Genomic DNA, 70,036 nt, shown 5'->3' on the forward strand with positions numbered 1-70,036 from the left:
CACATGGCCCACCAACGTTTCTAGTTATGGTAATTTAGATGATACGTTGCAGAAATAACCACTAGCTGGTTGCTGATCCATTGCTCATAATCCTATTAAAGGCCTCTGATTATCATTGTTAAGTGGCTTTAGACTTAGGCTTGGTTCCTACTTCCTAATTTGATTCACTGTGCTGCAGATGGCACGAAATACAGATAACCATCCCGCATTCTTTGCTGTATATAATATGGAGACGACGGAAATAATTTCATTCTATCAGGTCTGTAACCATTTGGCTACTCCTGAAGCCTTGCTAAGCAGAGCTTGTAATAATTTTGTTTCCCATTCATATTCACAAACCAATTGCTTTCAAATTAGTTAATGTTTGGCAGCTTAAGTATTATGCTTTCTTTGGTAGGAATAATTTTAGTTTGAATTTGGAGGCTTATTTTCCCTCTTGAACTATTTTCTTTTTTTTTCTCTTCTTAGAACTCTGCTGAGGATCTCTACACATTGTTTGAGCTGTTTTGCGACCATTTCCATTCCTCGTCAAAGAATTCCTTTTACATGAATTTTTTATCAACACATTCAAACAACATTTATGCCCTGGAGCAGTTGAAATGCAATAAAACCAAAGCTAGCAGCTGCCAGCAGGTAAATTTTGGGGTTTGTAATTGGTATCTATTCTATACCGTCCATCAATTGTCTACTTTGACACGTATGCACATGACTACTAATAATGCAGTTTGTTAAGAAGATGTTAGCTACTTTGCCTTTCAATTGTCAGTCCCAGAGCCCTTCACCCTACTTTGATCACTCACTATTTCGATATGATGAAAAGGTTAGGGTCTATTTCTTTTTTCATCTTTTTAAAGTTGTCTTGGTAGAAATTGATATGCAATTTAATTTATGCTTATTTGTCCTTTCTGATAAGATGATAATTGCAAGCTCTTGGCTGCAAGCTCTTGGCTCTGCTTTTCTGTCATAACAAATACTAGGAAAGTAGATAGGACGATGTTCTAGTCAGCATCCTTCTAATTTAGGATATTTGGTCACCACTACTTGCAACACATACAATTGGCTATTAACATTTTAAATCGTTTAATTTTGAATGTCTTTCACGAACAATAAGATTTCCAAATTCCATGTCTTATTACATGGTGTGTTCATGCCTTTCCCAGAAGCTATTAACTATCCACCTCTAGTATATGACCAATTTTTGAACAAGAAATGATAGCATTTTGCTTATGTCCACAAGAAGTAATTTACACTTATCTGTGAAACTGAACCGAGAAGAGTTGAATATACATGCTGTTACATCCTAGTTTCTTTCAGCTTCCCCATTCTACTCCCCTAATCTTGTGACCGAACAAGATTCTCTTTCATGGAATCTGAGTTGATTAAGGTTTATTATCAATCTATAATCTTTGAGTTTCTTGATTAATGTTTGAAGCAACTTATGCAGTTGATTTCAGCAACTGACCGACACAGACAGTCCACTGACCATCCGATCAAATTCATTTTGAGGAGGCAACCGAATACTCTTAAATTTAAGATCAAACCAGGTAGCGAAGGCACTCTAAATCTAAACTATGGCTCTTAACACGTACTACTCCTTGATTTGCAACAGATATCTTGCTTAACTGACAATGATTATTTTTTACTCTGAAGGTCCTGAATCTGGGAATTCGGATACCCGGACGAAGAAGATATCGTCGTTTCTATTTCATCCGATTTTGCCCCTAGCGATTTCTGTACAACAGACTCTATTTTTGCAGCCAGCAGTTGTTAATATCCACTTCCGTAGATAATTCTTTGTCATGTCCTACACGAATTTGTATTTTTCTGATTGGTAAAACCATAGATATTTGGATTTCTTCTCTATATATTCATAAAATGTGTACCAATTCTTGTGAGGTGCATTTATGGAATCATCCTCATACCTAGTTCAAGTGCAGTATTATCTTGTGAGGTGCACTTATGTATCATTTTGTGAGGAAAAAAAAAAGGATTTTCATTTGAGTGTTATTTTTGTTCATAGGAACCTGCGGCTGCTACTTTTAGTTCCTATTGGGTAAACTTTTGGTGAATTCTTATTTTCCCTAAAAGTGGAAAAACACTTACTTTATGATTAATATCAGATTCCTAGAAGGTCAAGTCTTCAAACTCATAATATCGCTGGGGGGATATCTTATTCTATTAGGCACAATATTATTCAACCTCGAATTCAAGTTTATGTTGTTTAAATGATATCATTTCATGTATAATTCAGATTACATATAGGCTATACGGCTAACCATGTAGGATCAAAATTTGCAAAAAAAATTTATATTTGGTTAGGTTGGAAAAAATTTCACACATTCAAACTTTGTGATTTCTAAGGTTTTTTTATAATTGGAAAATGAATATATATGGAGTATATTTTTAAAGCCATACGATGGAGGACTCTCGAGACCTTGGTCTTAGGTACTATCTCTCTACTCTTTAAGTTTGTGGTATATATCAAAATTGCCAAAAGTTAATGGTTTTGAAGATCAATGTCCCTTTATAAAATGAAGTTTTACAAGTAGCCAGTGCATTAGTGGAGTTCATAGGAAAGTAAGGTCTTACATGCAACCGAACTCTTTCGACCTTAATTGGGACTAAATGAGAAAAAGTTGTTTAAATGATATTAAAATTTATGGACCTCAGAATATATTTTTAAATGTTACGTACTAAAATTGATGCTTTAACAAAAGTTTGAATACCAAAAAAAATATTCCCTCTAAATAAAATAAAATATATTAATACAAACACCTAATAAAGTGTAGAAGAACCAATTGAAATACAAAATTTTATGAGCTTTATATATATTTTGCCAATAATAATACTTTCTTACAAGAATATGACCAACACAATAACAAGGACAAATTTTACGCACAGTTGAATGGTAGGTTTAGATCCAAGTTCAGTTCATCTTCGAAATTTCATGGAATTTCACACAATTATAACTCATGGCAATATTTAATAGTATTTCGTATATATTTATATCAAATTTGGGCCCTATATTCAAGATAAGATGATCTTCGAAATTTCATGGAATTTCATACAATTATCACTAGTGGCAATATTTAATAGCATTTCGTATATATTTATATCAATTTTGGGCCCTGTATTCAAGATAAGATGATCTTCGAAATTTCATGGAATTTCATACAATTATCACTAGTGGCAATATTTAATAGCATTTCGTATATATTTATATCAAATTTGGACCCTAGGTATTATTGAAAAAGCACAGTATATGGTCCCGGTCAATAACGACGATTGTAACGTCATTATTGCTTAGCTACCCGCACCTTCTCCGTTCGCCGCGCTAGCTTTTATTTTTATCCGTGTGTCAATACTTGTCACACCTATTTTTGACAGCAGACTCATATTCCATAAACTCATTTTATTATTAAATTAATATATAAAAATAAGACTCACGTTCCGCCTGAATCAAAGTGCGATGTTTAAATAAAGTACTCCCTTCGTCCCAACTAAGTTGAGACGATGAAAGTAAATATAGTACAGTATATTACTCCACCGATTTTAATAAATGTAATGGAAATTGAGCTGAAAAAGTTAGTGGGATATGAGGTTCACTACAAAAATGGGTAAAAAGTGAAATGCGATAAATTTTGTGGGGCGTACGGGAATGAAAAAATGGACAAAATTTCGGGACGGAGAGAGAGTATTTCTTTTTTGTTAAAAATGGAAATCAAATACTTGTCATGAACAACCATAAAAGAAAAATCAATCAGTTAGTCATAGACGGGGAGAGTATTTATTTCTATATATAGTAGTCTAAAATTGTGAATCTCATCACAAATCCTACCACCAACCAACCATGGAGAATATTCAAAAAATCGTAATCATCTTCGCATTCCTATCTTTACTAGTCGACGCCGCCGTATCCACCCCAGCCTCCCCTGAGGAGAGGTCCAGATTCGGGTCGGTGATCACCAAAACCTCAAGCAAGTCCAACTTCAAGATCCCGAAGGAATTCGAAAAGATCTTAGGCAAGCACAAGAACCCAGAGGAAATCAAAAGGCTCTTTTGACAAGTTCAAGAACCAAGGGAAATTCAAAAGGGTCTTAGACAAGTACAAATCCAAACTCCCCTGGATAACAAAAAACAAAAAAATCGATCAATTTCTGCGAGGTCTGTTAAGCCAGCAGAAGCAGTCGCCGCGCAGGCTGAGCGCGTTCGACGACTGCTTCGTGATGACTGCCGACATGATAGACCAGATCAAGACCAGCATTGAGATATTCGAGGGCGTCGAATGGTCCAAGGACGGCATCTCAACCCTGAACGCGACGCAGAAGGTGCAAATCTATAACCTCCTCAGCGCCGCCCAGACCTCTTAACGATGGTAATCGAGAGACTTGAAAAGGCGATGCATATTAGAAGCTTTTGAGAGAAGAGAATTGTATATCTTCATTGATTAGCTCTCGGTTATCTCCCCAATTTATAGGGAGATTGTACAATGTAAATAAGGTAATAGATCAATCTAATTCTAGACTATGTATTACACATTTATTTCATATCAATCAAATATATTCTCCTCTAATCATGCTTGATTTGGTACGCTTGATTTGTTACTTTTGACACTCCCCCTCAAGTTGAGCAAGGGTATCTCCAATGCTTAACTTGGTCAACACTTCTTTGAACAAACTTGGGTTAACAGCTTTGGTGAGTATGTCTGCCAATTGTTCTTCTGAGCGGGTGAACGGGAATTCAATGATGCCTCCGTCTAGTTTCTCTTTGATGAAATGTCGATCAACTTCCACATGTTTTGTTCTATCGTGTTGGACTGGATTTTCTGAGATGCTAATGGCAGCTTTGTTGTCACAGAACAACTGACTCTTCCGAGTAGGTGGGAAGCCAATTTCTGTGAGCAGTCTCCTGAGCCACAGGATTTCCATGAGTCCACTCTTCATTCCTCGGAACTCTGCCTCGGCACTAGATAGAGCTACAACCTTCTGTTTCTTACTCCTCCAAGTAACCAAGTTTCCCCCTATGAAAGTAAAGTAGCCTCCAGTAGATTTTCTATCCACCGGGTTGCTTGCCCAGTCAGCATCGGTGTATCCATCAATCTCCAAGTCTTCTCTCTTTGCTAGGAACACCCCATATCCTACAGTTCCTTTTAAATACCGCACGATCCTCAATGCAGCTTCCATGTGACTCGCTTGAGGTAGGTGCATGAACTGACTTACAATGCCCACGGCGTATGCAATGTCGGGTCTGGTGTGTGAGAGATAGATAAGTTTTCCGACAAGCCGTTGATATCTCTCTCTGTCAGCGAGCTCTGCTCCTTCCTCTATCTTCAGACCATGGTTAGGGACCATTGGAGTGTCTGCGGGCTTACATTCAAGGAGACCTGTTTCCGCCAATAGATCTAGAACATATTTTTTCTGCCTTAGGAATATTCCGTGTTTAGATCGCAACACTTCTATCCCCAAGAAGTATTTTAGTGCTCCTAAATCTTTCATCGCGAATTCTTTGAACAAATTCTCCTTCAACCTCTGGATCTCTTCTATGTCATCTCCTGTGATAATCATATCATCAACGTAGATAAGCAGACAAGTTACCTTGTTGTCTCTTCTTTTTGTGAAGAGTGTGTGATCAGACTGACTTTGTTGAAATCCATGCTTGAGCATGGCTTGGCAGAACCTGCCGAACCAGACCCGTGGGGACTGTTTCAACCCATACAAGGTCTTCCGCAGCCGACATATCTCTCCATCTCCAAATTCTCCAGAAAAACCTGGTGGAACCTCCATGTATACTTCCTTGTTCTCTTCCAGTTCTCCATGGAGGAAGGCGTTAGTCACATCAAACTGGTGTAGATTCCAGTCTTTGCATGCCGCAACAGATAGCAGTGTTCGCACAGTCTCCATTTTAGCCACAGGAGAGAATGTCTCTTCATAATCTACCCCATATACTTGGGTGTATCCTTTTGCCACGAGTCTCGCCTTGTATCTCTCGATTGAACCATCTGCTCTTCTTTTTATGGTGAATATCCACCGGCATCCAACTGGTTTTTTTCCTTTGGGCAGCGTACATTTCTCCCATGTGCCATTCTTGACTAGAGCGTCTATTTCTTTCTTCATAGCTTCTCTCCAGTGTTTGTGTTTGCTTGCCTCCTCAAATGATTGTGGGATGTCTTCTTCCTCATATAAAGCCATCTCGAAGGCCCGGGCCATTTCTGATAAGTGACCCTGCGCAATATTGGAAACTGCGTATTTTGCCTTTCTCCCTTTCCAATCTGGTGAGTATCGTCTAGGAGGTACCCCTCTTGTTCTCCGTGGGGGCAGTACGTATGGATCATGTATGTCTCCACTAGTTTCACGGTCGTCACTGTTCCTGTCAAGATTAGTATCAACATCTGAACTGATTACCTCGGGAATCGAAGGACTAGTTTCACGGTCGTCACGTGTGCAAACCGAATTTCTGCAGAGATCTTCAGCTGTAAATCATGGTGAACGTTCCAAAGACCAAAAAGACTTACTGCAAGTCGAAGGAGTGCAAGAAGCACACCTTGCATAAGGTCACCCAGTATAAGAAGGGAAAGGACAGCTTAGCCGCTCAAGGGAAGAGGCGTTATGATCGCAAGCAGTCAGGCTATGGTGGCCAGACCAAGCCCGTTTTCCACAAGAAGGCGGGGTTGATGGTCGGGTAGTGTCACTTTGTTCCTCATTTTGTATTACAGGACTTGACGGCCCGGCGGTGTTGCTAGCTTCCTCAGTTGGACCAACGTCTGAGACAGGACTTGGCTGTGGTTCTCCCCCTATCTGTGGTTCCCTCGTCTGAGGTTCTCCCCCTATCTGTGGTTCCTTTGTCTGAGGCTCTCCCCCTAACTGGTTATTTTGGATACTTGGCAGCCAATCTAGGAGGTCGTTGTGAGGACTATGGTCTGAAGGTTGTGTCTCCCCCTGACTGCTAGATTGGGTGTAGAAATATTCCCCTTCCACAAAATCGCAATTCATGGTGGTGTGTATCCTACGGGTTTTTGGGTCATAGCATCTATAGCCTTTCTGATTTTTACCGTAGCCAAGGAATACACATTTAAGGGCACAAGGGTCGAATTTGGAACGGTCTTGCTTGGGAATATGAACAAAGACCGAGCACCCGAACACTCTAGGTTCAAGAGATAGGGATGATGGGATTTCAAAATGTTGGGAAAGAGTATCGAGGGGCGTTTTAAAGTTGAGTATTCCGGTTGGAAGACGGTTTATGAGGTATACGGCAGTGGCGACAGCTTCGGGCCAGAAGGATTTTGGTATTTTGGACTCAATTAAAAGAGCTCGTGTGATTTCTAAGATGTAACGGTTTTTCCGTTCCGCAACCCCATTTTGTTCTGGAGTGTAAGCGCATGAGGTTTGGTGGACTAGCCCTGTATTCCTAAAAAATTCTTGCATTTTATGATTGACAAATTCCCCCCCATTATCGGATCTAAGGATCTGGATGGTGTGTTTATATTGGGTTTGAATAAGGTTATAGAAGTCTACAAACTTATCAAACACGTCATGTTTATTTTTTAAGAAATAAATCCAGGTCATGCGGGAGTAGTCATCAACAAAGAGCACAAAATACCGAAAACCTTGTCCCCCCGGGATAGGAGCGGGACCCCAAACATCCGAATGTATTAAAGCAAAATGAGATTTTACTCTCGTATTGTTCAATTTGAAGGAATGTCTATGGTTCTTAGCCAACACACAAGTATCACAATGAAAGGACTTCAAGGATTTAGCTAATTCAGGAAAAAGAAGACGAAAGTATCCCAAAGATGGGTGACCTAACCGACGGTGCCAAAGCCAAGCCTGTCTGTCTGTCGGTCCGGGAGTCAGCATCATTGCAGCACTCTGTTGGGCTATCTCGTCCACATAGTACAGTCCGTCTCGCTCAGTGCCACGCCCAACTATCGTCCCCGTCTTGATATCCTGTAGCATGCAGAAGCGGGGTTGCATCAGTAATTTGCAGTTCAGTTCTCTAGTCACGTGACTTATTGATAACAGTTTGTGTGATAAAGACGGAACAAAAAGACAATTAGAGAGGCATAGAGTCGGCGAGATATTGATTGTGCCTGCCCCCATAACTTGTGCTAGGTCCCCACTAGCAGTTTGGACATAGGATTTTTTTGATTTGGATATGGACACAAAATCTGAGGCTTCAAATGATATCGTGTCTGTTGCCCCACAGTCGAAAATCCATTGAGGGTCTTTTGGGCCGAAAACAGATGTAGAAGAACAGGCTAAGGCGTCAAAGGAGTTCCGGCAGGATATGGTTGGCTGATAGTTGACTTGTTCGGAAAGTTGGGGTGCAATTTGCAAAGTTTTTGCAAGTGGGGGGTCAGTTTGGATTTTTTCGGAAGTTTGGGGGGTGTTTTTTGTGTTTTTCTTTCGGTGGGGGTGAAACTGAGATTTTCGGGACTTTAGGGGTGTAATTGGATAGATAACTTTTTGGTGGGGTTTAATTTGGAGTATCTGGGATTTAGTCAATTTGGGATTTTCCTTAGCCGCCTCCCTCAATTCTGCCATGGTGCCCTCGATCGGAGCTGCCCCTTCGCTGTGTGCCCCTTCGCCGCCGCTACCAGCGCCGTCGCTACTGCCCTCAATCGCGCGCCCTCCGGCAGTCGCTCCCACTGGATCGGAGTGGTCTCTAACGCTGACTTCCTGAAGATATCGCTGCCGTTGCTGGATCGACATGGATCCACGGCTGCTGTCTCCGTCAGCAGCAACTGCTGTCCAGCAACTAAGACCTCCGGCATTGCAGACGCTGCTCCCACTGCAGCGCCGCCTCCGACGAGCTTCACGTTGCTGCCATGGCTGGATTAACAAGGATCCATGGCTGCCATTTTCGTTAGCGCCGCCACTGCTGCCGCCCGCCGGAGGATCGGTGTTGGTGGAGTGGTGATGTGCGGCGGCCGCTGTGGCTCTCCCGCCTCCTCGGCCTCCGTCGTTTCGGCCTCCACTCCGGGTTTGCCTTGCCCTCTGCCATTTCACAAATTCTGCAAATTGTGCAGCAAGATATGTGTTTGAAGTCATATTGGATAGTTGGATGTTTTTTATGGGTTTGGTTATGGTTTTGTCAAATTTTGACATCTTGGTGGTTTTGGGAAGGATCGGGAAAGGTATGCCCGGGACAATGATGAATCTGTTATGAGTCCCGAACCTGCTTTGATACCATCTTAACGATGGTAATCGAGAGACTTGAAAAGGCGATGCATATTAGAAGCTTTTGAGAGAAGAGAATTGTATATCTTCATTGATTAGCTCTCGGTTATCTCCCCAATTTATAGGGAGATTGTACAATGTAAATAAGGTAATAGATCAATCTAATTCTAGACTATGTATTACACATTTATTTCATATCAATCAAATATATTCTCCTCTAATCATGCTTGATTTGGTACGCTTGATTTGTTACTTTTGACAAGACCAACGTGGCCACCTGCCTCGACGGCTTCTCCCACAGCCGCGCTGACAAGAAGGTCCAGGCCAACCTCCAAGCCGACCTGATGATATACCACCGCACCGCCGGCTTCTGGCTGTCGGTAGCGGATGGCCTGGGGGGTAAGGACGCGAAGGAGGTCGCCAAGGAGGTGAAGAGGAGGAGGGGGGAGGAGTGGCCGGAGTGGCTGTCGGCTGATGATAGGAAGCTGCTGGAGGAGAAGGAGGTGAATGGGCACCTGACGGTGGCGAAGAAAGGTGAGAAGTACCAGACGGTGTCGGCAGCGGTGGCGGTGGCGGTGGAGTTGGCGCGCAAGCTGGGGGATAGTAATAAGAGGATTGTGATTAGGATAAAGGAGGGGAAATATATGGAGAATGTGGTGATACCGAAAGAGCTGAAGAACTTGATGTTCGTCGGAGATGGCTACGACAAAACTATTATCGTCGCCAGCACGAACGTCGTCGACGGCAACACCACCTTCAATTCCGCCACCGTAGGTCAGTTTTCTTGTCACACATATAATGAGCCACGCTATAAACTAGGAGTACTATATTTGTCTCGTGTTACTTATAATTTTTATTTTAGATCGTGAATTTAAAATTAATTTTTACTATAATTAAATTAGTATTTTAAGTATAAAGAGGGAGATCAGTTAATAAGTATTACTAACATTTAATAAATACTCCCTCGGTTTCGGTGAACACAGGAGTTGCCGGAGATGGTTTTCTTGCCCGTGACATCACATTTGGAAACAGTGCGGGGCCATCGAAGCTACACGCCGTGGCCCTCCGCGTGAATGCGGACTCCTCCGCCTTCTACCGCTGCGGCATGCTCGGCAACCAGAACACCCTCTACGTCCACTCCGGCCGCCAGTTCTACAAACAGTGCACCATTGTTGGCACAGTCGACTTCATCTTCGGCAACGCCGCCGTCGTCTTCCACAACTGCGACATCCGAGCACTCCGCCCCGAACCAAACAAAAAATACACGATCACCGCCCAGCGCCGCAGCCACCCCAGCCAGAAAACCGGCATCGTCATCCAGAACAGCGACATCTTCGCCACGCCAGACGCCGAGGGAAAATCTTCAACGTACCTCGGGCGGCCGTGGGGGAAGTACTCGAGGACCGTCGTGATGGGGACTAAAATCAGTGATGGGATACATCCTGCTGGTTGGTCTGAGTGGGATGGGAAATTTGCTCTTGATACTCTTTTCTATGCTGAGTATAACAACACCGGCGACGGGGCGGGTACGGCGAAAAGGGTGGAGTGGAAAGGGTTTCGGGTGCTGAAACCGGTGGAGGCGCAGTTAATTTCATCGCCGATGGGATTTAGCTGAAGGGCATGGCTTTTCCCTTCTCCTCTTGGCCTCTCATTCTCATGTTTCTGCATTTTTCATCTTTGTAGTATTCTGTTATTTTGTCTGTTGTTTTGTTTCTATTGTTGTTGTGCTAAAATAATGAATCAGCGTATTATAGTGGGGATTGAAAAGAACCTGCGGAAGCTATCATGAAGAAAGAAGACATGCTAGAGATGTATTGAAGAGAGTTTTTAATTCTACATTTTTTCATTAAGTCGAATGTAACAAGATGCAATACATATATTCTTCATTCGAATGATCTAGAACATTGTACTAATCTACTTTAATAAACTCTGTAAAATCTCTCTCTTCTTCATTCCATTGAGCAACACGTCTCCCCAAGCAGTGGCGGATGCAGGAAATATTAATAGTAGGGGCTTAATCATATACTCCTTTCATTTACTAAAAATAGAAATTCTGAAAACGGTATGAGTTTTAATGCAAAATCGGTAAAGTAAAAAAAATGAAAAAAAATGAAATTTTTTTTGATAAAATATGATAGAGGAGGAGAAAAATATAGGGAAATTAGTGTTAGTGGATTGTGTGTCCATTTTCTAAAATGAAAAGTTTCTATTTTTAAGAAATGGTTTTTAAATGAAAGAATTTTTATTTCTAGTAAATTGATGGAGTATATTTTTATTATATTATACTCCTCCGTTCCAAGGTAATTGTGTCGTATTCTTTTTTTTATTGTCTCAAGTAGTTAAGTCATTTACTTTTTTGGCAAAAATTTTATCTTCTCTTATACTTTATTCTTTTTTCATCTCTCTTATCTTATTTCATCTCTTACTTTACTCTTTCCACTTTTAACATTTAACACATCAATTTCTTAAGTATCGTGTCTAAAAAAATGCTTCACCTGTCTTGAGTCGGGCTCATATTATATACTAGTATATATGAAAAAGTAATACTTGCATCGTAAAAAATCATATACACTAGTCCAACCCATCATAAATTTAAAATAGCTAAAGGAATTAAAGGAAGTGATGTGAAAGAACTTGGAAAAGTAGAAAAAATCTTTGTTATGCATTTTAGCTACTCGTATATTTGAAATAAGTTTAACAATTTATGCAACATAGCAAAAGGAATTAAGGAAGTTTTCATTGGTCAAAATTTATAACTTAGGATAAATTTCATAATCAATTTTATTTTATAAGAGAACATTAATTGGAGCTCAAAACGGTACAGTACTTTTTAAATGTGACTTTCAATACCTAATATAGTAATATTATATCACTAACTTCTTCCCCAAAGTTTCGTCAGCCATTTTCTTCTTTCATTATCTTTTGCAAATTTTCGATCCTCAAAATTTGTCCAGCCCCTTCACATCATTCAGTTCCAGCAATTTAGTCTGTAATTATATTGGCTTTGGAAGGGCTTAAAACTGTTATCATTAATTTTCAAAAAAATTATAAATAGAAAAAGATGAAAAAAATCTTGTTGGGGAGGGCTTAAGCCCTTCCATCCCTCCACCTGTGTCCGCCAATGTCTCCAAGTACAACGGTGGTCCTCCACCTTAGCTGGCTCGCTTGGCTCAATCACAGCTGTAGCTCGTATGAGCTCTCGGATTGGTTCTTTTGGTGCAGCAACCTTTGTCCTCTCTTTTGTCTTATCTGTCGCCTTGGCTCGTTTGGAGTTGATGGCTTATTTATCACGCGCACCTTACTTTGTTGCCATAGACTGATCACCATGGTTAGTAATCTCAGCATTGCATGCAGCAGCTTGATCAACTCGCCATACCGCGGCTTGATCGACAGCTTGATCAACTTGGCATGCAGCGGCTTGATCAACAGCTTGATCAACTTGGCATGCAACGGCTTGATCAACAGCTTGATCAACTTGGCATGCAGTGGCTTGATCAACTTTGTTATCTCTTTCAGCTTGATCAACTTGGTATACAGCGGCTTGACCAACAGCTTAATTAACTAGGCATGCAGCGGTTTGACCAACTTTGTTATCTCTTCCAATAGGGATGTTTCTTTTAAATCTAGAACTAAATGTTTAGTAGAACAGAGAATTGAGTATGGCCTAGAACTAAAAAGCTCTAAAAAAGTGAATAACCACCCCGAACCCCATAAGAATTTGAACTCTTATTTTTTTTATTCTCTCATCTCGTCTCTTATTTTATTTTTCTAGTCTAATTTTTTTTTCTCTTATTTTATTTTTTTTCTACTTTATTATATTTTCCTTTAACATTTAAACATAAATCTCTTTAATGTCTTGTCCAAAAAAAGTGAATAACATAAAACGGAAGGATGCTATTTATTTTGATGAATAATTGGGCTGGTAAGGGGAAACTCATTTAAGAAAAATATAAAACACATAATAATTCATTCATTCACTAACTATTATCAATTGTATCGGAACTATGCACACAACAATTGGTATAATATTTTTTTCTTTACTTTTTATTTCTTTATTTTCTTTTATTTAATTTTTAAATATCAATTTTTAAAATTACATATTTAAAAAAAATGCGAACAACCTAAGCTGGAGTAGATACTGTTTATTTTGTTGAATCATTGGACTGGTCAGGAGAAAATCATTTAAGAAAAATATGAAACAAATAATCATTCATTTATACACAATTTTACCAATTGTATCGGAACCATGCACACAATAATTGGTATATAAAATTTAGTTGAATCATTATTTAACGGACTTCAGATTTTAACTACTTTTTCTTATGTTACTAGTTAAATTATTATTTTATCTCCTTTTATTTTAATATAATTCAATTGCAATATTGACTCAATAATCATTAGATAAATGAAAATTTTATTGATATTGCTTAATATTAATTTATGATTTTTTATTTTTTCAATAATTCTTGAGTCAATTGCAACTTTAAAATAAATAGAAAAAAAAAAGTTTAATTAGGACAAGAAAATTTAATTAAATTATAAGTCTGATAAATAAAGATTCAACTAAAGGAACCTCTTAAATCAAAATGTTTTTGATATTGTATAAAGATCTAATGCAAAAAAAATTACTATAAAATAACATAATAAAACAAAATGCATGAGTGCAAGAACTTAATAATATGTAGAAAAACCCATTAAAATATAGTAGGAGTAACATATTAGTAAAATATAAGTAGGCTATCTTTAATAGGACGGAGGGAGTATTAAGTTAAACAAATACTCCTTCCATCCCACCCTAAGTGGAACATTTTCTTTTCGGTGCAAGATTTTATGTAGTATGTGTTGTTTCGTGAGTTAATTAGAGAGATGGTAAAGTAAAAGTGAGAAAAAGCAGAGAGAGTGATGTTTCTATTCTACTATTGTGTTACTCCATCCGTCGCAACTAAGTTGAGTCGTATATCATTTTGGGATGTCCCAACTAAGTTGAGTTATTTCCTTTTTTTATATAAAAAAAATATCCGATCACTCTTACTTTATTGCATCATCTACTTTACTCTCTCTTTATCTTTCCTATTTTATTATTCTCTCCTAAGTACTACTTTTCTACACAATTTCTTAATCTCTGTGCTCAAAAGTTTTGACTCAACTTAGTTGGGACGGAGGGATAGGGTGGGACATCCCAAAAGGAAAAAGTGTTAGTACTTAGGATAGAACGATAAATAAGTAATAATAAAGTAAAAGAGGGAATAAATTAGAAAGATTTAAGTATAAGAGGGACTAAAATTCGTACTCCTTCAGTCCATGAATAAATGTTCCATTTTTTACCGGCTCGGGTTTTACGAAATTATTCGATTTTGGAAAATAAAGTGGTAGAAAAAGTTAGTAGGATGTGGGTCCATCTTTTATATATTAATTTTATAATAAAATGAGTTGGTGGAATGTAGGACTTACTCGCTAAAAATAGTAAAAGTGAAATGAGATATTTATTGACAGATAAATGAAGATGATAATATAAGACATTTAATGGCAGACGGAATGAATAATAATAGTGTAAATATGTTATGTTTTGATTAAAAATTAAAGGTGAGACATTTAAAAAATAAAAATCAATCACTTTATGAAACGAAATATAGTACTCCCTCTGACCCGGGCTACTCGCCCCTTTCCTTTTCGGCACGGAGATTAAGGAATGAGTGTATAGGAAAGTAAAAAATGACGGCTGTAGGTGAAAATTTTTACTAAAAATGGAAAGAGTGCAAGTAACTTGGGACGCGCAAAAAGGAAATAAGTGCGAGTAGTGCGGGACGGAGGGAGTATTTATTTCTATATACAGCGCTCTAAAATTGTGAATCACTTCACAAATCCTACCACCAAGCATGGAGAATATTCGGAAAATCCTAATCATCTTGGCATTCCTATCTTTACTAGTCAACACCGCCGTATCCATCCCACCCGCCGACCGTCACAACTACCACATCAGAGGCGAAAATGCATCCTCCTCTGTAACGGTGAGGATGAAGTCCGCCTTTTCTCTGGGAGGGTTCTTAAAAAATCAAATTCACAGATAAAGTGAAAAAAGTACTTAGACAGGGTGGACCACACCAACGGAGCAAAAAAAAAACACTACTTCGTGAATATACTGGATGACTTGAGAAGGAAGTGGAAGCGGTCGCTGTCGCGCCGCGGGGTGAGCGCCTTCGGCGACTGCCGATACGGTAGACCAGATCAAGTCCAGCATAGAGATATTAAGAGGCGCCAGCTCGGACATGACCGTGACCGCGGTCCAGAAAGCGCAACTCTACAACCTCCTCAGCGCCGCCCTGACCAACGTGGACACCTGCATCGACGGCTTCTCCCACAGCCAATCCGACAAGAAGGTCCAGGCGGACATCCTCATAAACGACTGGATGGGATTGAACAGCACCGTTAGCGACCTCTTGTCGGCAATGGATAATATACTGAAGGTTAAGGAGACGGAGACGGTTCCCCCGGACGGAGAGGAGTGGCCGGAGTGTCTGTCGGCCGAGGATAGGGTGCTGCTGGAGCAGCAGCCGAGGGTGGTGCACGTGATGGTGGCGTTGGACAAGACCGGGAAGTACATGACGGTGTCGGAAGCGGTGAAGAATGCGCCGGTGAAGAGTAGTGAGAGGTATGTGATTAGGATAAAGGAGGGGAAATATAAGGAGAATGTGGTGATACCGAAGAACATGACGAACTTGGTGTTCATCGGAGATGGCTACGACAAAACTTTTATCATCGCCAGCAAGAACGTCGTCGACGGCGACACCACCTTCAGTTCCGCCACCGTAGGTCAGTTGTCTATAAACTATTCCTCATCTTATATATGAAATAATCTTGTTATTTTAGTTTTAATCATCATTTGAATTTTGCCGTGAAGATTTTGACTATCGGGTTATGCCCTAGTTTTATCTAAAGAATAGTGAGAAAATCATCCTTCCGTTTCCTTCATTCCGTGTTAATAGAGTCAATTTATTATTTTAGGAAGTTCTAAATTAATTGAATTATTTCTATTTTTGGCAAAAAAAAATCAATTTTCTTACTTTATTCTTTCTCCATTTCACATACTTTATTCACCATTCACTTAACAGACTATTCTTAAACTTCAAAAAATTGTGAAACGCTTCAATTAACAAGGAATGGTGGTGGTACAATGTTTTACCACATTGATTCTCATTATTTAATCAAAGTTATCCAAAGTTTTTTGGTGCCAATATACATTAGGTGTTGCTTTTTCATATGAGATTTAAGCAAGTTGTGGTTTTAATTGTATTTGCATAAATATGTAATTTTCTACTAGTATTAGTGATTATAGATCAATTTTTTAGTCAAATATTTAAGACCACTTTAAAGTTGTATACATTCAAAAGATTAATCACATTAAAAGTTCTAAGATAAATACCAAAATTTGTCAAAAGTTTATGATATTTTATAATCAATTCGTCCTTTCATGACAAGGTCTAGTATTTATGTTTAACATATTTATGGACACTAAAACACACTTTAACAACATTTGAAGACAGTGTAAGCTAAATTAACGGAAAATAAATACAAACAGCTCCACATATATATTGCACCGTCGAAGTTTAAAATAATGATATAAATGAAAAAAACATGATGATAAAAAAGGGAGGATATGATCAAAAGATGGCCGTCGAGAGGTTGAAAGAAATTTATTTTCTGGAATACAGTATATTTTATGACAGTTATAGAAATTTGTTTTCTGGAATACAGTACTATATTTTATGACAGTTATCTTTATAATTTACTCCTAGTTATTTTTTTGAATAAGGGGAAAATCATTTCAGAAAAATATACAATAAATAATCACAAACACTACTATTTTAATAATTGTATCGGAACTATGCACGCAACAGTTGGTGTTAAATAATCATTCATTCATACAAGGCATGATCAATATTAACAAAGCCAAATATTACGCATAGTTGAATTAAGTTTAGATTGAAGATCAAATTAAACGAGTGAGAAGTGACAATATTTGATACTATTTCGTACTCTATTTATATCAAATTTTGGCTCTAGATTTTAGTAAAAAGAGTATATGGTCCCGTTTCAATAACGACGATTGTTATGTCATTATTAGTTCGCTGGCCATTCCACGTTTTTCTTCAATACAAAGTGTCAGTTTGTAATTATAATAGATCATACCAAAACCACATATCTATATACATGCAGCGGATAATCATTTATTTCTATAAAACACTCTAAAATTGTGACTCTCTTCTCCAAAAAATCCTACCACCATCCATGGAGAATATGCAACCCGAAAAACAACCCAAAAACAAACGAAAAATCCTAATCCTCTCCTCATTCCTATCTTTACTAGTTGTCGCCGCCATATCCATCCCCCTAGCCCACCGCCACAGCAGAAGCGGATCTGCATCCATCTCTGCTGTGGTGAGGTCCACTTGTGCCGCCACATTGTACCCTGATCTCTGCCTCTCCACATTGGTTGCGGCGGCCCCGGCTACCGCAGTCAAGACCAGCAGGGACGTGCTGATCACGGCCCTCAACTACACCATCTCCATAGTGGGGAACAACCTCCTCACTGTGAAGAACTTGGAGCGACAGCGCCTATTGCTGTCGCCCCGCGAGCAGGGCGCCCTCAGCGACTGCGTCGAGATGATCGGCGACACGCTGGACGAGGTCCGTGCTACCAGCGCGGAGCTCGGCGAGTTCAGGTTCAAGAACTACTCCCTCGCCGCCCACAAGGAGAACCTCCTAACGCTCCTGAGCGCCGCCCAGACCAACCAGGATTCGTGCCTGGACGGCTTCTCACACGGAGGAGCCGACAAGAAGGTCCAGGCGGCGCTCATCGCCGGCCAGAAGCACGTGTTCCGCCTCGTCAGCAACGCGATGGCGATAATCAATAGCCTGTCGACTGCTGAGGAGGCGGCGGCGGCGGCGCTCAAGGCTCGGCCGGAGGAGAGGAGGCTGGAGGAGGAGTGGCCGGAGTGGCTGTCGGCCGGCGATAGGCGGCTGCTGCAGTCGTCGACGGTGAGGGCGGATGTGACGGTGGCGGCGGACGGGAGCGGGAACCACCGGACGGTTGCGGCGGCGGTGGCGGCGGCGCCGGAGGGGAGGAGCGCAAGCCGGAGGTATGTGATTAGGATAAAGGCGGGGGTTTATAGGGAAAATGTGGAGATACCGAAGAAGAAGACGAACTTGATGTTCGTCGGAGATGGGCGGATGAACACCATTATCACCGCAAGCAAGAACGTCGTCGACGGCAGCACTACCTTCAATTCCGCCACTGTAGGTTAGTCGTTAGTTACACTATTCTCTACTAAGTACTCCAATTATGAGATTCAAATTACCTGATACTCCCTCCGTCCCACGTTACTTGAGTCGTATTCCATTTTGGGTTGTCCCAAGTTACCTGACTCATTTCTCTTTTTAGCTAAAAACAAAACATCTAATCACAACTACTTTATTATTTCTTTTACTTTATTCTCTCAACTTTCTCTTACTTTATTCACTTATCTACTTTATTTTCCTTTATTTAAGCTCACTAAACACAACTTTCTTAAATCTCGTGCCGAAAAGAAACGCCTCAAGTAACGTGGGACGGAGAGAGTATTAACGTCAATTCAATGCTATAAATTTTGTGGCCGTGAATATAGGTAAAATATATTCCATTCCCAACCAAAATAAAATGTTCATAAATGTAAATTGTACATTGACGACCAATAAAATTACTACTACTAATTATTAATGGTAAAAGACACAATTTATAATCACCTTTTGATTCAGAAAAATTGAGAAAATAAATCACCTTTTGATTCAGAAAAATTGAGAAAATAAATTAGTAGAACGTGGATCACACTTTTATAATCAGTTTTATAATAGAACATGAATATAATGATTTAGTTTAGTGATTGGTCCTGCTATCTAAAATCAAAAATAAAAAATATAAATAAGACTTTAAATTGTGAAAACCTCAAAATGTAGAATGAAATATTTTTTCACAAACATAGGGAATAGTAGGTACTCAATATTAGTAGTACAATTTTAGTTGAATAATAAAGATAAATTATACCTAAAACCCCAAAGAATGATTTACAATTTAGAATAGAATGAGTACAGTATTAATTTAACAACTTAGTTGAATAATAAACACAAAGAATCACCTAATAACTAAAAAAATCAGTAATATGTCAAAAAAATTTATAGGTTTTATAATCAAACGTGAGCTTTTATAGGTTTTATAATCAAACGTGAGGGTAATGAATTAATTGAGTGGTACTCATTAGTAGTAGTACAATTTTAGTTGAATAATAAAGACAAATTATACCCAAAAACAAAGAATGACTTAGAATTTTAGAATAGAATGAGAACGGTATTAATTTAGCAACTTAGTTGAATAATAAAGACAAATTATACCAAAAAGACAAAGAATGACCTAAAGTAATAACTAAAAAATGAGTAATATGTCAAAACCTTCATACCAACATGACTGACAATATCTACCGCAGCGGTGGTCGGCGGCGGCTTTCTCGCCCGCGACATCACATTCCAGAACTCGGCGGGGCCATCAAAGCACCAGGCCGTGGCCCTGCGCGTGAACGCGGACCACTCGGCCTTCTACCGCTGCAGCATGCTGGCCTACCAGGACACCCTCTACGTCCACTCCCTCCGCCAGTTCTACACCCACTGCACCATCGCCGGCACCGTCGACTTCATCTTCGGCAACGCCGCCGCCGTCCTCCAGAGCTGCGACATCCAGCCGCGCCGCCCCAACCCGCGGCAGAAGAACATGGTGACCGCGCAGGGCCGCGACGACCCCAACCAGAACACCGGCATCGTCATCCAGAGGTGCCGCATCGCCGCCACCGCGGACCTCAGGCCGGTCCTCGCGAGCTTCCCGAGCTACCTCGGGCGTCCGTGGAAGCGGTACTCGAGGACCGTGGTGATGCAGACTGATATCAGCGATGTGATCCATCCCGCTGGGTGGTTTGAGTGGGATGGGAACTTTGCGCTTGCGACGCTTTTCTATGCAGAGTATAAGAATACAGGGGCTGGGGCGAAGACGGGGGGCAGGGTGAGGTGGGGAGGGTTTCGGGTGCTGACGAGCGCGGCGCAGGCCGAGCCGTTTACGGCTGGGAGGTTCATCGGCGGTGGGAGTTGGTTGAAGGGGACTGGTTTTCCCTTCTCTCTTGGGCTTTAATTTGATTAAACTCATAGTATTTGTGTATTTTTCATCTACAATCCATTTGTATTTTGTTGTATCTTTGTTTTGTGGTGGTTGTGCTAAAATCATGAATGGATGTGTGGGACTTGTTACGTCGCAATATAATTGAGATGTTTCTTCTGAACGAAACTGTAGAGATGAATGTTTAGTATATTAACGGAAGAGATAATAGAGTATTATGAAGAATTAAGTAGACATCTGAAGAGTGAATAGAGTGTATGAGACTAAAACATATTGTAGAGTAGGAAAGTATGATATATGAAAATAAGGTAAAAGTGAGTAAATGTTAGGGCTCCTAACTTGTGGAAAAAAGACTCACATGGTATTGGCCCATTTATTTATTTAAATAGGTCAATGGGAAACTTATAAATACCTATTAAGAGTGTAGGAGCCGTACATATTAAGAGAAGAGAGAGCGAAGAATATGTATAAAGAAAGAATGGAGAATAGAACACAATATTAATGCACTTTGGGTTGGACACAAGTTTTAATGCAAAATTAGGAAAATAAAAGAGATATTTATAAGTTTTTTGTGACTGTATAGACTAGAAGTACTACTTTTGTATTAGTATAAATCAATTTTCTAGGCAAATATTTTCAATTTTAGATTCAATTTCGAGAATCGACTCTCCGTATAATCATATAACTCAGATAAAAAAAATTGACTAAGAAAAACCAGAAAATGAATACGCTTATAACGAACAAGAAAACTCCACACACTATATATTCATATCCAGGAAACCCTATTTTTATAAACGCTAGAGGTCTTCTACCATGGCTACTTCTCCTTACTAGGGCCGCATCTCGGCCTGTGTCGTCGGATAACGGACCATGTCTTCATGGTCCAAGGGCGTCGGGTCCTCCAACACCTCTGCCCATATCATCGTGTCGCGTGTCGAGTTCCTCAGACGCACGATTCACTCCTTGCGTGTCAATATATTACTGACCATCTTTCAATTCTTGATATGTACACTTACATCAAAGTTTTACCTCTACACATTGCTAGAAAGAGTACATGGTCCTTGTTGATTTAATGGCGATTGGCGACGATAGCTCTCTCTTTCCGTCGTTAATATAATGGCTACAAAAGCTCTCCCTTTCTTGCTTGGCTGGAAATCGCACGTTTCTCTTGTTACTAATTGTTAATGATATACAACCGACAACCAATTTTTTTCTATATAACTCTCTTCTCTTACCAACAAATCAAATCCAGTCTCACCATCCATGGAGAATATGCAACCGGAAAACCACTCCAAAAATAAACGGAAAATCGTGATATTTTCCGCATTCCTATCTTTACTAGTGGTGGCCACCGTATCCATCCCCTTCGCCAACCACCACACGAGCGACGCAGGCAGACTGTTGAGGTCTGCCTGCGCCGCTGTATTGTACCCGGAGCTTTGCCTCTCTACCTCTTTCGTCACGCCAGCTGTGGTAAGGTCCACTTGCGCTGCCACTCTGTACCCAGAGCTCTGCCTCACCACCCTGGATGCGGCGGCCCCTGGGGCCGCCGCAGCCAAAACCAGCAGGGACGTGCTCATCACCTCCATGAACTCCACCATCTCCACGGCAGGGGGCAACCTCATTACCGTGCAGAAGGCGGAGCGCAGGCTGAGGCAGTCGCTGACTGCGCGCCAGAAGGCCGCACTCTGCGACTGCCTCCAGATGGCCGACGCCACTCTGGAGGTGCTCCGACTCGCTGAGGCGGAGCTCGTGGGATTCGGCTCCGAGGGCTACTCCCTCGACGCCCACAAGGACAACCTCCTCACCTACCTCAGCGCTGCCCAGACCAACCAGGACACCTGTCTGGACGGCGCCGACGAGCAGGTCCGCGACCTGCTCGTCGCCGGCCACAAGCACGTGTTCCGCCTTGCCAGCAACGTGATGGCGATAATCAAGAACCTGTCGGACGCTGCTGACGAGGCGGCACCGCGGCTCAAGTCTCGGGCCAGGGAGGAGTGGCCGGAGTGGCTGTCGGAAGGAGATCGGCTGTTACTCCAGGCGACGGCGGTGAACGCTGACGTGACGGTTGCCGCGGATGGGAGTGGGAACTACCGGACGGTGGCGGAGGCAGTGGCGGCAGCGCCGGCGGGTAGCAGTCAGAGGTATGTGATTGCGATAAAGGCAGGTGTTTATAGAGAGAATGTGAAGATTGATAAAAATAAGAAAAACTTGATGTTCGTCGGAGATGGCCGGCTCACCACCATTATCACCGCCAGCAAGAACTATATCGACGATGGGAGTACCTACAATTCCGCCACCGTAGGTAATTAGTCGTTGCACGTTTCACTACTAAGCAATAAGCCCTAATGCACCTCAATTAACATTAACTTTCCTGTAAAGGAGTAATCAATTCACAACACAAAAAAAGGTCATAATCTACAATTAGACCTTCGAGTGAGTTTCAATTTTCATTTATTTAATAATATAGTACAATAATAACAAAGTGTTAAATTTGCTTGCTAATTTTCATTTATTTGATAGGATGATTCATTCAATTATTGTCAATTATATCAATCCAGAGATTTTGACATGTTATTAGACGATTTTAGTTGAGTAATGAAGACAAAATAAGTTATTATTACTCTCGACATCCACAATCAAGTGTCTCAAGTCTTTTTTTTCATTCGTTTAACAAAAGTGTCTCATTTACCTTTTACTACATTTCGTCGTGACCAAAAACTAAGAGCTATTTTCAAATCGCAGCGGTGGAGGGCTGCGGGTTCCTTGCCCGGGACATCACATTCCAGAATGCGGCCGGGCCATACAAGGAACAAGCCGTCGCCCTCCGCGTGAGTGCGGATTTTACCGCCTTCTATGCCTGCAGCATGCTCGCGTACCAGGACACCCTCTACGTCCACTCCCTCCGCCAGTTCTACACCCAGTGCGTCATCGTTGGGACCGTCGACTTCATCTTCGGGAACGCAGCCGTCGTCCTCCAAAACTGTGACATCAAGCCCCGGGTCCCGAAGCCCGGCCAGCAAAACATGGTCACGGCCCAGGGCCGCACCGACCCAAACCAGAACACGGGCATCGTGATCCAGAAGAGCACCATCACCGCCAACAACGACCTCGAGCCCGTGCAGGACAGCTACCCGACCTACCTCGGGCGGCCGTGGCAGCAGTACTCGAGGACCGTTGTTATGCAGAACCAGATTAGTGATGTCATCGTTCCGGCCGGGTGGCACCCTTGGAACGACAGCGACTTCGCGCTCAACACTCTGTTTTATGCAGAGTATAAGAACACGGGGAAAGGGGCGGCGACCGGTGGCCGGGTGAAGTGGAAAGGGTTCCATGTGCTGACGAGAGACGATGAGGCGCAGCCGTTTACGGCGGGAGAATTTATCAACGACGGGGACTGGCTGCAGGGGACGGGCTTCCCCGTCTCTCTTGGACTTTGATTGTCTCATGTTTGTGTGTATTCATGAATAATCCATGTGTGTTATGTTGTGTCCCTTGTCTTGTTTGTTGTTTCATGTTTGGATTTTAATAAAAAAGCTTTTATTGTGTTAAAATAATGAATCAGCATGTTAGATGTATATTTATTCTTCGATTAGTATAATAGATTATATGTTCAAGTTATCTAATTTTGGTAGTAATTTTCTTAAAAAGGTTGAAAAATATTGTGATTGAATAAGGATGTTTGGAATGTATTGTGTAAATTTTTTACAATGCATTGCTAAGACTTAGCAATTTAATAAAGTTAGTGATGGATCTGTTAAGGACGTTTCCCTTAACAAGCACCGGCGGCGAGTTTCGCTCGGCGGTGGAGATAAATTTCCGGCGGTCAATAGGCTCGGCGGACGATTGCAGAGTTTCTGTGCGCGGGAGTCGCTCCCGTCGGGCAGATAACTCGGCGATTGATAGAATACTCCGGCGTCCAATTAGGATCGGCGGAGGGAATCCAAAATTAGGATTGGAAAACACACGCTATATTTGTGAGAGAAAATATTTCATTAATTGATTGAATGAATAAAAAAGATAACAGTCTATCCTATTTATAATGCTACTGACTTAATGAACAAGAAAACAAAGATATAGAAAAAGATATGCTAAATCCCTATAATATCTAAACTAATAGAGGTTCGTATCAACTCCCCCACGGTTAAAATCCACCTTGTCCTCAAGGTGGGAACCACGAAGCAAAAAGGAGAGTTGAAAGCAGAAGCTTCGGCGAGGCAACTCCTCCTGGATCAAACACACACCGAACAGTTGAACGCCTCCCTTCTTCACTTCCATAAAAAATCAACAAAGGAGACCCAACTTTGGCGGAAAAATTCCTTGCCAAATCGAAAAGCTTGTCCACGCCTCCCAGAATGCCCAAGCATGGCATGTCATTACTCGGAGGGATCAACCTTGCATCTTTGTCGAGCGATGTTGATCGATGATTCATACTTGGAACATCACCGACATTCAAATCCACATTGACACAAGCAATTACGGGCAATTCGGTGTAAGCACCATCTCCTTTCTTGCCCAAACAATTTCCAACAACATTTTGGGATGACACTTGAACAACATTGAGTGAGACGATTATCTTCTCCACTTCACCAATAGAACCATCCTCCTCTTTATCTTCTAGCAATGTCTCCTCATTTTCACCAATCTTCTCATCAGATACCCCAACGAGCACTTGCGGTGGCTCATTGTCGTTCTTGACAATCCCTTTGTTCTTGAGGAACTCTCCAGGGGACTCGTTGTTTGGAACATCAAGAGGAGCGTCGGTAATGTCATTGGGAACATCATCACCGAATACTATCGTGGGAGTATTATCAGTTTTCTCTTCGGCTAAATTCTCACCTTGAATGTTTTCCTCAAACTCCTCCCCATCATCCGCATAACAGAGAATGCGTTGTTTACACACATGTCCCATCACCCATTTCTCGGGGCAGTGCCAGCAGAGACCCAACCTGGATCGTTCTGACTTCTCCGCCTGGGAGACCCGTATTAGCGGCAGGCGTGGCTGCTCCGGAGTTTGACTGGTCACACGCGCGGGCTGACTGTACAGGTCCCGCGTTGGCTTTTCGGTGGAGTAGCGCGGCTGGTGGGAGGCGGGCTGGACTCGCGCTCTCACCTCCTCCCGAGGGCGAGGTCGGTCCCAGCACGTCTCCGAGCGTCGGGGCCGGTCAACGGTCGGGTAGCCGCGGTCCTGCTGTTGCGCCGGTGGGTCCCAACAGGTAGGTCGGCGCTTAGGCGGTGATGGCGAGTACATATCTAGCTCGTAGGATGAAGAATGCTGATATGCAGTGGTCCGACGGGTCCATGGTGGGTCCCAGCAAGTGGGCTTTCTCCGACGGGTCCAGGGTGATTCTGTATCAGGCCACGACGGCGGACGGAGTACTTCCGCCCGGCTGCTCGGAGGGTCCCAACAGGTTACACGACGAGGTTGGACCGGCTGGTAGGGACGGAATGGCTGTGTGGCCTGAGGGAAGTCGTATTGACGACGATGATAACCGGCGTAGTCGTATGACATGTCGACGGGCTGAAGCGTGGTTGTGGTAGATGATGATCGTCTGACTTCAACGCGGCACGCGGGAATCCTTCCCGTCGGACGTTGCAGAAGTAGTGTTGTCCGGCGGCTAGAGCTCGGCGGACAGGCGGAACTCGGTAACCAAAGCAGTTGCTGTGCGCGGAATGTTTTCCGTCGGGCAGCGGTGTAGCTTCGGTTCGAGATGGTGGGAGGGTGAGATCACGATGAAAGCACCAGTTGTTAAGGACGTTTCCCTTAACAAGCACCGGCGGCGAGTTTCGCTCGGCGGTGGAGATAAATTTCCGGCGGCCAATAGGCTCGGCGGACGATTGCAGAGTTTCTGTGCGCGGGAGTCGCTTCCGTCGGGCAGATAACTCGGCGATTGATAGAATACTCCGGAGTCCAATTAGGATCGGCGGAGGGAATCCAAAATTAGGATTGGAAAACACACGCTATATTTGTGAGAGAAAATATTTCATTAATTGATTGAATGAATAAAAAAGATAACAGTCTATCCTATTTATAATGCTACTGACTTAATGAACAAGAAAACAAAGATATAGAAAAAGATATGCTAAATCCCTATAATATCTAAACTAATAGAGGTTCGTATCAGGATCACACACACCTCTATACTACCAAATGTCATATTAATACGATCATCACAGGAATAGAAGATGATGATGATGATATTGATGAAAAGTTTCCCTTAAATCTTAGTGAAAGCAATACCCCAAAATAAATTTAAAAAAATAGTAACACCACAAACATGATGAATGTTCGTTAGATATGTAGGATAAAAACTAATCTCGGAACATTATTCTACAAAGTAGAAAGTGACAGTAATTTGAACATGGTTCTTCCCGTTTCTTCAATCCTCTTAATAGCAGAATTTATTTATTAATTTTATTTGTAAGCTTAGCCCATAATTGTAATTTATTATGTTGCTGAGTTCAAGTTCTACAACCCCTTCCCAGTGTAAGGGTAAGAGTGATTGGGGGTTTTGGGCGATGTTTCCTGAGGATTTGATATTTGAAATTCTAGGTAGGGTTAGTGAAAAAGATTTGATTTTGCTGAAATCTGTGTCAACTTTGTGATATCCAGAATTTGCATCCCTAGATTGTCCCCTCCTTCCCCTGCTGCACCTTTCTGGGGTCTCCTCCTTTTCAAGGATCCCCTTCCTCCTGAAGAAGGCTGTGAAGTCGGGGACCAATTCTTGAAACTCCACTACATGATTGTACACCGCTACGTGTACCAAGTGTTCATGCCTCCAAGGTTACGTTTGGACAACACTGACCACTTATTTCCGTCTCTACTTCCGAACAAGTGTGATCATTCCGGCATTCGAGACTGCTGCAATGGGATACCACTCTTAGCCTCCTCCTCCTCCCGATATTATGTCGCCAACCCTGTCACAAAACAGCGTATTTCAATCCCAATTAACCCCCAACACCAACATATCAACATCAAAACTCTCCATTCCTCATTAGTTTTTGATCCCTCCCTTTCCCTTGACTGTAGGATTGTTGCCTTCAAGGCGGTTAATCTTCCGTTGGAATTAGATATCTTCTGTTCCGAGATGGGACAGTGGTGCAGCCATGTCCTCCCGCTCGAGCCTCATGGTCTCCACGCCTCTGAGTGGCTTCCCCGCTCAGTTTACTTCAATCGGGGTCTCTATTCTCTCTCTTTGGCTATGTTTTTAGTGTGCATTGACAACCTCCTCCCCAGCCCGAGTGGCAGAGATAGCGATCTAAAAGCTTGGGCTGTTGAGCTTCCTGATAAAGATGTGATCACACCTAGTGAGTGTGGGTGCATAGGGGTGTCTTCAGGGTGTTTCTACTACTCCAATCGCGACCCTGGAGGTTCGTACATGTATGTGTGGATGTTGCACTATAAAGGTTTCCTGGATGATCACACCTAAATATCGATATGGTTTCCTGGATTAAGCAATTGAAATTCGGTGTATGTTTCATTTTGCTTTATGAATTATGCTCTAGTTTACATTGTTGAACAACTATGGGATGATAGTGAAGGAATTTTTATTGTTTTTGCAGCATATGAGATTATTAGCTTTTCTTGTAACTAGCCGCTTCTTTTTGAAGATTAGTCTTAATAGATAAATAAAAGTATAAGGTAATCTATTGCTGTGGGATATCATATACCCTTGATTATTTCTATCATTTGAGCTAAGTTTGCTGGACTCATATCTCATTGGAGGAGTAGGATTGGAGAAATCGTATTAGTAAGGGGCTTGGAAACTCATCAGCTTTCACTTTAGAATGTGTTGTTCATGTTTAGTTGTTTAGTTCATTGTTAATTTGTTATCTAGCTTGTATAAATGAAACTGAAACCATTTAGACCTTGTTTGGATAAGCATAGGTCGATGCTTGTATTGGTAAGATTTACTTGAAGAATCAATCGCAAATGAATCTCGAAAATGAAGAAACTGATTAGATCGGTCCCATTTCGTTGTGCTATATGTGCATAGATGTGCTATATGTTGAGGGCTTATGCACTGGATCGATTTGCTCGAGGCCTTTGGGCACTGGAACCAGTTCATCAGAATACGGTAAGGTTATGCATTGGCTATTCATAAGTTTGTTTGTTAAGAAGAGAATGAGACTGCTTAATAGTGTTGTTTGTTTCAACCGCTTATAGTTGTGGTTGAAAAGAATGAGAGTGTGCTGAGTGATACACCGGAAAAACTTGGGATTTCAGCAATAGGAGTGATTGCAGCAGGAATCGTCAGCTTCTCCAATTCAGTCAGTAATCTAGATTTTCTTATAAGAATTCTTGGTGATGCCTTAGATTATAATAGGAGCAATGTTGCAGTGTCATAGTGTGGTTTGTTTGTTGAATTAAGCAATGAAATATGTGTTTTTATTTTGGTCATCAATGAGTATGTTCTTCACATTAGAGAGGAACACAAACCTCTCATACCTTAGTTTCCTCACTTCATCTTGTTTGTTAAATCTAATGCTTTCTTAGGGGTTGAAGACGACTGTTCATGGCTTGAAGTCATCTTGTTCTAATCTGTTAGGATCGTCGACTGCAACATTAGTTTGATATTGTCCGCTTTGGGTCAAGCCCGCACGGATTTGTTTTTGGGTCACTCCCAAAAGGTTTGGACAGGAATTATATACACCTTCCAACTTCACATACTCATCCGATGTGGGATGAGTTTGTACCCCAACAAACCTCCCCTCAAACCGAGACCAACAAACCTCCCCTCAAACCGAGACCACATCGGGAACGCAGTCGACACGAACATGGGTCGTTCAAGCCCCTGGCCCCTGGGTCATCCTGGGCCCGACTCTAACCCAAGTCCTTCAGGGCCCGACCCTAACCGGGGCTCATCCAGGCACAACCCATAGCCACCTGGGCTCTGATACCACTTGTTAGGATCGTCGACTGCAACATTAGTTTGATATTGTCCGCTTTGGGTCAAGCCCGCACGGATTTGTTTTTGGGTCACTCCCAAAAGGCCTCAAACTAATTGGGGTTGGACAGGAATTATATACACCTTCCAACTTCCCATACTCATCCGATGTGGGATGAGTTTGTACCCCAACATGATCTTGGCGACGAAATTGGTCTTAGTAGAGTAGTCTGATGGTGTGTTACAACAGCAAGTTCATTGTTCCCATTTACAGGCTTTATTGTGATAAAGAGTCCCACACCTTTAGCTGACAACATTCACCAAATTGAGTGCAATGAGGACACCACGAGTGACACCCTGGACGAAACAATATCAGATGATAAGCCGAGTAACAATGTTAAGGAGTCAGACAAACGCGACGAGACTCGGAAGCTCGTCGCGTAGCTTTGTCAGACAATGTGGCCCAGTGTAGCTTTGTCCCTGTGGATTCCTACTCGCAAATTGGATCGACTGGACCATAAATAATATAACCATGCTTATATTTATACATCTAACTAGTTAATATTTTATTTTTTAAATAAACGAGTTAAGAATATGTTGTTTTTTTATTAAGGCTTGACTAAAAAAATTAGTAATTTAAAGAACAAAATTTTGAAAAAAAAAGAGTTCAAATATAGATTATTAAATTTTAAAATCAAAATCATAAATTGAGTATCATATATCAAATTTTTATATGTATCATAATATAATTGAGCTAGAACTCTAATATTTTATAAAGAATAAGAAAAAATATTAACTATGTAGATTTAAAATGTTAAATAGATGAGTCAATTAACATACGATTATTATGTTTATTGAGATTTGACTATAATTATTCTTAAAAGAAAAAAAATAAAGAAATAAAATGTTGAGTAAAACAAATACTAATTATTAAAGACTCTAAGAGGAAATTGATTAAATGTGCATTGTAATTTGTATGTAATAAAAAATTTGTAAATGAGTTTTTCATTGTTATAAAAAAAATAGAAATGAGTAATTAGTAGAAGAAAAAAAAAGAGAATTTGATAATGAATAAAAAATATTAAAAAAATAATAAAATAGAACTATATGCTTGGCGCTCAATTAAGCAAATCCATATTAGCCTTAATTGAAGAGAAAGTAACGGTTATAGGGGTACGAAAGTATACAAAATCCAAACGTAAGGGCATTCACAGTGGGGCGGACCGCCCGATGCCTCAGGCGCGCCATCGTCCGTCACTATGGGTGCGCGGACGATGGACGATGTGTCGTACTCGCCCTAAGCTTAGTCCGCGGACAAAGCACGGACGATAGGGTATCGTCCGTGCCATCGGCCGCCCACTGTGGGCGACGCAGATGATGCAACGCATTTTTTATTTTTTTTTTATTTTTTCAATTCGAAAATTGTGTTTATATAAATACCCCTATCCCACATTTCATTTGTAACCCGTGTAACTTTTTTATTTTTATATTTTTTTATAATGATTGGCGCGGACGATGTAACGCGCCATCGGTATTTTTTTTTCTAACCCGTGTAACTTTTTTTTAATCAATGTAGTATTTGTTGTTTTTCATTTAATCGTTGTGTTTTTTTAATTAGTTTGCATTTATATATTTGAAAACATTTAAATTAATTAACAAAACAATAGCAAAACCTATAGGGACTGCAGGTGGAAGGATAGGAGAATAAAATGCTGATGTGGCGGTGCATAGGTAGGGCTTTAGGACACCCCTTAGGGCGCCCCACTGCTGATGCCTAACATAAATTAAAAAGTAAAATAATTTTACTATTTTGTGCCTATTATGATAATGCTATAATGTCCAAAAAATCATTTCCATTTTCAATAGCTTGGTAATGGGTAAGATGCATGGACATGTCTACATAAAATAATAATAAAATGAGTAGTTATTAGCAATATAGATAAAGTCATAAAACACATCAATATTATGTAAGTGCAATCATCAGCATAAACTTTTCAGAGTTATCAGCAACTGCAATCATCAACATAAACTTTTCAGAGTTATCATCAACAAGTTCCAATATTCATAGTTTTCTTGCCCCCTCATGGTATCTGTCAGCCTAATCAAGATTGATTTACAAAATCAGCAAGTTCCAAAAACATCAGCATTCCGCTACTAAAATCTATCTCTGTCAAACAAGACTCATCCTCTGTTAGTTCAGAGAATGAAAGTATATCAAAATATTTAATCCATTAGAAAAGTAAAAAAGAAACACTCACGATTGTTTTGGCATCAGTGCGACAATTAGGATCGTCGCTCAACATCACTTCTAGTTGACGTATGCATTCTTGCGAAACTTTTCCTTGATCATGAAATACTTTGGTACTTTTGATGCCGATTAAGAAGGGATCCCTTTCAGAATTTGTGGTCATTGGATAGATAAGTTCTATTATAGCCGAGGCAAGTGAATATAAGTCACTTGCCTTCATAACACATAGCTGCTCATCAATTGGAGTGTCTTCATCTACCAATTTAGCAAATGCATCTTCCAATTCCGGGGCATGATAAAGAGATACACCTCCAATAGGATGAGGTATTCCTTCATCCGAAACTTAAAAGAATAAAAAAAGGAAAGTGAGAAAGTAAATAAAAAGTGATAAACAAAAAATATTAACTAACTAACCACATCCAAAGTCCCCCAATTTGGCTGTCCCATTTAAGTCCACAAAGATGTTGTTGGTTGATACATCACCATGGACAAGGTTTTTGGAGTGAATATACTCCAAACCCTTTAGGCAGTCAATGAAGATTGACTCAACATCAAATTTGAAGATTGACTCAACATCAAATTTCTTCTTCAAGTGGAGTGAAGCCAAATTCCTGAAAATGAAGGAGCATTAGAAACAGTTTAAATCAGTAAGCATTTATTAAAGTGTGTGGGAGGAGACTCTCCACAGTCAAAGCCATACTCTTTATGGATGAATTTCAACAATGTGGTAGGTGCAAAATCAGGTGCAAATTGGGGTGAATTAGAAACAGTGACCTAGTCTCACTGTACATATTAAAAGAAACAAAAATTAAAGTAATAGTATAGACACTTTATTTTTCAAACTCTCTCAAGTTCTCAACTCATCTAAAATGTTACAACACTACTATTTATAGGCATCATCTTCCTATTCTAGAATCTAGAATATCTAGATTTTAATCTATAAAAATCTAGATATTTCTTACATAATATCTATAATCTAGATTATTCTCTTAAAATATCTAGATATTTTCTTAAGCTTATTTCTAGACAATTCTACAATATCTAGATATTTTCATTACAAAATCAAGTTTAATAACATTCCAACATGGCCACCATTTTGTAGACTGATCCACCACCTCCATCACCTGAGATATTATAAAATAAACCATGCTAAAACAAACCAGCATCAAATCCTAAATAGTAGTATCAAATATACTATAATCATGTCTAAAAAAACCATAAAATCATGGATATTTCCTATAAAATTGCTAAAATCAGGTTAATCAGAGTCAATACATTTAGAAAATCGATTAAATCATTCTAAAACACGAATCTAAATCAAATCAAATCAAATCAAATCAAAGTGACAGTGAGTCTGATTTTGATCATAGTTATTTAGATCCTTACCCTTAGCTTGTGCAAGGTTAACCACCCTTTCAATGCAGTATCTGGTCGTGGTCATAGTAGGGTTCGAGCCGAGGTCAGAGCCGACCGTAGTCACGGTCTTGGAGTGATAAGGAGGAGGAGGTTCTTACCATGGCTGGAAATCTGATAATGGGTTCAGAGCAGGGTACTTGCAGAGGCTAGAAGAAGCAGTGAAACGTGAGTTTCCAAAAACGGACATTAAAGCGCAGCCTCACATACAATCAAAGATCAACACATGGAAGCGATGCTACTACTCACTGGTCCTCATTCTTGAACGCAGTGGCGTCGGTTTTAACTCTGATGGGGACTATAAGATTGAGTGCAACGACGAACAATGGGCACAAACAAATAGTGAAGGTATAGGACTATTTTCACTACTCTGTCATTGCTCATCGAGATATTAATTTGTTCTATTTTATCACAGGCTGATTCAAATGCAAAGTATATGCATAATAAGGCGTGGCCACTCTTCAATGATTGGAAGGGTATCTTCGGCAAGGATCGTGCCAACGGATTCAGGGCGGAGGACATGCATCCTGCAGCTGAGAAACTATATGGTCATCCGACCCCAATACCAGAAACTCAACCAAGTGACTACAACTTCAGCTTGGACGATTTGTATACTGAAGAGCAGATTGCAGAGAGTCTTAACAAATAGGCCACTCAAGCGTGGAATCAGAAGCGAACCGAGATCGCACAACATATGTGGACCAACAAATAGCAACACGGCAATGGTCAGCTACAAGATTATTGTTTTGAATTCTATGCACTAGTTTTTATCATGTGCTTGTTGACTTGAACCTATTTGTTTTTAATCTGTGTTGCTGGAGTGTTGGTTTCACCAGCATTTTGTTACCATTTTGGGTTACTTGTTTGAACATGTATAATTTCAATGCAGTGATCTTCACTTACCATTTTCCATTATTTGCCCTACTTAGTTACACTTTTATGTCCATGCTACACACAAATACTATTCAACATCATTTACAAACTTGCAATTATTTCATGAAATTTGAGTTTTAAAAAATTGGTAATATTTGGTCTCCGTTGATTATGAAAAAATGATGATGAAGTTTGAAAAAACACAGAATTATTTATAAAAATGCAAAATATTATTATTATTATTGATACTATTTTGTAGCATCGATTACTTGAAAATTACATTCCTAATTTTTTGGTACCATTTTTCCTATTTTTATAAAACTAAAAAGTCAAATAATCGTTTATATTGGTACTATGAGATTGAGTTCTCCTATTTAAATATTATACAAGATTGTTATTGATTAATCTTCTTGTGAACTCCACCATTTACCATTGTTGTAAGCTTTCTTCACTGATTTTTTGAATTTGAGCGTGAAGCTTCCAGTAAAATCTCCAGCAATTAAGAATTTTTGTCTGAATTTTATATATTTATGAATGTAGAGTAATATTATGAATATTTATAAGTTCTTACTAACAATTATGTAAATAAAATTTCGTATTTTTTATGCATAGAAGTTACTTATGCCTAGACGAAGCCACATTTGTATCACTAAGCGATTTTTTTATAGTCGGGCTATAAAAAAACACAAATAATAGTATTATTGGAGCCAATTAACTATGAGCATAAAGTTGTGCGAATTATAATAGTTTTGGCATTGATTATTTAAAAACGGCCATCCTATTAACCTCTGCATATTATAATGATTATTGACATTTATTATTTACAAATGAGTAATAAGATATTGAATGGAGTCATAAGAATTTACATGAATGATTTATTGAATGGATGGATGTGTGCGAATAGTACTAGAGATAACGCTTGCCAAATGTGGATCGGTTAGTGCAATTTTTATTTATGTAATCAACAAAATTTTATTTCAATAGGTTCTCAAAGACATGTGTAAAGGTAAAAACTTTTGTAATTGAGGTTAATTAGTGATATAAACATTTATATAATTAATTGTGAATTCATTTGTGACACAATTTCCTAAAATAAAAAAAAATCGTGATATGAGAAAGTGAATCAATTGTTAGATAAAACTTTTTGTTTATTTGCTTTCCAGATATAATTTTAGTTAGAAATAGAAATGGAGTGACATATTCAACCAAACGAATTCATACTATTATGCCTTTGTCTAGATTGAAGCATCTGCCATGAAAACAAAGAGAAGGTGTCACTGTTGATGTCACAAATATAATTGGGAGGGAGGGAGGGGGGAAGAGGGGACTTTCCGACGTACCTCGGCCGGCCGTGGAAGGAACATTCTAGAACCGTCGTGATGCAGAGATGTGATCGCTCCGGCGGGATGGCATGAGTGGAGCGGCGACTTTGCGCTTGCTACTCTGTTCTACGCTGAGTATGGGAATACCGGCGCCGGCGGAGGAGTTTACGGTGGGGAATTTTATCTGCGGTGGGAATTGGCTGCCGGAGACCGGCTTTCCTCACTCTCTTGGCCTTTGATAGTCTCATTTTTTGTATTCTTCCTTTTGATTTATGTGGTGAAATTAAATAATGTAACGAAATCATTTTTTTGGATGGTTGTAATCTTGAATTTGATTCAACTAATGAGACCCAATATTGATTTGTGCCAACAATTCATTGGATTTAAAAGGGTATTAGAAGAGATTGTGCAATGTGTTGTCGGAAGTGATGAGGTATGCTTGATTGGGATAATCGCAATTAAGTTGTCTCGTACTGAATATGTGAAGTAAATACGAAATCAATTTAAATGTCGGTGGGTCAATCTTCCTGTCGTCAATTGGTTATGGATGGAACCTTTTGCGATTTGGTTTCCATCCCCTTCACGTACGTGAAGTATGTTTCGATAAATAGAATTGTACATAATCTATCAAATTTCACGATATATACACCTCGAATATTAAACATTTTATGATCTTTATCGTTAGGTCAACACGTGCGTTACATAAAATCATCATGTGAATATAAACGGAATTGATTCGAAGAGAAAACGGGAGATTTCATACAGAATTATGTAGTTTTTTTTTTTTATTAAGGAGGATCAATGATGGTTCCCCATCTACCCCGAAGTGACTCGGACCCCCGGCCTAACGGTCGGAGGTGAAGCGTCTTACCACCGAGCTGCGCTTCCGAACTTTAGATATTTTCATAAAAGTTATACTCCTAACTTTAAAAAAATACAAAAACATAACCTAAAGTTTTATGATTGTAATAAACATGATCTGAATTTTAAAAGTACAAAAAAAAGTTCACCCAAACTATCAAATTTTGTAAATTCTACCCAAACCTAAAATAAGAGGGCCAAATTTATTTTTAGTGGGCGGTGGGAATTGCAGTGGGCTTCCGATTGAGTCTTGGGCTTTGTTAATTCGTAACTAATATAAGGTCTGACTGCGTAAGACGGCCCAGTCCATTAGTGATGTGAGCATTTACAAAATTTCAATTGATAATTCTCCCCCATTCCTTTATAGTTGAAACACTTTTTTTACATGGAGTTTAATAATAAAACATTTATCAAGTTCTTAAAATAATAAATCAAGTATTTTATTCACATCAATCCAAAAATTATGAGACATGAAATTTGTTGAGCAAAACATTTAATATTCTTTGAGTGATAGAGTAAATTTCCATATCTGAATAAACAATGTCATTATTCTTACAAATTGAGATAACCTTATTCAAGTTAGTGTCTCAATCTATCATCCCTCATTTTCTATTATTGAATTGTCGTTAACATGTAGAGCCCATATTTTGATCTCTTCTTTTCAAAGCGAAACACAAAATTGTTAGTGTATTGAAATATAATAACTGTACTGAAATATAAACATCATTAATCTCTCTCTATAGTACTACTGTATAATTCTTGTGTCATCTCTCTTCCTCTATTTTTTGTTTGGATATTGAACAATAGACTTGATAATTGGACCATGAGTAATGAATAATAAGCTTTTGAATTAAAAATGAGAACTGGACATTTTAATTTATAATAACAATAGTAATAATTATATAATACTCCCTCCGTCCCGGCCTGCTCGCTCCTTTCCTTTTCGGCACGGAGATTAAGGAATGAGTGTATAGGAAAGTCAAAAATGACGGCTGTAGGTGAAAATTTTTACTAAAAATGGAAAGAGTGCAAGTAACTTGGGACGCCCAAAAAGGAAATAAGTGCGAGTAGCTTGGGACGGAGGGAGTAGTATACTCCCTCCGTACCTTGAATTTTATCACATTTTTCCATTTTCGTCTTTCCCACAAAATATGTCACATTTCACTTTTTACCATTTTTAGTAGTGGATCTCATATTCCACTAAATCATTCGCACTCACATATAAACTAATAATATAAAAGATCAACACTCCACTAACTTTTTCAACTCATTTCCATTACATTTTTTAAAACCCATATCCAGTCAAAGTGTGACAAAATTCAAGGAACGGAGGGAGTACATCTTAACGGGCACATTTGTACCCCTTGTTCTACTCTGTCAGAGAACATTAACATTTTCTATTTTCAATAATAATTCATCTTAATTTTTTTAATGTTTTAAATAAAAAATAAGTTTTGTTTACTTCAAATCATTTTTATCACATCCTTTTCACCGGCCAATATTTTAACATCAAATTCGTGCATATTTTACTTTTATTTCCAATATTACAGTCAAAATAATTTTCTTTTCTTTTTATTTTTCTTCGAAAATAACATCTATTTTCTTGAAAAGTTCTAGATGGGCGTCCCAACCGTCACCAGATATAGCCTCACAGTCTTAGACTCGACGCGGCAAACCGGTCACGCCCATTTGTGGAATGACACGTGGCGCCTTGATATCAAAGTAGGTGGAAAAAGGTAGAAAATTCATATTTTCTGCATTAATATCTCTCCACACATATTGGAATAAATCAAACTTAGATAGTTTGTCCCCATATACACCTCAAGGGCCTTTTTCTATTGTCAAATTGATTCAATGTTACCCTTTTCCATTTCACATTATAATATGCATAATGTGGCCCTTAATTGCATTAATTTGTAGCATTGGGGGTCAAGTCAACAAAGAATTGGCCTATTTACTGGCTTTTTAGCCATTTCAAGTTGAGTTAGATGTTGACTTTGTATCACTAGACCAAAAATATTTCAAAAGTTTAATTAAGAAGCTTTCAAAGCGTAACTTGGTGGCGTAGTGAATCCAACCAAGCTGCTCTAGTGGCTTGGGAGTTGATATCAAGGAGCTTTCACTTCCTAGGAGGTCGCAGGTTCGAATCCTAGGAAGTGCAGATTTGGGGATTAATTTCTCCTTGGGCCTGTGGGCCCAGAATGACAACGAAGCGCACCTACGGGGTAAGACGCTTCACCTCCAACTGTTAGGTCGGGGGTCCGAGTCACATCGGAGGGTAGATGGGGAACCATCGTCGATCCTCCTAAAAAAAAAAAAAAAAAAAAAAAAAAAAACTTGGTGGCGTAGTGATAGAGTAAGGTAGCAAATGGGATAGTTGTAGTTAGAGACGAACTTAGAAATTTGTTTAGTAATCATAGTTTTCATATATCTCCATTGCAATGGTAGAGTTTTGGATAACGTTTCACATGAATGATGAATAGCAAATATAAAAAATTAGATGATATTATACGAATTAAAAAAAAATTACTTCTATTTAGTAGGGGTGTATGCTCTCCGTCCGTGATCGTAATAGTATAAAAAGTATATAGTTCAAGTAAGTGTAGATAAGACTCTTCTCTACATTATTCTCCCTCTTACTTTATCATTTCTCCACTTTAACTATTTATTATCATTTTTATAAAATGGGTGTGCAAAAGTAACCGGGACTGCTAAAGCGGGACGGAGGGAGTATTAAATATTAGTAGAGGTTTTTAATAGAATATAAGTAGGAATTCGTAATATGATTTTCCTTGCAAGTATTGTATTGGGATATTTTTAAAGATCTAGTCATTTTCCAACCCCGTAATTATGAATTTGAGATCTAATTAAACTAATTTCATAAAAGTTGAGTTAATTCAAACAATAAAATAATGCTAAAATTGTGGCCATATTTAATTATAAATCCGACTTTAGTCTAACTAAAATAGATCTTTATATGCATGCGTATGCTAACCCAGTGGTAAAGTAGTTAATATTAAGACCAAAAATCTCGAATTGGTACATTATGATGGGGCTTTTAAAGATATGTTCATTTTAAAAAAAAATAGATCCCTCTACTAATATAACTTCGAATCGGCGAAATATAATGTTTTTATGACTAACTAAAATAGATTCCTAACTACGAATGGTAAAACCTAATGTTTTATTTATTTATTTTTTATCAAACTTAGAGAATTTAACTAGTAGTAGATTTTATTCTTATTCGTCACCAATCTTAATGGTCTCTCGTTTTGTTCATTTTTTCTTTCATAAAAAAGTAGATTTCATCTCTAAAGGAAAAAGATACTTGTGGATTTTGTGACAAAAATGAGATTTGTATTCATATAAAGTAGATTTCTTCTCAAAAAGATAAGGATACAAAGTAAATTTCGTGACAAAAATTGAGATTTAACGGATCTCAAGTTCGTAGTAATTCTTACATGCGCATAATTAATATTTTTGGGTGATTCAAAATACCAGTTTATCATTGTATAAAATATGTGCATAAATAATAAAATAATATCATAATTAATTAACCCCCACTTTCTTCAAATTTGTGGACGCAAGCTAGTGCATGAACTGCAGCCACTTCTCATGGCATATATTCATTGAATATGTCTCAAGAAACAAAAAAAAACTAAAAGAATATTTAAGGGCATAAGCATTAGCAGTGGTGCGGATGTCCCGGCAAACATCCCCGCGGACATCCCAAAAACACATCCTGCCACGTTATACGGACATCCCACTACGGATGCCACGTCATACGGATATCCCACTGTACAGTGGCGGACATCCCGACGGACTTCCCACAATAAAAAAAATTAATGCAATAATCGGGACGTCAGCGCGGACGTCCGTGGGAGTCAACGCAATGGCAGACGTCGCGACGGATATCCGCGGAACTCCGGTGTCCGCAGCGGATGTCCGTATCCGTGCATCCCTTGCACAATGGCGGACGTCCCGCGCGGACTTCCGGCACGCCGGGACGGGCGTCGATGCTGTAAAACCATTTGTTTCTATTAAATATACACATATATTTGTTGGATCCTTCTAGGAATCCAATTCTATGCTTCATGATCATAATCATTCTTTCAATTATTTTTTGGCTAAGCTGCTAATTTGCTATCCCATGACTAAGAATATGTGCACATGCAAGTGTTCCATTTGTGCTTGAATGAACCTAGGATTATTCTTTTCTTGGTACTAATTCTTCTCAAGATCAATGGATCATAAATACACAAATCTGTCTAATGATATTTTGTATATGATGGAAATTAAAGATTTCCTTTTTCCGCTAATCATTAGGGTAGTGGAAATAATTTAAGCTGCTAGCTTTAAATGTAGTAATTTATAAACTAAATTGACCAAATATGCTAATTAATCCACCTTATAGGAGTAAGGTTATATTGTGAAAAAATAAATATTGATATATTGGTCTTCTTGTTCATAGAGTCAGCAGTTTTGAAAAATTAAAAATGACCACACCCAAACGTTTACAAATCCACTGTCATCAAATAAGAGGTTGGAGATTACGTCCCAACAACCATCTAAATAATTCTAGTTCGTAACTAAGAGCACTCATAACCGTGCTCTTGCCAACGATCACGGTTGTGGGCCCGGCGTCACTATTTCTGCCTGCTCTTAGGCAAGAGCACAACACCCACAGCTGTGCTCTTCCGCAAGGACGAGCACAAGGTTTAAACCTCCTATCGTGAAGACAATGTTTAAACCTCCTATCGTGAAGACATCTAAAGTCGGGCACTCTTAGTTCCTAAATCCATTTTGGAATTTCACCCTTTTTGTTCGTTTTCACGTTAAAACAACCACACACGCTACTAAAGAATTTTGACCAAACTAAACTTGCCTTCTTTAGTGGTTAAATATTCTTATGATATATTTCATTTATTTTTCTGTCTAGTGGTTAAATATTCTAATGATATGCAGTATTTCATTTATTTTTATGTCTAATGATATCGAATCTCTAATTTGTAATATAAAATCACTATTCCACTAACTTCGCTCAAGATACTCTGACTTCGTTATAGAAAAGTATTTTCTAATTTCTCCAAGAATTTAGTGTTTTTTTGTTGAAGATTATAAAGTCGTCGTGTTACTTTAATATGGTCAAAATGTAACCATTCATATTATTGTGGAAATTGACAATTTTAGAGATTTAAGTAACTTCCAAATTTATAATTGGTGACGAAGTATAATATGGTTCAACTTTCACTATTATCCCCTCTAGAATAAAATAAAATAAAATAAAATAATAATTCTTGTACCAAATATAATAGCGGAGAACATAATTTGCAATATTATATGCAAAGCTTTGTGTCACGTGTTTTTTATATGCTATGAAATCTTGCTTAATTTTATCATCGATTTTTTTTTTAAATCGTATCAGGGAAAAATATGAAACCATGTATAAAAATTAAAAATTCATCATTTTTTTTCTTGTGACTCGTCAAATCCAGAAAACGTAACTAATGTAGTATTATTACTTCTACCGTGTACCCTACGTATCATCGAAACTAAGGATGAAATTATTGAATAGGAAATGGAACCAGTAAAAATTAATGCTGCTGGTATATTTCTACAACAACACATGAGCTCCATTTATACACACAATTATTAATACTCCGTCTAATAATATAATAGAGAATTTATTAGTTGTGTTAATTAATTTTATCAACTTATCAATAATCTCTTCGACTTTTAGCAATTTTTTTTATTGAAAATTCATTCAAGTTCAAACGACGAATCTTATATGATTGTGTCGGAAAAGTATAACTTTGTATATTCACAAATAATAATAGTTGTACAATTTTCTGAATAAAATTGATTATATTTAAAGACAATTGCTAGTTAAATCAAAATTTCACGATAACTTCTCGTCAAAAATTTAACTTTTCAAACTGAAATACAAAATCTTTATAACTTTTCAGTTTTTTAGAACTATCCACAATGATTAATTACGATCATTATATTAAAAAAGAATTATATAACAGGAGATCACAATGTCATTAATTTTGAGTATTAACTGACTAATATACAGCAATACACTTTTATTGCCATATCTACATCAGTTTCGATTTTCACCATCATAAAACAATTGTTAAAAATTAAAAAGTTGTGGTTTATATATATATATATGGGATGCCAGGGGGCTCTGACGTCTATCGCCCCAGCTTTGATTTTGGTACTGCTGTTTCGCACACATCGACCCCAGCGAAGACGCAACTCGAGGGGATTGATACCTTCTCCTTAGATGAGTTGGGTATAGATCTCGGGGCACCGGACACTCCCGTGGGGCGGGGACGGGGCGCGCCCAAGAAGAAGAAGGGGAAGAAGGTGGTCGGCGAGTCGTCGTAGCCGGAGGTACGGAGGAAGTGGACAGACGCGGAGAACGTCGCGCTGTCCAAGGCGTGGGTGAGTATTTGCGATGACCCCCTCGCCTCGAACAATCAAAGGATCGTTAACTTGTGGGCTAAAATAGCAGCAACCTAGGGGTGGGAACGAATCCGGTCTCGGGTCTCCCGATTTTCGGGCTCGCCCTCCGAATGAAGTCCAACGGCCAAACTGACGACGACTGCAAAAGGCTGGCGGAGAAAGAGTTCCCCTAGCCCAGGCTTTACAAGGACTTCAACTACTGAAACTGCTACGAGGTGCTAATGGACTCCGATAAGTTTCGGGTAGGTGTCGACGCGGGCTGGCCGAAGAAGCAGCTCCTGAACTATTCAGGTGATTACGTCGGAGGTAGCAGCGGCGGTTCCCACGACCTCCCCGAAGATGCTTAGGAGACCTCGTCCCCTCCCTCGTTTACTCGCCGCACTCACCCGGTTGGTCAAAGACGGGCGCAACGCCCTCGCCAGAGGTCCCAGGAGGTCCAGTCGGCATCCCCCCTGCTGGCAGCTCGACAACCGACCTCGTCTTCTTGGCGCGTCAACAAGCGCGGGCTCAGATAATCAAGGTCATAGATCAATGGAAGAATGCAACTGACCCCGAGGAGAAGAGTTTTTTTCACGCCGTGCTCGTGAGTATGCGACAGGATTTGAATCCCGGCGCGGCACAGGTCGGGGGCTCTGACGCTGGCTCAGATGCCGCAGATTTGGGGGTCCCGGATAGCGGCGACGACGGCGAGGAGCGAGGCGGTGGCGGAGGGGTGTGCCCGTGCGTGGATTAGGATTTTTTTTAGTAATGTAATTTTTTTTACTTTTTTTAATTAATGTTTTTTCAAATTTTAATATTATTAGAGAATTTTCCCGTATATGTGTCGTAAATTTAATTCCGTATTTTGTATGATTGTTCAATTATTTGTTTTTAGTGCTGATGATGTGACAAGGTTATGGCTGGGCTATTGCGTGTCCAGTTGCTTGTCCTGCTGATGTGACAAGAGGAATTTAATGCTGCTGATGTAACATGACTGAGCTATGGCTGGGCTATTGCTGGTCCGCTAACCACTGGAGATGCTCTTAGTAGGAGTATATAGTAATAATTCATAAAAAGAGAAAAAGGAAAATATTACAGCACAGCTCCAGCCGGGCCCCACTCCGCGTAAATATTGGGGGAAAGAAAACAATGGAGGCGAGAGAGAGTTGCGTTGCGTGTGTAAACCAAACCTAGCAGCCCTCCTCCCCTCACTATAAATAGCCTCTGCGCTCCCACCTCTCTCTTCATCCCTTCGATCGTCATATGTCTCAGCGTGCCACAATCCCCCACTTCTCCTCCATCGCTTTCGGCCACCATTCCCATCTCCTGGTCTCCAGTGAGATGAACTCCAATTCCAATTGGTCTTCCTCTTAATCAATTCCCCCAATTCTTTGCACAAACGAATCCAATCTTAATCGTTTTTGCCATTTTAACCCCAATTCAATTTTTTTTCCTCTCTGAGTAATTTCATCGAACACATCATGGGCGTCAAAGGCTTCGTCGAAGGTGGCATCGCCTCCATCATCGCCGGCTGCAGCACTCACCCCTTAGATCTCATCAAAGTCCGTATGCAGCTTCAGGGAGAATCCGCCGCTCCTCCGCCCAATCTCCGCCCCGCCATGGCTTTTCCCAATTCCGCCGCGGCGGCGGCGCAGAACCTCCACGTCCCCACCATTCCTCCGCCCCGCGCCGGGCCAATCTCCGTCGGCCTCCGCATCCTCCAGCAAGACGGCGCCGCCGCGCTATTCTCCGGCGTCTCCGCCACCGTCCTCCGCCAGACCTTATACTCCACCACCAGGATGGGACTCTACGACATCCTCAAAACCAAATGGACGGATCCGAACACCAACGTCTTCCCACTCACACACAAAATCGTCGCCGGATTAATCGCCGGCGGCGTCGGCGCCGCCGTTGGCAACCCCGCCGACGTGGCTATGGTCCGGATGCAGGCGGACGGGCGCCTCCCGGCCCCCGACCGCCGCAACTACAAGAGCGTGGTCGACGCCATTTCCCAAATGACGAAGAACGAGGGCGTCACCAGCCTCTGGCGCGGGTCCGCCCTGACCGTGAACCGCGCCATGCTGGTGACGGCCTCGCAGCTGGCGTCGTACGACCAATTCAAAGAGACTATAATAAAGAAAAATATAATGGGGGACGGGCTCGGGACGCACGTGACGGCCAGCTTCGCGGCCGGGTTTGTGGCCGCGGTGGTGTCGAATCCCGTGGACGTGATCAAGACGAGGGTGATGAACATGAAGGTGGAGCCCGGGGTGGCGGCGCCCTACAACGGCGCGATTGATTGCGCGATGAAGACGATCAGGGCCGAGGGACCGTTCGCCCTTTACAAGGGGTTTATTCCGACGATATCGAGGCAGGGGCCGTTTACGGTGGTGCTGTTTGTGACGCTTGAGCAGGTGAGGAAGTTGCTCAAGGATTTCTGATGAAGATGTGCTGATGATGATGAAGAAGGCTAGTTTAGTCTTTTTTAGAATATTAATTAATATGGTTATTGTTTAGGTTATGGTAATTCGGTTTAATTTTGTATTTTTATTTTAATGGGAAGAAATGGTATAGTCTTTGATTTATGATGCTTGAAATCCAAGTAATTTTCTTTTGAATTTTGTCGATTCTTGGATTCGATTTTACGTGTTGCGTAACGTGATGATGTTTCTTCCTTTTTTGTTTTGTTTATTCCATATAAAATAGATATTGGTAACAAGAATTTCAATTGGATATAAATTCACAATTATTTTGCTTCCTTTTGTGAAATTGACAACTATTTTTACTCTTTCCTCATCACTACCGAGCGAATTGCTTTTCCGGTGCATTGAGCATGCTCGATTCAAACCCACCACCACTCTTCAAATAAGTCAAGCAAAGATCTATTTATCATATTTGTGTTACTACATAATATAGGAGGATATAAATGGAAACTATCGATGTAAACATATTGTGGCCTTAACTTAAAAACAGTGTAGAATTGCAATCTAAAAATCCAGTAAATTTGAATCTTTTGAGAAGGCCAAAAGGTATAATTCTTGATGCGAAAATCTGCGCCACTTTGAGAGGACTACATACATTTATTACTTATATGAGGAGTATATGATTAAATTCCACCTAAGTGCATTCTAATTTGTAAGATCATACAGTTTTCTTTTAGTAAAGTGAGTGAGGTCTTTGAACTAATATATATTGGTTCAAATATGTTTATTATTATTATTATTGGTTATTATCATCCCAGCAAGTGATAACTCAGTACAAATTTTAGAGTTATATTTAAGTACAACCACTTTAAATAGGGAAAATTAATTATTAGCATTGTCCCTTTCAAAAATTGACTTTTAAATACTTTGATGAACGTGATTAAAAAAATGTACATGTATGCACATTTTAAAGTAGTACCCCGTTTTTTAAAGAGTTAACTATGAAATCAAAATTCGAATTATTATAAATTTGAATATTGTATCAAGGTGCGGCATTTCAGTGGTCTGGTCACAGCTTTCACCTACTGTATTAGTCCCAAATTATATTAAAATTTTCCAAATCAATCATTACTAAAATAGGAGTGTCACTAAGAATAAAAAGAAAATAATGGACTGTCAAAAGTTAATGCCAACAAAAACAGGATTAGTTATATGCTATCACTATTTTTTCATGAGCAAGAAAGCCATTTTACCTTTTAATAATCCTTCATTCATTCTTATACTACAATAGGGTGAATTCAATCATTCAAATATATAAGTAAAATATCATTAGATTTTTGTGTCGACTAGTATACATCCTTAAAAAAAGGGTTTACATCAGCATTATTTTCAAAAAATTATAAATACTGGTACCTTTAAATACTTAAGTTAGACCCTTTTTGTTATTATTCTAAAATTTTCATTTAAAATTTATGTGAAAAACGTTTCAATTATCATACAAAATTAATTTGGTTCTAAGTCAAGATTAATTTGGACAAAATTATCATACAAAAAAAGAACCTCAAAAACAGCATTGTGGCCTAAAAACAATATTAGCTACACGAAACTATGAAGCCATACAAATTGGCCTTTACTATATTTACTCTCACATACTCCCTTCTTCCCCTAGATCATGCTCCGTACATCCCACATCCCGCCCGACAAAACTAGGTGTAGGTGCACCTGTGTTTTCTTAAATCTTATGCCCAAAATAGTGTCTCACTTGAGGCGGGACAGAGGAAGTATATTCAAGCAAGATGTATGAAAAAGAGGAAAGAAGAAAAAGAAGAATCTAACAAAAGAGACTATAATTGAAGCATAAAAGTGCCAAAAACACATACTACTACAATAACTAATATAAGTACTAACTTTCCACACTTATTTCATGTTGAGGATGATGGGAATGAAAACGGTCTGGAGCTCCTTCATCTTGCCTTTCAACTCATCAACCTCCGCACGTTCGTTGAAGATCAACCACTGTACAAAAGACTTGAACGCATCCTCCATAGTCTCCTTGTCTGCTGCTGTGAGGTTCGCTGCACTTGTAATGGCGTTCCTCATGTTGTACGCGTAGTTCTCCACAGCATACCGCGCCTCAACCCTCTTCTTGTGTTTCTCATCCTCCACCCTATACTTCTCCGCCTCCTCCAACCTATCCTTACCCTTCCTGATTTTGAACTCATTCATGAAATAGTTCATCATCATGTTGTCCATGTCTTGGCCTCCAAGATGAGTATCGCCAGTAATAGCCTTCACTTCAATAACATTTGCCTCAATCGTGTAACATCGAAAGTTCCACCACCAAGGTCGAAAAAGAGCACATTCTTTGCAACAGAGCCAGTAGCTCCTTTATCCAGCCCGTAAGCAATGGCTGCAGCGGTAGGTTCATTGATGATCCTCATAACATTGAGACAGGCAATGGCTCCGGCAGCCTTGGTGGCCTGACGCTGAGAGTCGTTGAAATAAGCAGGCATAGTGACAACAGCATCCGTGATGGTTGATCCAAGATATGCCTCGGCGATATCCTTCATCTCGGTAAGCACCATTGAGGAGATCTCCTTAGCAGAAAACTGTTTCCCCCTTCCCGCCATTAATGATGCTAGCAACAGGTAGCTCTGCAACTATTAGAAAAACAAAAATATCAGAACAAAATGATTGTCAAAAACATGAAGATGGAGATTTCACCAAGGAACTGAAAATGCACTACACCTAAAGAAGTGTGTTTTAGCAAGAGGAAAATGAAACACATACGTTGAAAGACCTAGTCTGATGGTTTTAGGCCATCCACAATAGGAATAGCCCAGCAATAGCCCAGCCATAGCCTAGCCACTGCCACATCATCAGCACTAAAAATCCTCCTGCCACATCATAAATAGCCCAGCCATAGCCTAGCCACATCATAAATAGCACAGGCACATCAATAGCCACATCACTAATAACAATTATATAAAAATGAAATAATTAACAATCACACAATATACGGAATTTAATTTACGAGACATATACGAGAAACATTAATAATACTATCCACATCACTATTAACAAATATATACAAAATGAAATAATTAACAATCACACAATATACGAAATTTAATTTACGAGACATATACGGAAAACATTAATAATACTATCCACATCTCTATTAACAAATATATACAAAATGAAATAATTAACAATCACACAATATACGGAATTAAATTTACGCCACAAAAACGAGAAAATTCACAAATATTAATAAATTTTAAAAAGTACATTAATTAAAAAAAATTACATAATTAATGAGTTTGTCCCACATCGAAAGTGGAACATAAAACATTCAATGATGTCTCTATAAAAGAGAAACAACCAAGGATGAGTTTGTCCCACATTGAAAGTGGAATATAAAACATTCAAGGATGTCTCTATAAAAGAGAAACAACCAAGAATGAGTTTGTCCCACATCGAAAGTGGAACATAAAACATTCAAGGATGTATCTATAAAAGAGAAACAACTAAGAATGAGTTTGTCCCACATCGAAAGTGGAACATAAAACATTCACGGATGTCTTTATAAAAGAGAAACAACCAAGAATGAGTTTGTCCCACATCGAAAGTGGAACATAAAACATTCACGGATGTCTCTATAAAAGAGAAACAACCAAGAATGAGTTTGTCCCACATCGAAAGTGGAACATAAAACATTCACGGATGTCTCTATAAAAGAGAAACAACCAAGAATGAGTTTGTCCCACATTGAAAGTGGAACATAAAACATTCAAGGATGTCTCTATAAAAGAGAAACAACCAAGAATGAGTTTGTCCCACATCGAAAGTGGAACATAAAACATTCAAGGATGTCTCTATAAAAGAGAAACAACTAAGAATGAGTTTGTCCCACATCGAAAGTGGAACATAAAACATTCACGGATGTCTCTATAAAAGAGAAACAACCAAGAATGAGTTTCACAAAAAAAACATTAAATAAAAAAAATTAAAAAATCCGCTGGGCGATGCGCTCGGCGATCCGGAGCGCTGCAATAGCGCCGAGCGGATCGCCCAGCGCCACGGAACCGCCGAGCGCTAGGCGGTTTTTAATTCCGGAAATGGCTGGGCGGTTGCAATAGATCGCCTAGCGCACCGCCTAGCGCCGGCGCTCGGCTAGGCGGTGCGCTAGGCGCTATTGTGGATGCTCTAAAAGAGAAACAACCAAGAATGAGTTTGTCCCACGTCGAAAGTGGAACATAAAACATTCACGGATGTCTCTAAAAGAGAAACAACCAAGAATGAGTTTGTCCCACATCGAAAGTGAAACATAAAACATTCAAAGATGTCTCTATAAAAGAGAAACAACCAAGAATGAGTTTGTCCCACATCGAAAGTGGAACATAAAACATTCACGGATGTCTCTATAAAAGAGAAACAACCAAGAATGAGTTTCACAAAATAAACATTAAATAAAAAAAAATTAAAAAATCCGCTGGGCGATGTGCTCCGCGATCCGGAGCGCTGCAATAGCGCCGAGCGGATCGCCCAGCGCACCGCCTAGCGCCACGGAACCGCCGAGCGCTAGGCGGTTTTTAATTCCGGAAATGGCTGGGCGGTTGCAATAGATCGCCTAGCGCACCGCCTAGCGCCGGCGCTCGGCTAGGCGGTGCGCTAGGCGCTATTGTGGATGCTCTTATAGAATTGCCTCTTCATCTTACATTTCAGCTTTTTCTTAATTTCATAAATATTTTATCATTATACTAAAAAGTCTAAAGTTCAATTTTGGTCTCGTACATTTGCCCTAAAAAATTATTTGATCCTATACATTAAGTTTGTGACATTTTAGTCTCTAATATATTGTTTTGGTATATTTTGGTCCCAAACAAAGTCACAAACTTAATGTTTAGGACCCGAAAAGAATTTTATGGAAAATGTACGGGACTAAAATTGGACTTTAGTCCTATATTATAATTAAGTTAGTAAATTGATCAAACATTTTGACTATTAATTTTAACAGAAAATAGTTATTATTTTAGACCAAAACACTATGTTTGTGATCAAAAGGTACTAAAACAATATGTAAGAGACCAAAAGGCAAATGTAAGGGACCAAAAGTGAACTTTAGTCTACTAAAAAAACTACTAAAACTAGTATGTATCCCCTTACTATTGATCCAATATCGGAGATTCACTAAAAATACTTAATTTTAATTGGATTATTTATTCAAGTCTTGGAATCAACAGAATTTGTATTTGGATGATCTTAAACATAAATTCCAACAACAAATCACACAACTATCTCTGTTGATATTTTAAAATGAATTTGAATATTATCACCCATTTCTTTACATCTACACGTTTGGTTCTAACTCAAAAGATTAATTTAAACAAAATTATCATACAAAAAAGAACCTCAGAAAGCATTGTGGCCTAAAACAATACTATTAGATACCAAAAACTATGAAGCCATACAAATTGGCCTTTACTATATTTACTCTTCCATTCATAAATACCACATACCCTCCTTCCCTGAGTTCTCAACGGTGAAGGAGGAGATCGTGCTCCTTACTTCCCACACCCCACATCCCGCCCCGACAAAACTAGGTGCACCCGTGTTTTCCAATCGAGCACCACAGAAGCACCTTCAGCTGCCTAAACTCTAGAACAAGTAGTTGTCCTTGTGATTTTGGGCATCTTTACATAGCATGGATCGCACTTCCATGATCCGCTGTGGGGGCTCGAGGTCTTTCTCCTGCAGCGCGTTGCCAAGCAACTGCTGCATCTGGGAAGCAAACGTGTCGTCCAAAACCTGAAAACACAAACCACCGAGCAACATTACATACAAAAAAAAAGCATGCTTCTTGAAATGTATCGAATTGGGTGAAATGATGTATATGTGAAAAGATAACGATCGGTAGCATATATATCGACTGGTTCGACTTACAGAAACTGCGACTCGTGAAGCTTTATACCAAGATTTGTTCTCTTTCCTGTCTGCCAACAGCTTTAGGATATCCTGTGCATACAAACAAGATTGAGATCAGTAACTAGTAACAAGATGTCTGATGAATCTATCTGCTTTGACGCGCTTCCAACCTGGCCGGTGTGGTCCCAGAAACCTCGACAGATATTGATGAAAACTGGAGTGTCAAATACGCCGTGCAGCTGATCAATGGTACTGGCAACCAACTCCTTCAAAGGTTGCATTCTCTGCCGCAAATCAGATTCTATCACGTCATCTTTCGCTTCTTGGATTATCTTCTTGAGCTTTGTAGCATTATGTAGATTCATCTGCGTAAAAAGGAATTCAATCTCAGTAGGGCGTAGGCAAAACCTATTAAATACGAGTGCAGTTATCCAAAGAAGCATATGTTCCGAAATGCATTAACATACTCACATTTTCAACGAGTTTATCGACGACTGCTTGCACATAAGCTCTAAATTTCGATCTAATCATCACTGTCACCTCGCTAAGACAATCTCCGGGTGCCATATTCCCGCTTTCAGGAATGCAAGAACCCCAAGACTTCACCTGTGCTTCTATCTGGGGACGTAGCACATCGAGCAACCTTTTCATTGAATTCAGCACCACTCCCAACTGAAAAACGAAAAAAACAGAACATCAACGTCAGCTTCAACATAGACATGGAAAGACTTCAAATTACTACAGATTGAAGTAGAGTAGCGTCGTACATCACTGGTGACATTGTAAGGACCGCCATGTCCCTTCGCGAATTTCTGGACATATTTGAGACCCAATTTAATCGGCAGCATTGTGTTCTCCTTCAGTGGAGATAAAACTTCGACATACTGCTTCTCCAAGCTCTCAACGACAGCCTTCTCAACCTCAGCTATGGCCTTTTCATACACAAAGCAGTGCGTAAGATGAAAGAACAAAGTCACTTGGAAGAACTAATTATCAGAAAATAAGTAAGAGCGTGCTAGTTCAGATTGTTAAGCTCGAATGTACATTTTCCAGTGTAAAAGTGTATTCCGGCCATCGACTGATTATGACATCATACTCGGAAAGCGTCCCCTTTATCCTCTCATAGATGTCATCAACGAAAGAAGTTGTCGAGTGCTGTGTTGGTAGGCTGGAAAATTTTACCTGTCAAGCAATAAACGTTCAATGCCCATGTCCGGCTAATTGGAGCGCCAAATTTATGGTGCATCAAGATTAACAGTAAACTCGGAGTTTTCTAATACCTTGTCAAACTTGCAAAATTCAAGCAAAGCGAGACGCTTCTCTTGGATCCAACGGGTTATATACATGTGAAACAACTCTTTAGCGTCAAACCCTCCTCTAACAGGACTGCAAGAAAGTGGATACACAATAACCGTAAATTGATAGCTCTAGGCATGTAAAGACTAGTGTTTATCCAGTACCTAATATTCCATAAGGCAAGATCCCTCTGAAAATCGGAAGTAGCCATGACAAGTTCAACAACGGGTGGTGTTGGTCCTGCAGGCGGACATGCAACGAGGAATGCCTTTAACCTACTGAAGAGCTCTGTGGTGTATATGGATGACGAAAGGTTCGGAAGATCTACAAAACTGCATAAACCACAAGAAACTGATTGTGTAAGAATTGGTAGTCGCAGATATCTTTCTATGCTTGAGCAAGATATGAGATGAATATTTGAGAGATAAGACGAAACAGCGTTTTTTCAAGAATAAAACCTTAAACGAAGCAATTTTACAAACAAAAGGATAATATACCTGGGAAGAAGATCCTGCTTGTGGATTTGAATATCAGTCAGAATCTCGTTTCTGACATTCCAACAAAGTGATTTCATTTTCCTATAAGCAGTAGATAAAGCCAACGGATCCATCAATATATTATCTGTACTGCTCGAAACAAACTCATCTGTTTCTGACAAATGCCTTCTAGACCTCTTCTTGGCAGCATTCTGCATAATGAATTTGTCAACTAAATTAGGGGAAGTTGTTCGCTGAGAGAAAAGATGTCTAGCTTGAAAAACGTTCCTACCTGAAAATATCGACACAACTTCGACTGTGCCTCAGGAGAAAGTATATCATGCAAAAGCTTGTAAAGTTTCAAAGCAGGTGTCAGAGCAGGTGCCGCAACACCAGTAGAAGGTCCAAACACTTCTGCTATGCCCGAGGGTGACGACTCATCAAGTGACTTATAACTCTCGAAAAGCAATGTAAGCATCTCCTCAACTTCCTCAGAGACTTCTCCCAAAATACGACCCTAGTAATTGATGGGAATACACACAGTACACAAAATTATAAGCTAGATGAATTTGCATGATCAACCTTAAAATCTTAAGGAGCTTCACATTCATTGATTTTCTGTTTAAAATGCATAAATAGCATACGAACTATCAAACTACCTCTTGGTGACTCAGCGTATTCTTGTTTTTGCCTTTGATTACCACAGGTAGCAGCAACTCATGCACCAAATTTAGACAGTCGGCAGTTGGTGTGGCGACATCCATAATGTATGAAAGATATCTGGTAGACCAAAATTAAGTGAATCACATAAATTAACGGAAGTGATGGCAACAAGTCATTCCTTTTGATACACTATAGAACTCAAATTGTGGTACCTAAGTTTTGTGTATGCATCCGAAACTCCAAAATAAGCAGCAAACTCATTGACCAGCCACTTCCACGATCCATTCAGCAATAAGTTCCTTTGCTGAAACTGTTGGACTTTCATTGCAGTCTCCAAAACACAGTCATACGCAATGGTCTCCGCAACAGATGTACACTTTAACATAAAAAGTCAAACTTAATGAAGTTACAAAAAAACAGAAATCTTTAGGTATGCTATTGACTATCATATTAAAATACAACAAGAGACGTACCTTGTGACTGTTTTCATCTAGTGTAGTTGAGTAATTAATGCTAAATTGTATTTTTCCTACTTGCTCGTGCTCTGGCTCACTATATATATAACACGACCGAAGCTTCTCCCCCTATTTTAAGTTCATTAAGAAAACTCAATTAGTTCAATCATTGCAACAAAAACATGCCTTTATAATAGTATTAAAAATCAAAGTGAAGATCCAGAAGTCATTCTCCATACCGATTCATCAACAATATCAGCCACCTGAAGTACAGCATTACCGCAATATTTTCCCTTTTTATCGTGGACTTCGATTACCAGATCATCTCCAAGTCCATCTGGCAAGCTGTACGCAGTACCAGGAAAATCCAGTTAACCTTGCCGCATCGAATGTTAAAAGAATAATAATGGATAAAGTATAAACAAAACTGCACGTACAATACACGAGTTTCACCAGATCCCGGCTGCATTCGCACTGCATCCTCTTCAGGAGAACTTTTCAATTTCAACAAACAGGTGTACGATTCTGTAATGAATAAGTACGTGTATAAATAAATGTATAGCGAATGTAAATCCAACTAAAACTACAAAATTTAACTGTATAGCATCTCGTCAAAAAGAAGAAACTCGGTAAGACGAAGAGTTCTACCAGGAGAAACATACCTTCCACCACTTCGTGAGATGTCGAACTGCTCCTCCACGCACCATATCCAACTTTGATTAGCACAGGCACTTCTTTTAGACACTGACGAGTTCCCACAACAATATATGTCATACTTTGCTGTAACTTAGAACCGCTAATGCGCATCACCGGGGTTACACGTTCTCTTTGTAATGCTTTTCTCTCAGCAGAGAGGACAGTCTTCATGTTCGACAATCGAAGTTGAAGGGAATCCAACTTCACCATAGATGACGACTTCAGAGATGATGCAAACGCACAGCCAGTAGGTGCATCCAGCCCCATTCTCACTCTACGCACTGCAAAATGACCAGTTTTACGAAGATATTATGCACCTGCCACCTATACGTATTCTAAAGCTCAACTGCTCAAATGAATTTTCCTATGAGAAACACATAGATACGGACCTTGAATTTTAATCTTGCCAATGGTTTTTTTGGCCTTCACAGAAGCTCCTTCACTAACAAGCTCTGCGTTCTGTTTTTTCATAAGTTCGTTCTCTGACTGCAACAATATGTTTCTCAACCTATGAATGGAAAAGAAATAATTGACATGCCACAAGAGCAAGTATAACAATACAAGAAAGCATATCATATTTTCCCTCGAAAATTGGAGAATTTTATGAGCTTAGGCTTTTTAGAAACAGGATTAGACTAGTAGCTTCTGTCATCCAAGATGCTCTTTCCTTAGCTATTCTTGTATTACAAAATGACCAGCAATATGAGTTCGAAACAAATATGTGCAACTCGGGGCTCTCTTTGGTAATCTGATTCCACATGTAATAATATTTGTATGAAGTTCTGAGGGAGATAAAAAGCTACAGCAGAGAAAAGAGCATGGTGCTTAATGGCATCTTCCAAGTTCCAAACGTAAACTACAACCAACGACGAAAATAAAAGAGAAGGGCAATAATAGAAATTACCCGAATGCATCCCTCAGCAACGCACATTCATTTTCCAAAAATGCTGGAGCTTCCATGCAGCCCTTGGACCAGGAGTTGAGACAGAGCCTTACACATGCATCATAGGAGAGAACACCGTACCAGTAACCTAGCCCACTGCAGCAGAAAAACAGTGTTTCGTAGGATTAATACCATTGCTTCATAACTTGTAAGAAAGCCAAACGAGAATCACAAGACTAAGCTACATGACCGCAATTATATCATGAAAACATTGAATGAGAATCGCAGTTAGTTTACCTTGCATGAAATGTAGGATATTTAGAAGGTAAAGGATGAGAGGGTACTGAAGAAGCCCTGCGAAATACCAAAAATAAAATTAAGTAATCTACACAAGTATAATCTATAAGTCTCACTAAGTTATGAGTTGAACCAAGATAGATGAATGGTCTATAAATTCCCAAACTTAATACCTTACTGATGCTTCAGCAGTATTAGCTTCAGTAGCACCTGATGTTCTTAAGGAAGGTTTAGCATCAGCTCGAGAATCCTGAACTTGATTGATGTGCGAAGAGCCATTGAAAGGAGGAGCACTGGGGATACCACCATCAATCTTACTCTGCATTAAGGACATTGCAGAACCACTATAAACATGAGAAACTCGAAAATGACAAGAGCAGATCAGCAGTAGAACTTGAAGTCAATAAAATGAAACAGGCTAATAGCAACTATAGACTGCAATTATACTTAAGCACACATGAATACAAGCTGAAAGTCTTAACCTCTCTCGACGTCTCCACATTCGACCACGAACTGATGCCAGAGAAATTGGTGGCCGCCTTGAATTTTTTCTCAAGTACAGATCCCCTTTCGTGCCTAGGTTGTGGAATAGAACTCGCTTCCGAGCAAACTGATGATTCATCATCCTCACCAAAACCACGATGTGTAGTTGAATATCCACCACCTCGCCCTCCCTGTCGATCTAAAAAGTTCCCAATCCCACTAGCATAACCACCGCGTCCGCCATTGGGGAGTTTATCATCCTGCGGAGACGCTTCAGGGGAATAACGAGTTCCATAGCACTCCCCTTCAGAATCAGACCAAGTATCCATATCAGACTCCGACACGTTAGATGTCAACCCCGTAGGCATGTACCCACTCCGAAACCTAGAAACAGACGGCATACCAGAGCTGAGCCCAGCTCGATACCTCAATCCCACAACTGGATCAGACTGTTTTCTCTGATTCGACATCATAGACATGCTTCCCCCTAAATACAACATTAAATCAGTTCTTCACATCACAAAATTCACACAGAAAACACAGCTTCCAGAAGCATAGGTGCAAGAGAAACGACTCCTAAACGCATACAGCATTGCATCCATGGTGAGAAAAGTGCAAGAAAAGAACAGAATTTGGGGAAAACATTACTCATAGTAAACCTAACAAATGTAAACACATTGGCACGCACACAGAAACCCATTACCACCCACCAAACACACACACACAAAACACAAAAGAAACCTTAACTTTCCCAATCAATCACAAGCCTAACATACCGAATTCTGCAGAAAAACAAACTTGGTCTTGCGGCAGAGTTGTTTCAGCAGCTATTTTACACTCTTGCTCTAAAAGCTAAACCTTTTTTCCAAGAAAATCAGAAATTCCCACAAAAAATTTAACTAAATTGGAGACAACGCAGCACGATATCACAATAAATATAAAAGATTTCAAGATCCCTCTTTGGTAAAGGTTGCCATAAGCTCACTTACATTGTACAAATCTAGTAAAGAGACTGATAATTAAAAAGAAAATCTTTTGCTTATTTACACAATTACCGTATCAATTGACAAGGGAAGCTCACAACTGAAAAGAGAAATTAGCCCACAATCATTTGCCAAAATTAAAAAAAAAAAAAAAAAACTTGCCTTTTCTTTTATTTTCAAGAATCCAGCCCTTTTCTGGCTGTTCCTGACTTATATATACTTTATTTTTAATAAATTTAAAACTTTGTGAAGAAAAGGTAATTGAAATTAAGATTACAATATAGTCAAGATTATAACCTTTTCCTTAGAAATCTGGCTAAATTGAAAAAGGGTAAGTTATCGTGGGTAGTAACGTGAAAATGAGGTGGAGTTTGACTCTTTCGCCGACTACTGTAACGGCCTTTTACCAAGATTGTCTGGTTTTGGTTAGTGTCAAAATTAAGGTTATTAATTTGTGAATTTGGAGCGTAATTAATATTAATAATTTATCAATTTGGAGCATATTAATGTTGTTAAAGTGCATAATGAGTGTTGGAGCTAATGTGTAAATAGGGAGGATGCTGCCACTGCTTTACTGTCAGTCTGTCGCCCACTGTCACAAAGCTTCTTTTATTTTTGTGATTTTAAGCTTACTCATTAAGAAAAGCACATACACAAATTGCGTGATAAAATATTCATTTTGTTGACTGATTTTTATTTTATTTAGGGTAAACTGAAAAAGGAAACTTATTAAGGGTTATGATTCTACAAAATATAATTCCTGATAGATAATTTATTCGGTGTGTTTGGAAAATATTAAAGAATGTTGTTAAAATTTTGAATTTATATTAATCAAATACAATAAAGTAATTGAATTAGCTAAATAATGATTAAAATCGATATAAAAGGAAAAATGAAAATAAAGTACATATTAAAAAATTTATATTATTAAAAATTAGATGAAAATTAAAAAAATATGTGTCACTACTAGTTGCACGATTGGTCGAGAAGGGCATGCATGACAATGGATGAAATGGCTCACCCTTGTGGACTAACTCACCAAAATGTTGATCCGCAACAAAACTCATAATTGTAATGTTTCAGTCGTATGGGGTTTGAGGTTTCGTAATAGTTAGGGTCATGCTATGTGAAATAGACTATCTCATAGTCACTCCAAGTCAGTGACGAGTGGAGGTGGGTTGCTCGATCTAAATATTGACCTAGCAATCGCAAAACTCTATGAATCAGATCGACCATCCATGTCAACTCCACATCAGACCCCACGGTAGTTCCACTTCCACCACAATCCTTCAAAATTGGCTCAAATTTGGTTTGTACTCCCTCCGTCCCAGTTTAAGAGTCACATTTTGCCATTTAAGTCCGTCTCAGTTTAAGAGACACATTTAGAATCTACCATATTTGGACATAAAATTTAACCTCATTATTCATCAAATTTACACTCAAATGTCATTACTTTCATAAAATAAAACAAAACAAAATTGTAAACATACAAAAAGTCAAAAGGGTCGCACTTTCCACTACCTCACTTCAATTATTAGACTATGTCCATCAGTAACCCCCACTCAACCCAACCCCAATCAACTTTTTAATAAAATATTCATTTCTCTCTCACCCACATAGACAACCCCCAACTTATATAAACTAGTGTTATCACCCGTGCTATGCACGGGGCATAAGATTTTTAAATAATGAAGTTAAATTTTAAGATAAGAAAAATAATAAAAAGTGGATAAAGAGAATTAATAATATTTATGATTAAAAAATGTGTTAATTATAATAAGTATTCATAACATTATAAAGGATTAAAAATATTATAAACAGTAACAAAAAGAGAAATGTAATATTTATGTTTGGCAAACGATTTTATGCAATATTAATTTATGATATGAGTGGAGTAAAATAAAATAAAACAAATGACAAACATGAGATACACGATTAATGATAAATAGTGGGTTAGTTAGAATAAGATATATAAATAAAAGAAAATATATGTGCAAATGAGGATATGAGACGAAAAAATCATATAATTTAAATAAATAAATAGTTCATTAATTTTAATCAACAAAACATATGTATTCAAAAAATAAATTCTATGCATGTGGAAATATATATTTACGTAATCTTATGTAGCATTAAACAAAATTCTTATAATCACATTTGCACACTTAAATATTTCTATCTATACGTTGACATAAAAAAATTATCAATCGCTTCCATATTATCCTCTTTATATACCCATAATGCAAATGGTAATACAAAATGATGAATAATTTGGAACACAGATATTATAATTAAAATATTAACAATAGTAACCTTAATGTCTTTAATCACAACGGTTGCGTACTAAAATATTTCAAATTAAATCACCCATGAGACAATAGTCAAAGGGAATTGACAGTGCGTAAAACTTGAATGACAATTTTGGATCTGAAGTTAAAGAAATTATAAGAATCAAAACTTTTTCACCAACGTTATGACCAATCAAAACTTTCGCCTCGAAAACATGATTACCAAAACGTGTGATTATCAACAAAGTTCCATTACACAACTCATTAGAATGATCAATGTTCCTTATCAACAAAACATGAAAACCAACCTTCAAAAGCTATGCATGATTAGGAATACGAAACGACTTCAAATTATTCCGCAAAATAATTAGAGATTGTATCAAACTTGGATATACTATCAGAGCTCAATCAAATAAACACGAACATCATATTTATCCAAAAAGATTATAAACTAATTAACTTCATCAAACTACATCTAAAGTAGGAGTTCAATTAATGTTAAATAAAACTCCATTTGTAATTTAGACTAAAGATAATACTAAAATGAGATTTTACAAATTTGTAAGAATAAAAATTAAACACAAAAAATTGATTTTTTAAAATATTTTCTTAATTAATTACTACATCTTAGCTGACTACTTATTTTCTTATGTTTAATTTCAGACCATGCATGACCAAAGATTAAATGCAAATTTTGCACACGAAAAAAATAATTTTTTATTTCCACCACGTATACATATAAAAAGTTAATTATCACTTAAAATAAGTGATAACAATTCATCACTTAAAATTTATACTACACTTTTTATTATAAGAACTCATACAAACTTTGTGTTTAATTTTTATTCTTATAAATTTGTAAGAATAAAAATTCAACTTTTTGTGTTTAATTTTTATTCTTACATATTTGTAAAATCTCATTTTAGTATTATCTTTAGTCTAAATTACAAATGGAGTTTTATTTAACATTAATTGAACTCCTACTCATACAAACTTTTTGGATTAATTTTAAATATTTATAATTTCATATAATTTCGTAATTTATTCGATAAACTTTATAGTATTGTTTAATTAATTGGAAACTAATTAAAATATATTATGAAAATATATACGACTATCTAAAATATATTAAAATTTCCAATTAAGTAAATATAGGATGAGACAAAGGATTATATATTTGTGTTGTCATTTAGTTTGATTAGTAATATGGAAATAAGTATTGAAATAAAGGATTTCGATTTTCCTCATCATTATTATTTTAATACATAATACTATATACATTATATTATATATATGTTTATTTCAATAAATTAGAAGTATTAAAAAACATATAAGTAAGATTCTTAAAAATATTATATAATCTAATAAATTAAATCAAAGTTAATGAAAAAAAATTTAATTTAAAAAATATATATTTACAAAGCCCAATACATAAAAAATTTAAAATACATAATAATAGAACCCAACACCCAAACTAAAACTCTATTCAAATAAAAATTTACAATTACAAATTATTTAAATCTAAAATCCTCCATTAGATCCAACCCACTAAACCCACTTTATACCTAAAAAGGCTAAACTAAAGCCCAAATAATGAATACAAAATATAATAAAAATATAGAAAAGAAGAACTCAAAGCAATGTGAAGATTTTAAAAAAAATGTACTACTCCTTAATGGATGTATTATCGATATAAAATTTTAATTTATGATCCAAGTGGAGTAAAAACAATAAAATTAATGACAAAAAAATAATCCCTCCGTCCCGGACTACTTGCACTTATTTCCTTTCTGGACGTCCCAAGTTATTTGCACTCTTTCCATTTTTAGTAAAAATTATCACCTACAGCCGCAATTGTTGACTTTGCTATACACTCATTCCTTAATCTCCGTGCCGAAAATGAAATGTGCGAGTAGTCCGGGACGGAGGGAGTATGTGTAACTAAGGATCAAAGAATATAAGTTAATTAGAATAAATACACGAATAAAGAAAATATGTGTGAGTAAAGATCAAAGAGTAGAAATTGGAATAAGAAACGTACAATAACAATATACTCATATTAGATAATTCAAAAAATAGTTTAATTAATTAACTATACATTTTTAAATAAATATTAACTAAACACTTTAAAATATATAATACATATAGAGCAAAAACACTTCAATGACATACTACAACTTCATATAAAAATAGTAGGAGTATTATTTTAATATTCAGTTAAACTCAAGAATAATTAAAATTAATTTATGTACTTTAGTTTAATATTAAATTTATTATCATAAAATTAATATTAGTGTGTAATATTAATTGAGAAATTAACTAAGTTTATTATATTATTCAGTAAAAAACAAATTATTATTGCATGGAGTATATTTTATTAACAATTATTTTTGGCCATGGATATTGCTTAATTTATTAAAAATTTGACAGATATAAAATAAATTAATCGTCCCAAGTCCCAACAACCAAATTAAACCCCCTTCACTAAAAAAGAGAATATCAATTAGTATAAAATTATTATATCACTATTATTATTTATTGTAGAAAATACATAAAAAGGCCTGCAATAAAGCCCAAATATTTAACTACATAAATTAATATTTAATCTAACCCTAATACTTCTTCACACACAAGAGGCGCCTCCATTACCCCCCCTCTCTCTCTCTTCCCAATTGAATATGCTACTACCGCCGCTCCTTCCACCCGCCCCGACGCGCAGCCGCTCCCTCCACCCGCCTCGTCGCTCCACCGCCCTGCATCGCCGGTTCATCCGCCGTACTTCACGCCTGCTTGCTTCGCACCAACCTCGGCCAGCCGCCGCCTCTGGCAGCTCTCTCGGTCAGCCGCCTACCGTTTTCCGCTGCTTTTCTTTTTCTCCTTCGTCTACTTTTCTTCTTCTCGCCATTGTGTCATAACTCTCTCGGTTTCACGCCCCACCCCAGTTGTTGCCGCTGCGGCCCCCGACAGCTACTACATTCGGTGGTTGGGCTTGCTGCCGTCACTCTCTGTTCCTTCATGCCGGCGTTGTCGTTGTTCACGGTGAGAAATCTTTCTCTTAATTATATTCATGTTTTACAGAATTTGTAAAATAAAGTTGATATTTTGGTGTTCAAATTTTCAGAAACGGGTAGATTGAAAAATACTACCTTTGTCTATCGCCGGAGTGATCGACGGATTCCGGGTTGACTCACTCCCATGAGATAAGCTGCAATCAAAAAAATAGTTTACATTAGTTCACATGAATGAATAAACACAGTCTTTGGAGAAAACCAGTTGAGAGAGAGAGAATGAGGGCCATGGTTAGTGAATGGTTAAGTTTATAAATGTCTTAAACTTCTCACAGAAGCCATTTTTTTCTGCATCTCATTGGGCCAATTTTTATCCAATAATATTTGCCTTTTTTTTCCCCAATAAATAGTTTTCCCGCTCAAATGTGTGCCACATAGACTTCCAAAAACTGTCCCTTTAGATATTGATAGATTTTACTCCTATTAGTGACCTTCGCCCACGCCTAATTAAATATTTTCGTTTTTAACATATTCTTAACAAACATAAAAAATAACACAAATTATTATATTTAAAATTTATAGTATATAAGGAGTACTAAATATTCATATAATTAAAGTATAGCATAATATTACATAAAATGAAAGAAATGTTGTAGGGTAATACCAAAATTAGAAATTAATTAAATTACAAATTAAAAGTTAGAAATTTAAAATTTAAAAATAAAAAGACAATTAATCCAATGTAGAAAAATAAAAAAATAAAAGTAAAAATATTTAACCTAACAGCCACTAATATGGCGCCACATGTTTAAGCCCCTCACTTTTCTTGGGGTTGGCTGACACACTCTTTTGGAAGAGGGTCACCTAAAATATTTAAATTTACAATTTTTTTTTGCTAAATGTTGTTTGTCTTTTGTGTATGACCCTCTATGAGGGTCACCGCTGGTGATAGTCTTACACACTCCAATAACTACTATCTCACTTCATTTATTACACACTCCACCAATTTCTTAAAACTCGTGTCATAATTAAATCTTACTCTGAAACTGGGACGGAGGGAGTATTGTATAAAGATAATGAAGGTTTTCGAAAGAATTCTTTTGAATTAGTTAAAAAAGTATTGACATCAGAGATTGGAGGTCGATGTCATAATGAAATGAACTACTTACATGATTTATAAGTTGCCGTCCGATAAGTTATGTGTTAAGAGAGGACGTCGAGTTAGGCATAAAAAAACACATAAAATATTGATTGTATGGAGATGAAAATTCCAACTCCACAAATCTCATTTTCTAGTGTTCCTTTCAGTTTTCAAGTTATAGAAATTTGTTGCATTACCAAATTTAAATTAGAATATAAAACTTTTACGAATATATGTTTTCATTCTCGATGATATAATGAACAAGTACATTACAACTTTATCAAGTTTTCAATAATGACTAGCATTAAATGCGGGAATAAATGTGGAAAGTTAGAATGAATACGTTACCACTTTATCATAAAAAATACGTCAAATGTTGTGTTGTGTTTTCTATAATAGATTCATTTAAATCTATACGTAATCTCACCACGTTAATTTGCTGAGTTTTCTAAAATAGCTTCATTTCAATATATATACGTAATCTCACATTAATTTGCTGAGTTTCTAAATTAGCTTCATTTTAATCTACACGTAATCTCACATTAATTCTGATTACTAGTAATATAATTTGGGTTTCTTTCAAATATTTCAAATTTCCACTAAATTAAATTTCATTACTTTCTGTTTTTGTCACATCCATTTTCACTTACTGAGAAAGTGGAGAAATTGGGCACTATGTATAATTTTTTTAAGGCTATGAATGAGTATATTGTAAAAAAAATGTTTTGCAGAAAAATTACATTATGCTTTTTTATACTCCGTATATTATAATAATATATTCTTATAAATGCATGAATATTTTTTTTATAATGGTTTTTTGTATATACAATAATGTTTCTTTTATGATATTGATTTTTATGTATGCATAATAATGCTCTATTTCATGTCAATTGTATATCACATAAAATCAATAATTCAAATTCAAACCTAGTTAATTAAGGAAATGAGTGTTAATTTGACCATCTCCCCTTAAATGCTATTGCATAAATAAGTTAGTTAGATGTCACATGGATGTATTAAAAGTATCCATTTAATTTGGAGGAATGAAATGCAATAGCATATCTATAATTGAATCCAATATTCGTTTTGAATGGCTTTACAGTGTTAATCAGCTACATTTGCAAATAGGATTTACCTAATTTCGTTCTAAATTCGAATTTAAAAAAAAAAATCTGTCCACGCCGACTGATTTTATTTTTATAATAATAGTGATCTCATTGTTTATAGTAGTATTTATAAAAACATGTACCTCATTTTATATATTATTAACATACATATACAATCATAATTACGGTCGGTGAATATAAAATATAAGTGGCATGTGCCTCGTGTTATCAATTTGTTGCGTAAATTGTTGTATCATGTTCCTTTATTCCAGACCATATGCTCAAAGAGGCTTAATTTATTTGTAAAACTTTCTCATGTTTAAGTTAGTTACAACTGATTAATTCAAATAAACAATGTTAATTGTAACTGATATCTAAATTGTAAAATTTCTCATGTCTAAGTTATTGCAACTGATTAAGTAAAAAAAAGGTTAACTGCAATTGTTACCTAGATGGCTGAATTGATACCTTAACAAACGAGTCCTATTTATTTGATACATTTGATTTATAAACCTTAATTTGGACATAAAAACGTCTTAGGTGGCTTTTTAAGGCCGTCATCAAACCCTAGGGCTCAGCCCTGAACCGGCTGTAGGGCCAAGGGAATTTCGGATGGAGCGGTGAAACACATACATTGGAAAGAACACTAATAACGAAAGTAGTATCTCGATCGAAAAATATATTTTAAACACAAAAAAAGGGCACAAAAGAATTTTGAAACTGCTTTTTGGAACAATAAAGAACATCATGACCCGACAAAACAACACAATCTTCTTTAGCATACAGAAAAAAGGGAAAAGGCAGAATAAAGATGAAACCTGCCTTTTATTGAGGAAATTGTGAATCCATATATACATGTAGAACTACAAACTAAACTGCAGAGAAATGTTTAGAGTCTTTTATCCACCTTCAGTATTAATCGTCCGAGCCAAGGACCTGCTGCTTAAGCTCTTCGACTCTGGCGAACAATTCATCTCTGTTTTTCTGCAGACCAAAGATGAAGAACAGCTTTAACTTGCAGCAGTGACATGGAAGAGAAAATGATTTAAAATCGGAAAATGTAGTTGCAAACCTTTAAAACTAGATATCGAGAGCTGAACCACAGAGTGTAGCCAAGGCCGACAAGTTCCAAGGCTTTTGGTAGCTGTTATTAGATCAGTGCCATGATGTGGTCAGTAAAAGCATGACACGAAAAGGCAAATATGGATGGGGAATGAGTGCTCACCACAGGGATTGAATCAATGGCACTAACGATAGCAGCTACTAACCAAAGTGCAACAGCGCCACCACTACCAAAGGCGAGAAATGAATATGTTTCCTCGTAATCCAACTGAAATCAGAGTGCAAATATCATAATTAGCGAAAACAACAAGTTAACTGTATGCGATATAACAGTAAAAACAACTTCATACATCAACTGCACTGCAACTGAAGGGACTTATTCTCCATGATCAAGGTTGATGATTTGATCAGATCATGAATGTAATTTGTAAACCAGAATGTCAGATGCTTTCTACTAGAAGAAAGGATAGGGTATCAAATTACATGCGCTCATTCTCTTTGGATATAGTCATCATCTGATTTCTTAAGGAAAGCAAAAATGTTGAGAGGCAGTTACTTTTCTTATGCCCTCTCTTGTTCCTTGGCACACCAGTGACAGAGACTGGTGTACTATATGTATGTGACCACTTTGAGCAGTCAAAATTCTTCTGTTCACACAGAATTGGAGCCCTGACCTTGACCAATACCAAAAAGCTTGATACTTTTTAAGCCAAAACAAATGTGTGTCACAGAAGCTTATTTTCAGTCCAAGCCAAGCAGTTATATAAAGGTAAAGTTGTCATGGTCGCCAATATAGAGAAACCATTACATCAGATAATGCAAGATCTAAACCACTAGTGAGGTAACAGGCAACATAAGTGTCCGCTCAATAATCCTATTCCCAGATCCATATTTCATTCGCCCAATTTCAAAGCCAAAAACTGTCCCACACAATCCATCATTCACTAAGCATGCAAACCTGAGGAATTCCACTAATATATAAAAAGGAAACAGTACTACTGTACGTATAACTGACTTTACATGGCCACTAAAGTCGTTTGCATTTACAGGTCACACAAGGAAGCATATATTGATTTCTATTCCTATACCATATAGTAACTGTTTTATAGTTATATCAATTAATTGCATTCTACATGTATTTTTATACATAATCATTTCCCATGCATTATTAATGTAGAGTATTCACAATATAAAGTATGAACAAATGGATGACAAAATCATTGGGTTCACATTTGCATAATTGGAGATTGCAAATAATGAATGGAAAATATAGTAATAATATTACGAAAATTTTACCAGAAAGATGCATGCTTCATGCAGGTAACTTAACTTCTCAAGACATATTCATTTCTTCCATCACCAAGTTACTTCTACAACCATTATATAATATCCTAGCAGCCAAGCTATCATCTTAGATTGTGAACACAGACTATGATTATGGACTAAGAAAAAATAACCATGTCCATGAGTGCAGAAGCAACCTCTTGCTAGTAAGCATGGAGATCCAAATAACAATACAAAACTTCGATACACATACAAGTCTTTTAACAAATGAAGTGGGAAGTTTTATGTCTATCATTTCTTTGCATATTTTATTTGTCAAAATTATTCTTTTTAACACTTTTAAAAGCACAACATATTGTTAAGTAATGCATTTTGCCATGATTAGCTAGAAAAGACATGCATCCCCAACAGTATAAAAAAATTACAGTCCTGCAAACTAAAATGCCATTAGGCTGCTCAGATAACCGCTCAGGATCGACATTCCAGTCGATGCTTCACCAAGCATTTTAGAGCTCTCTGAACTGAATGTACTCATCATAGCAACCAAGTCAACAAAAGCTCGCAAAAATCTACCCCTCATTTAATCCATATTCAAAGATTTGACCCAATAGAGCCTTGAATAAGATTTCAATCCCCATATGGTAGAATAAGCACTACATCAAACCTAAAAATCAAGATATTATGCTAATTGCACACGCGAATATGCGCTTAAACCAACCTAGTAGCTAATCGGACCATTCATCTGTTAAATAACAAGCCAATTCAAGTTATATTCTATCAAATCAAGCCATTCTGCAATTGATAAAAATAGATAGACTGAGTAGAAATAAACCTTTATATTGAGACCCTCCAAGAACTTAAACAGTTTCAGCGGATTATCAAACAATGAACCTTCTTGTAGCTCTTGATCAAGCCGAGACTCATAATCATCAGTATTTTCAACGGGCTGAGCTTCATCGACTGTCTTAGAATCGTCTTTCACATAGGCGGTTGCGTCAGCTGAGATCTCCTCCGATGTCGTTGACCTCAGAGATAAACCTCTATGGTGCTTCAATCCTGTAAATCGTTACCACAAACAGTTAGCTCTAAAATTCTATAGCCAAAAAATCAGGACTTGTATGAAATTGGCTAATCTGCTAGCAATTAACTGAAATTCATTGCCTAAATTTTGAAAAGGAGAGGAGAAGTTTACTGAATGAATAATCAAACAGTAGCAAATGCGAAACCTAAAATTAAGGAAATTCCATTATTAATTACCAAAGCTGAAGATTGGGTGATTGTAGAGTAAGGGAGAATGTGTATTGGAACGGAGGAGAGGTTGAAATTGAACGGTGGTGGGGGGAAAGCGGTTGAGATGTAGCGGCGGAGGAGAATTGGAGATAGGTGGAGATGTGCAAAGCTCCATTGAAGTTGGAAAGTGTGAAAGTTAAAGAGAAGACTGAGATTTGGGGGCGACTTTTGTGTCTAGTTTATGTCCTAAACCATTTACCTTCTTGTTTCATCCGTTTCATTCAAAATCAACCATTTTTCTTTACACATTTACAACGAAGAAACTAATATTTTCATTTTTAATATGTATCAATATGAATGTAACATTCTTAAAAAAAGCCCATGTCACTTTGAATGTGACCGAAAAAATATTTACTAATTATAAATGATTTTATAGGGTCAGTCAGACACAATAAAGAATGTTGTTGTCAGCATCGCAAGGCAGAGGAGTCAGACACAATGAAGAATATTGTTGTCAGCATAGCAAGGCAGAGGGCAGTAGCGACTGTAACTAATAACGGATGACAGGCATTCTTAAACCTTTGAAGTTGGATTGTCGGATAGTAGAGCCATTGTAATTGACAATAGTGAAAGTGAACCTTCGAAATTGGGGCAAGGCTGCCGCACAACGAGGATCAACGCTAACGGTCAATTTTAATGAACTTTTCTGACCTTCTATGAGTCGGCGGCAAGATCGATCATACTCTCAATCGTACCTGGATCCGTTGGGTGGCGGCAATATTTCAATGCTAAATTGGTAGTTCATTTTATGTACTAAAATTGAGATATTTTGTGTTGATATTGCTTGTATGTCGATATATCATTTGTTAATTGGTACTTTGTCAAAATGATCTCCAAGTATACATAGCACGCCTATGAATAGTTTATTGCAAATAACGACATTTCAAATAAATTAGTCATTTAAAAAAAAGGAAAGCGATGTAGTTACATCCATGTACATAAATAAAATAGTACCAGTACATATGAAGTATGTTACAATACAAATAAAATCAAAATTATGAATTTCAATCATGTAAAATGAGGAGCGAACTTTATGTCGTGCAAGACTCGATGATCCTTCAAAGGAGGTTAGGCTGACTAGCCCGGTCGGATGAGCAGTCCTCTCGTTTTCTTACAGCTTTCGGCCAGTCCTGATCTCGTACATAGCCAGCCTCCGGCTCAGTAGTTCAATGTCTGTAAAAGACAAGGATGACGTGATGACCGGGAAGAACCCCAGTTTATGGAAACAGATTGCAAATCATGAATATCAACTTACATTCTGTAAATAGCAGAATGCATTATGTTACAACTTCATGACCTTCTTCACTGCTTTTGCAGCTTTTTATCCTCTCCGACTGGGTAACTAGTAGTTCATGCACTCGAGCCTTCAACTGCGCGGGACATATACTGGTTCAGATATATACCAAAAATCATTATATCCATATCCCTCTGGTCTAACAGACTGAGATGCAAGAATGTATGAATCCAAACTGTATGTGAAACGTCATGTGAGAATGCGTACTTCCAGTAAATATCGATGCAGTTTTGTGGGTAACGTCCACTAGATGAATGCTAAATTCATGGAGAAGCTAATTAAGTGCATACCTCTTTGATGCCTACTTCAGTCATGACAGATACATGAAGTGATCCATCAGGTCCCATTCTCCGATACTTTGCTAGATCCAAACTATCAGCATTACTATCTTCAGTGATGAAGACTACTGGAGAATCAGTAAGCAGATCAGATTTAGACACGACATCAAGCCAAAGATGGCTCGCGAACCTCTCTTTTACTTCGTTGTAGATGGTAAACTGTTTAACACAAGAAAATGCTCTTCAGACAAAGATAAAGAAAACCAGCTCGTAATATTCA

General features: G+C 38.3%; 10 protein-coding genes, 1 long non-coding RNA gene, 1 other non-coding gene and 1 pseudogene across 13 annotated transcripts in view; 7 read left to right on the forward strand and 6 right to left on the reverse strand.

Moving 5' to 3' along the window:
- The window catches only part of LOC121786008 (light-mediated development protein DET1-like), a 5,238-nt gene extending 3,337 nt beyond the window's left edge, over positions 1-1,901 (forward strand). Inside the window, exons 7-11 of the mRNA XM_042184513.1 lie at positions 179-259; positions 469-633; positions 725-820; positions 1,445-1,544; positions 1,651-1,901. Of these exons, the coding sequence (XP_042040447.1) occupies positions 179-259; positions 469-633; positions 725-820; positions 1,445-1,544; positions 1,651-1,790 (582 nt within the window). The 3' untranslated portion in view covers positions 1,791-1,901. The remainder of the gene's footprint in view (positions 1-178; positions 260-468; positions 634-724; positions 821-1,444; positions 1,545-1,650) is intronic.
- A 1,887-nt stretch (positions 1,902-3,788) lies between these two features.
- LOC121787839 (pectinesterase-like) lies at positions 3,789-10,791 on the forward strand. Its single transcript, XM_042186680.1, has 3 exons — positions 3,789-4,359; positions 9,438-9,950; positions 10,160-10,791. The coding sequence occupies exons 1-3, from the start codon at positions 4,227-4,229 to the stop codon at positions 10,789-10,791; spliced, it is 1,278 nt and encodes a 425-aa protein (XP_042042614.1). The 5' UTR covers positions 3,789-4,226.
- A 4,651-nt stretch (positions 10,792-15,442) lies between these two features.
- On the forward strand, positions 15,443-16,100 carry LOC121787840 (pectinesterase/pectinesterase inhibitor U1-like). Its single transcript, XM_042186681.1, has 2 exons — positions 15,443-15,986; positions 16,075-16,100. Exons 1-2 carry the CDS (start codon positions 15,443-15,445, stop codon positions 16,098-16,100), a joined length of 570 nt encoding a protein of 189 aa, XP_042042615.1.
- Positions 16,101-17,383: 1,283 nt separating this feature from the next.
- On the forward strand, positions 17,384-20,511 carry LOC121786532 (pectinesterase-like). Its single transcript, XM_042185171.1, has 2 exons — positions 17,384-18,474; positions 19,691-20,511. The coding sequence occupies exons 1-2, from the start codon at positions 17,463-17,465 to the stop codon at positions 20,380-20,382; spliced, it is 1,704 nt and encodes a 567-aa protein (XP_042041105.1). The 5' UTR covers positions 17,384-17,462; the 3' UTR covers positions 20,383-20,511.
- A 1,097-nt stretch (positions 20,512-21,608) lies between these two features.
- Positions 21,609-23,921, forward strand: LOC121787049 (pectinesterase-like). Its single transcript, XM_042185658.1, has 2 exons — positions 21,609-22,672; positions 23,113-23,921. Exons 1-2 carry the CDS (start codon positions 21,631-21,633, stop codon positions 23,805-23,807), a joined length of 1,737 nt encoding a protein of 578 aa, XP_042041592.1. The 5' UTR covers positions 21,609-21,630; the 3' UTR covers positions 23,808-23,921.
- Positions 23,922-26,886: 2,965 nt separating this feature from the next.
- LOC121787841 lies at positions 26,887-27,955 on the forward strand (annotated as a pseudogene).
- Positions 27,956-31,218: 3,263 nt separating this feature from the next.
- On the reverse strand, positions 31,219-32,349 carry LOC121786242. The gene is made up of 3 exons (XR_006047129.1): positions 32,204-32,349; positions 31,918-32,114; positions 31,219-31,845 (listed from the first exon to the last, which is right to left on the reverse strand). It is a non-coding gene; the product is annotated as an uncharacterized LOC121786242 (long non-coding RNA).
- An 11,310-nt stretch (positions 32,350-43,659) lies between these two features.
- On the forward strand, positions 43,660-45,007 carry LOC121787530 (mitochondrial uncoupling protein 5-like). The gene has a single exon (XM_042186286.1). It carries the CDS (start codon positions 43,904-43,906, stop codon positions 44,861-44,863), a length of 960 nt encoding a protein of 319 aa, XP_042042220.1. The 5' UTR covers positions 43,660-43,903; the 3' UTR covers positions 44,864-45,007.
- A 1,755-nt stretch (positions 45,008-46,762) lies between these two features.
- LOC121787842 (heat shock 70 kDa protein 1-like) lies at positions 46,763-47,475 on the reverse strand. Its single transcript, XM_042186682.1, has 2 exons — positions 47,156-47,475; positions 46,763-47,051 (listed from the first exon to the last, which is right to left on the reverse strand). The coding sequence occupies exons 1-2, from the start codon at positions 47,473-47,475 to the stop codon at positions 46,763-46,765; spliced, it is 609 nt and encodes a 202-aa protein (XP_042042616.1).
- A 2,676-nt stretch (positions 47,476-50,151) lies between these two features.
- On the reverse strand, positions 50,152-57,220 carry LOC121787739. The gene is made up of 22 exons (XM_042186569.1): positions 57,168-57,220; positions 56,022-56,509; positions 55,713-55,858; positions 55,540-55,596; positions 55,264-55,398; positions 54,749-54,867; positions 54,326-54,640; positions 54,101-54,188; positions 53,903-54,008; positions 53,682-53,792; positions 53,421-53,584; positions 53,205-53,325; positions 52,838-53,062; positions 52,567-52,757; positions 52,234-52,401; positions 52,054-52,159; positions 51,818-51,955; positions 51,541-51,705; positions 51,245-51,445; positions 50,944-51,138; positions 50,792-50,863; positions 50,152-50,656 (listed from the first exon to the last, which is right to left on the reverse strand). Exons 2-22 carry the CDS (start codon positions 56,499-56,501, stop codon positions 50,507-50,509), a joined length of 3,453 nt encoding a protein of 1,150 aa, XP_042042503.1. The 5' UTR covers positions 56,502-56,509; positions 57,168-57,220; the 3' UTR covers positions 50,152-50,506.
- Positions 57,221-65,247: 8,027 nt separating this feature from the next.
- On the reverse strand, positions 65,248-68,372 carry LOC121787970 (protein CURVATURE THYLAKOID 1D, chloroplastic-like). The gene is made up of 5 exons (XM_042186823.1): positions 68,152-68,372; positions 67,727-67,950; positions 65,774-65,878; positions 65,621-65,692; positions 65,248-65,532 (listed from the first exon to the last, which is right to left on the reverse strand). The coding sequence occupies exons 1-5, from the start codon at positions 68,297-68,299 to the stop codon at positions 65,464-65,466; spliced, it is 618 nt and encodes a 205-aa protein (XP_042042757.1). The 5' UTR covers positions 68,300-68,372; the 3' UTR covers positions 65,248-65,463.
- On the reverse strand, positions 67,347-67,437 carry LOC121788157. The gene has a single exon (XR_006047609.1). It is a non-coding gene; the product is annotated as a small nucleolar RNA snoR128 (small nucleolar RNA).
- Positions 68,373-69,065: 693 nt separating the features above from the next.
- The window catches only part of LOC121787992 (nucleolar GTP-binding protein 1-like), a 5,051-nt gene continuing 4,080 nt past the window's right edge, over positions 69,066-70,036 (reverse strand). Inside the window, exons 13-15 of one of the 2 annotated variants that reach the window (XR_006047551.1) lie at positions 69,769-69,975; positions 69,440-69,570; positions 69,066-69,357 (exon numbers count right to left, since the gene is read on the reverse strand). Coding sequence is in view for 1 of the 2 variants with exons in the window: in XM_042186845.1 (XP_042042779.1) it covers positions 69,462-69,554; positions 69,769-69,975 (300 nt within the window). In the remaining variant the exon portion in view is untranslated. The remainder of the gene's footprint in view (positions 69,358-69,439; positions 69,571-69,768; positions 69,976-70,036) is intronic. The other variant, XM_042186845.1, reaches the window with a different exon arrangement.

This window comes from Salvia splendens, chromosome 22 (assembly GCF_004379255.2).
Source record: "Salvia splendens isolate huo1 chromosome 22, SspV2, whole genome shotgun sequence".
NCBI lineage: Eukaryota > Viridiplantae > Streptophyta > Magnoliopsida > Lamiales > Lamiaceae > Salvia > Salvia splendens.

Coding starts and splice junctions, on each gene's coding strand:
- LOC121787839 (XM_042186680.1), top strand. CDS start 4,227: ATGACTGCCGACATGATAGACCAGATCAAGACCAGCATTGAGATATTC. Junction 4,360..9,437: donor TAACCTCCTCAGCGCCGCCC/AGACCTCTTAAC, acceptor TTACTTTTGACA/AGACCAACGTGGCCACCTGC. Junction 9,951..10,159: donor CTTCAATTCCGCCACCGTAG/GTCAGTTTTCTT, acceptor CGGTGAACACAG/GAGTTGCCGGAGATGGTTTT.
- LOC121787840 (XM_042186681.1), top strand. CDS start 15,443: ATGACCGTGACCGCGGTCCAGAAAGCGCAACTCTACAACCTCCTCAGC. Junction 15,987..16,074: donor CTTCAGTTCCGCCACCGTAG/GTCAGTTGTCTA, acceptor TTTGCCGTGAAG/ATTTTGACTATCGGGTTATG.
- LOC121786532 (XM_042185171.1), top strand. CDS start 17,463: ATGGAGAATATGCAACCCGAAAAACAACCCAAAAACAAACGAAAAATC. Junction 18,475..19,690: donor CTTCAATTCCGCCACTGTAG/GTTAGTCGTTAG, acceptor TATCTACCGCAG/CGGTGGTCGGCGGCGGCTTT.
- LOC121787970 (XM_042186823.1), bottom strand. CDS start 68,299: ATGGAGCTTTGCACATCTCCACCTATCTCCAATTCTCCTCCGCCGCTA. Junction 65,879..67,726: donor TGGAGGGTCTCAATATAAAG/GTTTATTTCTAC, acceptor CTCTGATTTCAG/TTGGATTACGAGGAAACATA. Junction 65,533..65,620: donor CTCGATATCTAGTTTTAAAG/GTTTGCAACTAC, acceptor TTTGGTCTGCAG/AAAAACAGAGATGAATTGTT.
- LOC121787842 (XM_042186682.1), bottom strand. CDS start 47,475: ATGGCGGGAAGGGGGAAACAGTTTTCTGCTAAGGAGATCTCCTCAATG. Junction 47,052..47,155: donor TTCGATGTTACACGATTGAG/GCAAATGTTATT, acceptor GTTCAAAATCAG/GAAGGGTAAGGATAGGTTGG.
- LOC121787739 (XM_042186569.1), bottom strand. CDS start 56,501: ATGTCTATGATGTCGAATCAGAGAAAACAGTCTGATCCAGTTGTGGGA. Junction 53,793..53,902: donor CTGATATTGTTGATGAATCG/GTATGGAGAATG, acceptor AACTTAAAATAG/GGGGAGAAGCTTCGGTCGTG. Junction 52,402..52,566: donor AAGCAGGATCTTCTTCCCAG/GTATATTATCCT, acceptor TGGTTTATGCAG/TTTTGTAGATCTTCCGAACC.
- LOC121787530 (XM_042186286.1), top strand. CDS start 43,904: ATGGGCGTCAAAGGCTTCGTCGAAGGTGGCATCGCCTCCATCATCGCC.
- LOC121787049 (XM_042185658.1), top strand. CDS start 21,631: ATGGAGAATATGCAACCGGAAAACCACTCCAAAAATAAACGGAAAATC. Junction 22,673..23,112: donor CTACAATTCCGCCACCGTAG/GTAATTAGTCGT, acceptor TTCAAATCGCAG/CGGTGGAGGGCTGCGGGTTC.